Source organism: Aphis gossypii, unplaced genomic scaffold (genome assembly GCF_020184175.1).
Source record: "Aphis gossypii isolate Hap1 unplaced genomic scaffold, ASM2018417v2 Contig00279_ERROPOS119640, whole genome shotgun sequence".
Lineage (NCBI taxonomy): Eukaryota > Metazoa > Arthropoda > Insecta > Hemiptera > Aphididae > Aphis > Aphis gossypii.
In genome coordinates this window covers 12,322-84,410 of record NW_026083052.1, presented here as the reverse complement: position 1 = coordinate 84,410, position 72,089 = coordinate 12,322, and the positions used below count along the sequence as shown (strand labels likewise).

The 72,089-nt window shown below is 28.9% G+C and overlaps 9 protein-coding genes and 1 pseudogene across 9 annotated transcripts in view; 6 read left to right on the top strand and 4 right to left on the bottom strand.

Annotated features, from left to right (window-relative positions):
- The window catches only part of LOC126553610 (uncharacterized), a 6,844-nt gene extending 1,406 nt beyond the window's left edge, over positions 1-5,438 (top strand). The window contains exons 3-4 of the mRNA XM_050208756.1: positions 4,250-4,596; positions 5,415-5,438. Of these exons, the coding sequence (XP_050064713.1) occupies positions 4,250-4,596; positions 5,415-5,438 (371 nt within the window). The remainder of the gene's footprint in view (positions 1-4,249; positions 4,597-5,414) is intronic.
- Positions 5,439-17,469: 12,031 nt separating this feature from the next.
- LOC126553609 (uncharacterized) lies at positions 17,470-19,477 on the bottom strand. The gene is made up of 5 exons (XM_050208755.1): positions 19,273-19,477; positions 18,724-19,152; positions 18,140-18,576; positions 17,811-18,065; positions 17,470-17,730 (listed from the first exon to the last, which is right to left on the bottom strand). The coding sequence occupies exons 1-5, from the start codon at positions 19,475-19,477 to the stop codon at positions 17,470-17,472; spliced, it is 1,587 nt and encodes a 528-aa protein (XP_050064712.1).
- Positions 19,478-20,832: 1,355 nt separating this feature from the next.
- On the bottom strand, positions 20,833-21,339 carry LOC126553608 (uncharacterized). The gene has a single exon (XM_050208754.1). It carries the CDS (start codon positions 21,337-21,339, stop codon positions 20,833-20,835), a length of 507 nt encoding a protein of 168 aa, XP_050064711.1.
- Positions 21,340-36,859: 15,520 nt separating this feature from the next.
- On the bottom strand, positions 36,860-37,612 carry LOC126553615 (uncharacterized). The gene has a single exon (XM_050208760.1). It carries the CDS (start codon positions 37,610-37,612, stop codon positions 36,860-36,862), a length of 753 nt encoding a protein of 250 aa, XP_050064717.1.
- Positions 37,613-37,771: 159 nt separating this feature from the next.
- Positions 37,772-39,015, top strand: LOC126553614 (uncharacterized). Its single transcript, XM_050208759.1, has 4 exons — positions 37,772-37,856; positions 38,063-38,188; positions 38,253-38,449; positions 38,772-39,015. Exons 1-4 carry the CDS (start codon positions 37,800-37,802, stop codon positions 38,929-38,931), a joined length of 540 nt encoding a protein of 179 aa, XP_050064716.1. The 5' UTR covers positions 37,772-37,799; the 3' UTR covers positions 38,932-39,015.
- Positions 39,016-40,604: 1,589 nt separating this feature from the next.
- LOC126553607 (zinc finger MYM-type protein 1-like) lies at positions 40,605-43,248 on the bottom strand. Its single transcript, XM_050208753.1, has one exon. The coding sequence runs from the start codon at positions 43,188-43,190 to the stop codon at positions 40,605-40,607; it is 2,586 nt and encodes an 861-aa protein (XP_050064710.1). The 5' UTR covers positions 43,191-43,248.
- A 5,387-nt stretch (positions 43,249-48,635) lies between these two features.
- LOC126553606 (uncharacterized) lies at positions 48,636-51,658 on the top strand (the record flags this gene model as incomplete). Its single annotated transcript, XM_050208752.1, is given in 10 exon segments — positions 48,636-48,802; positions 48,805-48,862; positions 48,951-49,040; positions 49,178-49,267; positions 49,462-49,880; positions 49,946-50,103; positions 50,161-50,383; positions 50,477-50,740; positions 50,845-51,222; positions 51,522-51,658. Coding segments are annotated over 10 exon segments (1,863 nt in total), but the record flags the coding sequence as incomplete, so codon positions are not given.
- On the top strand, positions 51,619-52,205 carry LOC126553605 (uncharacterized). Its single transcript, XM_050208750.1, has 3 exons — positions 51,619-51,671; positions 51,728-52,040; positions 52,144-52,205. Exons 1-3 carry the CDS (start codon positions 51,669-51,671, stop codon positions 52,203-52,205), a joined length of 378 nt encoding a protein of 125 aa, XP_050064707.1. The 5' UTR covers positions 51,619-51,668.
- A 4,617-nt stretch (positions 52,206-56,822) lies between these two features.
- Positions 56,823-57,248, top strand: LOC126553604 (uncharacterized). The gene has a single exon (XM_050208749.1). The coding sequence runs from the start codon at positions 56,823-56,825 to the stop codon at positions 57,246-57,248; it is 426 nt and encodes a 141-aa protein (XP_050064706.1).
- A 4,514-nt stretch (positions 57,249-61,762) lies between these two features.
- LOC126553603 (uncharacterized) lies at positions 61,763-67,246 on the top strand (annotated as a pseudogene).
- Positions 67,247-72,089: the final 4,843 nt, after the last annotated feature.

Below are 72,089 nucleotides of genomic sequence, written 5' to 3'. Positions count from 1 at the left end.
AATAATATATTTTTCATTTTTCTATTATTTCTATTATTTATATTGATTTTTATATGATTTTTTTTTAAATTATTGTTAATTATTATTAATAGTTATATATTTTTCTATTTTTATTATTTCTATTTGATTATATATGATTTTTTTTTAACATTATTATTAATTATTATTAATAATTATATATTTTTCATTTTTCTATTATTTCTATTTGATTATATATGATTTTTTTTTAACATTATTATTAATAATTATATATTTTTCATTTTTCTATTATTTCTATTATAATAAATAATAAATGTGGAGTTTACATTTTTTTTTCAGGTAAAAAAAACATACCGGTGGAGTTTACATGAAAAAAGGTCTAAAAAGGTCGCAATCGGTGGAGTTTACATGCGCCCGATTATGCGTACACGCCTGTAATTGACTGTCTTAAATATTATATAACAGGATATCTTTGTCATCAATTAAGCAAAAAAACAAATTGCCAAATATGTAAAAATGCATTTATAAGTACGACATCTGCAAAATATTATTCTGAAGCTGATCTAATTAATATTAAAACAAAAGGAAAACTAACATATCCAAACATGGTATTTTATAAATTGATAAGTGAAGTAGAAGATTGTTTCATGAAAAACATTAACAGTCCAGATGTATATGAAAAAACAGTAGATGACTTAATCGACCATTATCAAAGATTTCAGTTTCCTTGTCCAGATCATAAATGTAACATTCTTGCATTTTCAATAAAATACTATTTGAATATGCGAATGAAGCAGTGGTCAAGGAATGAAAACCGAGAAACTATCAAAACAAATGCTAAAAAGAAAAAACTGTCTAAATTTTGTACCTCATAAATTTTGATTAACCAAATTGTATTTTATAACTATATCTGGCTCTATAATAATTATTTTTAATTTGCACTATATTATATACAGTCCGACAACTAAAGTATTTAACTTAAAAAGAATTTAAGTACCTACAAGCTATTAACAAATTGTTTATTATTTAATTTTTTTTTTTTTATTTATTATAATATGTACTTATATATTATAATATGTTATTATTTATTACTATTTATATATTATTATAATAATTAAATAATTTATGTGCTTAGTGTACCATCTAGCTTTATACAATAAATATATAAACTAGTGTTGGTTTTAATATTAAGCTACTAGAGCGCAGCAGAACGCTAGATCTGGATTTTTAGTGCGATATCGACAACAGTTTTTTGTATAGATATCTCTTGAGTTGCATAGGCATGGTTTAATCATAGACGGTACAACTGGCCCTAAGAACATTACAGGCTACAGCAGTAGTACCAACACGAATGCCACTGATGATTAGGTTCAATCAACTGATAAGCCAATTCAATAGCTGATTAAGAAATATATATATATAATATAAAATATAATAATATTATGATCGTATTAAGAAATATCAAAAAAGTGAGAAAAGATACCATAATTACGAAAGAGTAATATTAGTGATTAATAAAAAAAAAAGTGACTAAAAGTGAGAAAAGTGAGTCTAATAATTTTTTTTTTAATAAATATTTATTTCCGTATTCCTCACGTATAATTTTCTCTAAATAAAATATTTCCCCTTAATTATAATTCTTTTTTTTTATTATTTAATAATATATTCTCTTTTTTTTTTATTATTTTTAAAATAATTTATTTTATACTATTCTTACGATATTTATATTAAATAATTTTTTTCCGCATAAAAAAAAAACAATTTTCTTGTAAAAATATTTAATTTTAATAAAATAATTTAATTTCTGTATTAAAAAAAAAATTAAAGTAATTAAAATAATTTTCTTCTCTTTTATATTAAAAATATAACTTATTATTTTTTTTTTTTTTGAAAAAAAAATTATTTTTCTGCTATTATATTTTGTAAAATAAAATAATAAAATTAAATTAAATTTTATTTTAAGACTTCTAAATTATTATTTTTTTTCTGAAAAATTATCTATGTCAAAATATTTTATTTATTTTAAAAAAATAAATATTTTTATTATTATTTTTTTAGATTTTTTTTAACTTATATTTTTTCTGAAAAATTCTTATGTTACTTTGTTTTATTTTTTTTTTAAAGAATAAAATATTTTTTATTTCTTAAGATTTTTAATTTATTAATTTTTTCTGAAAAATTATTATATTTAAAATATTTATATATTTTATAACTAAAATAAAAGTTGTATTATATTATTATTAATAAAAAATTTTTTTATGCGTAAAAATATTCTAAGTGTAATATTAAAATAATTTAATCGTTGTTGCGTTTTTTTTTTTTTTAATTTTTGCTTATTTAATTTTTACTTAAATTATATTTAATTCTTTTAAATTATGTATTTATTTTTTTTATTATTTATTTAATTTTATTTAATGTTTTACGGGAATATATATATACACCTCACAATTAAAATAACTAATACGATGGACTTTTAATTCCAAAGGAGACGCGACCAAAGTTAGACGCTTAAAATTATTCTACATTATAAAAAAAATTTGCTTACACAAAGATGGTTTGAGTTGATGCGTTCATTCTTTCTACTTGCTGTGCCGTGGTGTTACGAGTTGATTCTTTTCTTTTGGAGTCGCTGAAGTTGACAGTGATTAAGTGTTCCCTCCAACAGTGATTCGTGCTGAATTTGCCTCCGTGAATTCTTTGAAGTCGATGTATTATTATAAAAAATAAAATTGTTCGACTAAAGAATTCTTATTTGAAAGAATCCTACCGACTGCGGCAAATTTGTAACGTGCCACTTACAATCAGTTGAATGATGTCGTATCGGAAAGGTTGTTGTAAAATAAATGAAGACTCTTGAAATTATTCTAAGTGTTTTTTATTAAAAATTATTCTAAGTCCAATTAATTAATTAAACTTGTGAAAAATATTCTAAGTCCAATTAATTAATTAATTAAACTTGTGAAAAATATTCTAAGTCCAAATGACAAAACTATTAATCTGAGTGACGTGAGGTGCTTGCTCTAACTCCGGTGGATCACGTCTGAAATGTGCCTAATCTGGGCCCCCTTATATATCGTCCAGGGACTCCCGCGGTACCTTCAGGTCCCTGTTGGTCATCTGCACCTGCATTCGCTTCTACCCACGCATTGCGTTATCCGCGCAACGTCGTTCGTCAAACAATATTCCTATCATTCTATCGGATGGTAATTGTGTGCCTATAATATTTTATACCGGGTGACAAGCATACGTGCGATTATCCGTTTTTGACCATGAACGATACCGCTGTATAATATTATCGATGCGGCCAGCGTTTCTAAGAAAAGTTACTCCGCTGTTTTTAAGTTTTTTGATTAGTTTTCGCCTTTCACTTCTACGCCTAAATTACTGATCATATTTGTTTTAACGAACTCGTCCGTGAGTTGTAAGAAATATTCCCCATTTTGGAATTAGTCATTTATTATCTACGTTTCGATGCCTATGTATATTATATTTAATATATGAGACATCAGAGCACGTTGCACCTACAAGCAATAATCAATATCAATATTACCACGATTATTATAAAAAAAGAACAAACATTATATAGATCTAGATTCTAGATATTAAATACATGTATCTAGTTACCTATTAAAATTGATTAAAATGAATAATAAATTATATAATTATAAATGAAAATTTAATAGAATTATTTGTATTTTCGGACTTTTTGTTTGTCCGACATTAAAAATGTGTTTGGACTTTTTTTTCATAGACTTTTTGACCGATTACCAATTAAAAAGTACTCGTATATTATGATTTTCATGTTAAACAATAATAAATACCTATAATAGTTTAATATAAATAAAGCTCTTTAATTTTAGATTCTGAACGTTTTTTTTTGTTTCCATAAAATATTTAGCATTTGGTTATTGAATAATACTGTAATAATTATTTATATTAAACATTTAAATCAGTCAATTTTGTTGGGTTATTGAATGGATAATATTATTGTCATATGAATGTGGTTTAAATTTGTGTATCAATAGGTTAGTGTAAACTTGGTTAAGTCACAAATCTGAAATAGATGGATTGATAGTTGTCTAAAAACTTATATTATATCATAATATGTATTTATATCCATGTGTTTTCTATAAAAATAATTAAATTAAAAATATTTTTATACCGTTTAATGAAGTGATAAAATATATTTGAGAGTAATGAACTTATATTAATTAAGTGAATTTATAACAATTACTCATAATACTAAAGTATGATACTAGTTATACATTAGATGACTACAAATGCAATAATTGTAATAACATCGGAGATTCTGAAAATAAACATCAGATAATAGTGGCAAATGAGTATATAGTAATTCAACTAAAACTATTTATTCCAACATTTGTAAATGGTCAATTTGTTCCCAAAAAGATAACAGATCTACAACTTAGTGGCGTACCCACCTCTATTTTGGAAATTGCTGGAGCACAATACAAAACTCAATCTGCAATATTACATATGGGAGAAAACACGAGCTCTGGCCATTACATAGCATACCTGAGACAAGGAACTTCAAATTGGGTTTGCGCTAATGACACAACAGTTGCAGAAAAAAGATGGCCAAACAACAGCAAGGATGTATATGTTATCATTCTAAAAAGATTGTAAAATATTCTCCAATTGGAAAAATAAAACATAACACAGCTAAAAATATATTATAAACTTAACCTGTATACAATCTGACTGTTATAGGATTAAAAAAGGAACGTGTAAACCGCCAACTATTCACTTAGGTACATAATAATATGTATAAGTTGCCAGTCCCAAGCCTGGATAAAAAGTGTGAGGGCACTATCCTTATAATAATTGTTATTTTTTAATATAAGCAGAAACCTAGATTTTATTTTTATTTAAATAATATTGAACTATATATTATTATCCTCACTTCTGACCTTAATACCTTATACTATGTATGTTTGTATTCAATCCTCAAATACAAACTACAATTTTAATTGTGCGGTCTTAAGATTATCAACATTCATTATGTATTCGCCTAGGATCATAACATATTTAATAACTTATATAATATCAGTTATACAGCAAAGCCTATCTTCCAGTGTTAAGTATTTAAATGACTTTAGCCTGTATAATAGATGTTATTTTCCATACATAATTTAAATTGTTTAGGACATTTTATTTTGTAATTTTGTGCCAAGTATATAATTATAATATACAGTGACTAAAAATAAATAATCAGAGTTTATTTAAATTTATTTATTCATAATACTTCATATTTTACATTGTACATTTAACTATGATACAACTCGAATACTAACAATTTATTGAATATATTATAATACATATAATACATTAAAGGTAAAAAGTAAATACTTAAAAAGCCACTTATTATATATGTTTATACTAATTTATTACATTAAATTTGTTATTTTTTACAGATTCAAAATATTGAATCAATTTAACGGTTGAAAGTACATGAATCTTTCAATGACCTTCATTCGGTTTAACAGTGCAATAATTTCAATTAGTTGATGTCGTTGATGTATTATGAACTATGAATCTATGAATCAATTTGTCATTACTCAATGTACTTTGTGATACAAAAGTCTTACACAATTCTGTATCTATTCATATAAATGTATAAATCCACTGTTAATTTTATGAAATTTAATAAAATATAAAAAAAAGTCTTATATTTAATGATTTAATTTGATATTAATATTGTAAATAGTCCATAGGAATCTGGTCAAATTTATTTGGAATACCTCTATACTAGTCTTCCAGTTGAGAGGCAAATAACAATTTGGACTACAATTCACTGAGTATAACATCAGCTGAGCTTGGTTACACTATAATATGCACATTTGATGATTTAATTCAGCCATTAGTAATATCTAAACAATAAACAAAATACATAATTATAAGTAAATATTAAGTAATTTAATGTGATAGGTACTTATAAAACTTACATAATGAAATCTTTAGGAAATGGCGCGTCTTGATGTTAATATGTAATTGTTACACAAGGAATCAATACAACGTTGAATCATATTAATTTAAAACAATTACAGTTAATACATGGTGTATGCGCCCAACACTGGGGCTCTCGAAGGACCACTCGAGACTGCTCGAGAACGAGAGGAGCCAAGGCCGGCCAAGTCTGACGCTAAACGCCGGCTACGGGGCGGGTAGGCAACCAAATATGTTCGCGCCTTATATAATACAGGTAGGCAATATTGCGTTCGGTGACAACACGGAGGAACGGGACGAGACACATATATATAATAGAGCACAAGGGAAGCAGGATGATACAATTTAGTTAATGGGGCCGAGGGGCCCTGTGGTCGATCCGGTCTGGTGCAATGACCACAGGGGGGAACTATCAATGGGACAACTTAAAAACTACTTATAATTAAGGCAGGTGTTGGCAGGCTGGGGACTGGTTGGCTGGTGACGGGTACAACTGGACGACCGGGGCGGCCTCTCACACAACCCACAGTGGGTGCTGGCGGTCTTACGCGGTGACGCTCTCGGTGGTGGTACTGCCGTGGTGGTGAAGTCGCGCCGCACAGTACTCGGAGGACGCTGGCTATGATGAATGAATGGATGAGGTGGTGATATGGTGAAGAAATTTACTAAGTGGGTCGTGGTATGAGGGTGTTTATTTTGATTCTTCACAGTGAAGACAGTCCGTGAGTGAAAGATCACGGACGAATAATAATAATAATAAATGGAAAAAATACGTGATTGCGCTCAATGCGACTAAAAAACATCAAAAAAAAACGAAAACCGTACAAAAACGGTACGTAAGAAAAAACAATAATAGTAATACAAAAAAAAGGGCGTTGGCCGCAGAGTAACAACAATAATGATAATAATTAACAAGAGACAAAAAAAATAATACGAAAATATGATAATAAACATATGCGGAAAAGGCCGACCAATAATTTAAATAATATAATAGGAAAACAAAGAGAATAAATATATAGATAGTATAATAATATTAAGATAATTGACAATTAACACGTAGAGGACGGAGTGGAGTACAGGGGAGACGGGAGAGATAAAGACGGTTATCGTTGTCCAGAGTAGCGGTCCGATTTGTTCGGCGCGAACACATGGTTAATTCATAATAGAAATTTAAAAAGCCGCAATAAACCAACAACGTCAACATACAGAATGTAAACAAAACATATAATATCACACAGATATAGATAATAAAATAGATAAAGTTTATTATCTATATATAAATACAAATTAGATTAGATACATATGGTATTTCTTTTTGTGTATACCACGATTGTACATAATATATATCAGAAATCTACAATCAAGCTGTGGTATACTAGGTATATCTATAATAAATGGTAATATATGGTATTATGACAACTACATACAATGTTTTTGGAAAAATTGATTAACCAATAACCATGCAGTATGCAAATGCGTCCTAATTGAAAAATGAAATACTTGTTTCAAAATAGAATATATTACAATATTTAAATAGAATATATCCTAGACTGACAAACCATCTCCGTTCAGAATCTTTTTTCTTATACAATGATACCTATCATTGCATTCAAATTTAACCTACCCTAGTCCGAGGTCCACCCCACCCCCTAATCTACAGCAGAGCGGTACCCACTTGCCGACTTTTTTATTATAAAATGTATCATACATTAAAAAAAATCTTTATTTTAAAATATCTGATGATGTTATACACGAATTTTGACTCGAATGAAAACCTAGACATTTAACAAACATTTTATTCCCAACTTTTTTATAATACGTTCAACGAGGAAAGTGTCTGGAAAATCAGTTAATTTAATTTCCTGCTCGTAAAAACCACCTAAGATTATATTGTCTGATTCATCTTTTAGTTGATAAGTTACTGGATTTGTCTGTAAAACATTTGAAACTGTAAATATTTTCGTTGTCCAATTTGATGTATATCCTTTACTAAATATATGTTTATACTTATATATTCTTAATTTGTCATTAACTTTTAATTTTGGTTTGTATAGTGTATAGATATAAGTTCACGGTATATAACGGATTCTAAAATATTAAAAATTGAATATCACTCATACACACCGTATACTACATCATTTAATAATAATGACGAAGTACGTATATCAATCCAGCAAACAGATGTTTATCCGTATCTACACGAAAGCTTTATTTCTTTGGAAGGAATGTTTTCGGAACCTGATAAAGTTAAACTATCTAATAAAGGTTACTCTTATCTCTTCGAACAAATACGACTGGAAATCAATGATATAGAAATTGATAACACGCGTGTTCTTGGAATCACTAGCTCGTTGAAGGGATACTTATCCGGTACACCAGACAACTATAATCGCTATGAAAATTCTGGCTGGAATTTTAAAAACGTAACACAATCAGCAAATGATAAAGGTGAATTTAGTGCTAGCATTCCATTGAAATATTGGCTAGGTTTTAAAGACTATAGAAAAATATTAGTTAATTCTAGATTGGAATTAATATTAACTCGAAGTCATAGCGATTTAAATGCATTAAGCTTGAAAAGTGGTATAAATACTATTACAGCCAAGTTACTTTAAACAAAATAGTATGGAAGGTTCCAGATATCACTATTGACGATGGAGAAAAGTTGAAATTATTGAAACTTGTAGAAAAAGAAAAAAGTTTGTTTATTGTTTATTCCTTTCAGATCGTTTGAAACTTTTGAATATCCTGAACTAGGAACCGCTAAAAATGTTGTATGGAATTTGAAAACTGCATCGAAATTAAAAAAACCGCGATTTATAATAGTCGGATTGCAAAAAGGACGTAAAAATACGTTAGAAAAAGATTGTAGTATATTTGACCATTGTAATCTAACACAGAGGTTCTCAAAGTCAATTGAATCACGGAACCCTACCTAAAGACCTACAGTCTTCGAGGACCCCCGGTTAGGTTGGGATGGGTTCCAGGCGTGCATTTTTTTTTTTTGCTCATCATTATCTTATTTTTTTCGGAAAACAAGCAAAAAAAGGTCTTCAAAAAAAAATTTACGCATGGAACTCATCCTAACGCATAATGCTAATTATTTTTAGTTTTGCTCGTATTGTTATGTGTAAACACATAATTTTCTATTTTTTATTTTTAATTTAATTTTGAATTTGATGAAACACCAGAGGTAAAAAATATTTGTTTTGATTTGTTTTTGTATCAGGACTTGAAATTAAAAAAAATCGTTTATGTACTCAAACAATTTTATTATTTATTTTATTATTATTTATTAACATAAAGCATCTTGATAAACATATAAACACTATCAATGGGAAGAATGCATTTGTTGCTTAAACTTTATAATGTCCGACTTTTTGGGAACAATTGTTGAAATTTTCAACCTCAATGCTGGTTCAACGTTCTTAAGTCGATTTCTCTTGACACTTTTTACGTTACAAAGTGTAGAAAATGTCTATTCACACAAATAAGTCGTACAAAAAAGCACAAGGTGTTTGAGGGCTTCGTTTGCTAAATCTGTGAATTCCGACTGGACAAGAAACCAAAAATGATATAATCATTTTCTTCTTTGAAGATTATTTCCCAAGCTCTATTGCAAGATAAATCTACTAGTTGATCTTGTTCATTTTCAGAGAGGTTAGTAAGGCTAGCAACATCTTGTTGTTTGAAAGGGTGTCTCATCCAGTCACTGTTTTTATCTGGAGCAGGAAAGTACTTCCTCAAAGCACTCGCTAAGTCTGTCATATGTTCGACAATCATGTCTTGAACCTCAACAGGTAGATTGTCTTCTGATTTGGTTAGAAATTGTTGTAACACAGGAAATGATGTGTAAGACTTTCTTTCAACTCGATTTACCCACAGCTTTAGTTTTTCAATCATTGCTTCGATTTTGTCTTCTACTACGAATATGTTAATATCAGGTCCTTGCAGCTTCAAGTTCAAAACATTTAAATGTGTAAATAAATCTGCCAAGTACACATTTTGCAGAGCCACGAAAAGTCATTAAGTTTTTCTCTTAAGATGAACTTTTTGTGTGTACCATCACAAAGCAATACTCTTACTTCATCAACTAGTTCGAAAAACGCGTAAGAACGTTTCCTCCGAGAAACCCAGCGACCTCGGTGTGTAAAAATAGCTGTTCGTGTGTTCACTTCCTATTTCCTGACTTAGCTTAGTAAAAATTGCGAGAGTTCAAGGGTCGAGACTTAATGTAGTTGACAATTTTAACGAGTTCGTCAAATACAGTTCTAAGCTCAGTTGACATTTTCTTCACTGCCAAAGCCTCTCCATGGCGCAACTTGCAACACCCGAGCCATCAATCCAGTTTTATGAACCGCCATCGCTCCAGCTCCATCAGTAGTTAACCCTACACATTTATTCCAATTTAGTTTATTTTTTAAAATACAACCATTAAGAGCTTCAAATACATCATTTGCATTGTTATGTATTACTTCTTTGCAAAATAACAGATCTTCAATGACATAGTTTCGTGTTCGTAACGGACAAAAGCTAGCAAGTGAGATTTATCAGTAAAATCTGTACTCTCGTCTAGTTGTAATGCGAACATCTGTAGATTTCAAACGTGAAATTAATTGGGAGTGCACATTTTCAGACATATCGTCAACCCTTCTCTTAACTGCGTCGTTTGATAATGAAATCAAACTTATTTCTTTGGCCGCAGTTTCATCTAACATTATGCTGCACATACTTTTTGAAGCAGGCATGATAAGCTCCTCTCCTATGTTATAAGGCTTTATTATTATAGTTGATTGTAAAACGTATCAAATGAGTGTGAAAGCAATTTATGGAGAACACAAGTACATCTCCTTTGGAAGTAGCTAATCCATCGAATAAGACGTCTTTAGAAACTCCAGATTTGAGTTTAGAAGTATTAAATAAAACCCAACAGTTGATTAATTTGGGAAGCCCTAGTAGAAGCCCTAGCCCTAGTAAAAGCCCTAGCCCTATTGAAAGCCCGAAAGAACGCCCTAGTTTATTTAGAAACCCAAGTGAACGCCAGAGCGCGAAAATAAAACACAGCTTAGAGAGAAGTTTAAGTTTAGACAATAAAAAGGTTACACGTAGCAAGGTTACGGACGATTTTGAACATACTGAGTTAACGTTCGGGAGAGAACCGCGTGTAAAGAAAATGGTTACCATAAAATTAGAGGAAGCATTTAAGCTATACCTATGTGTACGGGAGAAGACGATATCTATCCGTTCAAAAACATGTGATATGGCATAGGGCAGTAAATTTGGTTGAAGAAAAATGCGCACCGACTTTAGTTAAATATATAACAACTAGGTTATCCGGTAGAGCATTAGAAATGATAAAATATAAAAATGTTGCTTAATGGGTATACATTAAGAGTTATTTATCGGATGCTTTGAAGATACGACAAATGCTTCAAGTTTGCAGATACAATTAAATTCCATTAAGATGCGTCATGGTGAAGACGTCAATGTATATGCCATAGAGTAGAAAAATTGTATTATAAATTAGTAATGAGTGTACACTTAATAAAGAAGAATCAGAAGCAAAAGTAATTCACGAAACTTTAAGAGACAAACACTGAATATTTTTATAAAAGGAATAAGTCCTATAAGAACAATTGTAAAAGCACGAAATCCTAAGAACATTAGAGGTAGCTAGCAATTGGCAAAAGCAGAAGAAATAGAATATAATTCAGAAAGACATAATTATAGGTACAGGAACGATTTTTCTAATAATAGAGATAATTATAATTTTTCACGACTAAATAATAATAATTTTCAACGTACAAATAATACAAGAAATTATAACACGAATAATCATATCAGTAACTTTCAATCAGATAATATATACCAAGGAGGTTGATCAAATATAGAACACCTGTAATAAAGTGAAAACAATAGTACAGGACTTTACGATAAGTTAATAATAAATATAAATAATAAATAATAGAGTAGAATATAATTATGAATTGGTTAATAAAAATTTTGGAATTATGGTTTTATTCGAGGGTAATGTAAAAGAAACTATAGGTACACGAATAAATTACGAAATAAAACGTAAGTTTGGAATTACTTCATTTTTACCAGTTAGTAAAGTGATAGGCGATACGCCGTATGTAGTACTGAATGACCGGTATATAATATTTCTAGTAACGAAAAATAAAGATCGTCAGAGGTCAACGTACGATAATATGTATATAGCGTTAGTGAACTTGAAACAGTTTTGTGAGGAAAATAATTTAGATAAAATAGCAATGAATAAACTAGGTATGAATGATGATCTACAGTGGAAAAAGTAAGGTCAATGTTAAGATACATATTTCGTAATACTAAGATCGAAATTATGGTATGTGCGAACGTAGAATATACGGAAGAAGAGAAAGTAACTATATTAAAGCAGTTTCACGATTCTAAACTAGGAGGTCATTTAGGTGTTAATAAAACTATTAAACGCATACAGAAGCAATTTAGATGGAAGGGTATGAAAGATGATGTTAAAAAGTACGTAAAAAATTGTACATCGTGTCAAGTAAATAAAATTTCAAATCGGCATGTAAAGCAACCAATGGCTATTATATCAACAAGTTCGAAACCATTTGAAAAAATATTTTTAGATATTGTAGGTCCATTACCAACGACCTTGTCTAGTAATAATTATATTTTAACAATGCAAGATGACTTATCTAAATACACGCTAGGAGTACCAATACCTAATCATCAGGCAAACACGGTCGCGGAAGCTTTTGTTATACATTTCGTGTGTGTACATATAACGATATTGACAGATCAGGGAACGGATTTCCTTAGCAAAACATTTACGGAAGTTTGCAAACTGTTAAAAATAAATAAAGTTAATACTAGTCCTTTTAGACCACAGACAAATGGAGGTCTCGAAAGATCACATAGAACTTTGGCCGAGTACTTAAGACATAATGTGGATAAGAATTTAAATAATTGGGATCATTTGTTACCATATGCATTATTTGTATATAATTCAACGGTACATACATCAACTAATTTTCAACCATACGCGTTAGTGTATGGGCGTATGTTAGAAATACCAATTAAATTAAAATCTGAGCCAGAGCCACAATATAATTATGATGATTATTTATATGATTTGAAACAGAGTATGCAAGTGTCGCATAAATTAGCGAGAGATAAGTTAATAGAACACAAAGTAAAAAGTAAGGACCGATATGACAAAAATGAGAATCCTGTAAATATACACGTGAAAGATTTAGTACTTTTAAAAGATAACGCACATAAAAACAAACTTAATTCACTATGGTTAGGACCATATGAAGTAATTGAAGTAATAGGAGATGAAAATATAGTTATACAACGTGGCCGACGAGGCATTACCGTACATAAAAATAATGTAAAACGGTATTATAATGATAAAGCAAATGATTAATTAAAATATATAGTATAAATGAATAGATTAAGGGAGTTTGTAAAAAAAAAAAAAAATAATAATTAATGATATGTAATTAACTAACAAACCATATAACTAATGTTATTAAGTAGTACTATAATGAAGGTATAATTTTTACTTATAGATTGGTGATGATGGCTGGACTTAACAGTGCTAATGAAATAAATTCATCGGAATATTATACATATGTACCCTATGAACAATCCAAGGTTTTTTATTATGAAAATTTAGGCCCCACTAAGGTGATAGGAGCAGAGTATAAACTGGTTACGTATTTTTCACTTAAGGAATATAATACAAAGTATGACTTATTAGGTTTGAAAATGAAAAATATAACAAATATATGTATTGAAAAACGTCATATAGATTTGTGTGGGAAATATTAAATAGTTATAACTGATTTATATGATGAAATAACTAATCAAAAGGAACGATTGTATATGTCGTTAGGAGGTAGTGTTAATCAAACCGATGTATATCAAGAAAATAAACGAAACAAAAGGGGCTTAATAAACTTTGTTGGTAACGCAATGTATACATTATTTGGTGTATGTGATGATAAATGTGCAAAGAAAGCTAGAGAAGCAATCAAACAAACAGAGGAAACAGGAGCTAATATTTTACACATAGTGAAATCACAAACAACGGTAGTAAAAACAGCAGTTAAAAAGATTGCTAGTTCACTAAATCAAACAGAGGCACTATATAAAGAAATATCAACTAAAGAACAAAAATTACATGAGAGAATGATGCAATTACAGAATATAACTGATGACGTATTAGATTTACTATTGGCTGGCGAAGTCCATAATCTATACACTATAATAACTAATCAGTATGCGTATGAGACCTCAACGTTGGAACAGATAATAACAGCTGCAAGAGAGGGGTTAATACATCCAAGTCTTATGACACCACAAGAACTTGCATCAACATTGAAAACAGCAGAACGAACAATTAAAAAACAATATGCTATACCTATGGGAACAGAAGCGTCAGAATTAAGTGAATTTTTAAAAATAACAAAAATAAGCGTATACTATGAAAATTAACAATTGGTATTTATTACAAGAATACCATTGGTTGTCGACGTAGAACTTTCATTATATAATATAATACCTATACCAATAAATTTGTTGAAGATGGAGTTGACTCATGGTATATTTCCACAAATACATATACTTACGTTGCAATAACTAAGGATAGAAAACAATTTACTACCTACACGGAAAAAGATAAAAGATTGCATTGAAACAGCAATATACAGAATATGCAAGGCTACACAGCCAATGTTAGATAACAATGATAATACACCATGTGAAATGCAAATACTTAAAACACCGGATGCATTACAAACGGGATGCAGTATCAACAAATTTCCATTACTTAGAAACATTTACCACAGAATTCTTAATAAAAACACATGGATACATGCTGGAGATGATACTTTGACAATAAGTTGCACAGATTTACCCGAATCTTTTGTTCAAGAAGTTAAGGTTTCAGGTGCAATAACTATATTAGACATAAATTGTCAAGTATTCACACGTGACGCAGTGTTGACTCCTATAGAGGATATTTCGAGTACAAATTATAAAGATTTTGTTACTAATACTAAAATACAAAATATATTTAATAAAATACCTGAACATATACATAAATATAAATTGAGCGATGTATGGAATAATACATCAAAAATACAATTAACAGATCTGCACAGTGTGTCAAAATCACTTGATGAGATTCAGCAAATGATAGACGAAGAAGTTATTAGAGAACAAAGTCAAAAACACCAGTTCATACATTCAAATCTTTTGTATGTTACAATAATTTTGGCTATACTATCTATTATATTAATAATAGCCATATACATACTATTAAAATGTAGATACGTTAGCAATCGCCAAGTAATTGATATACCAAGAAGATTGGCTAACTATAGATCACAAATACGAAATGTAGAAGGGGAAATTTTGCTTCAGAAATATATGATGAAGTACCATTTAGCGCACCATCATCACCACGTTAATATTAATATTAACATTAATAATTCATTATTATTCGTAAAAAAAAAAAAAAAAAATAAATAATAAATAATAACAAACAATATAAAAATAAGTATAGTATAATAATCAATAAATATAATATATTTAATCATATTATCATAAAAAAAAAAAAAAAAAACGATATGAAAACTTAATAAAGCATTTTAAAATATTAATATTAATTTATCCTATGTGTATATTCAGTTATTCAGTCATTTAATTTGGTATGTGGGTAGAACGTAACGTTCGTGTGTAATATTAATTAATTATTCACAAATTTATTTTATTATTTTAATTGTATTATTCAAGGTGAAGGAGATTTAAATATTAAAAAATATATATATTAATAATATATACTGTACTAACATACTTTATATTGTATTCTTGATTGATTTAAAATTTGATATAACTAATATTATTATTAAGTTACCAATGTAAAACCGAAATTGTAAGTGTAACTGAGTGCATTTAAAAAAAATTGTAAAGATTTCTGTCTTGCAGACATAAACCTTTTTTTTGTGGGGAGGTGTTATGGGCTACGAGATATCTATAAGATATCTACGAGATTACAAGGCTAAGTTAGTATGACCATGCCTCGTGTCAAGGGTAATGCGGATGCTACTATGACCATGACACGTGTCGGGATAGTAAGCGCACCAATAATTACAGTGCACTAATGATGCATTTGAGATGTTATTGCACATTCTCAAATTCGTGTCCGAATTTGCAACAACAACAACAATGACACCTGGTTTTACCCAGAAGGCGACCACACGACGTAAACAAGAGACGCACCACAATATATAAGGGAGCCCGAAGACCAGCAACGGCAGATGTACCAAAGCTATCAACAACTGAGCACTTTCACGTTACTCATCCACTTATTTAATTTGTTACATGTATTTTGTTTGTATGCAATAAAACATATTACGTTATTAAGTTTAACTTTCATTCAAATTAACCATTTGGATTCAAATCTGATACTGGCACGCAACATGTTATTTGGATAATATTCATTATTTTTGCAAAGTAGTGTAACCCACAAAATGTCATATGATGTAACCAGCAATGACTTTTATGTTAGCCGGTCACTTAAAATAAACCACTAATACCTCTACTTTGGTGAGTAATTAAATTATGAATAAAATGTGCATTCTTTTAACTTAATTTACACATAAAATTACAAGATATAGAGCATTACAATAAAAAAAATTAACACAAAAAGATTAATTTGGAACAAATTTATTATTATTTTAGTGTCCCATGTAAAATTTGGTTTTTGAGGGTTACATCAGTTAGCCTTTACACCGACGATATATAGTTAGTGTTTGAAAATTTCATGAAATTTTAAAAAATGAAATATTTCGTTATATATTTCATGAAATATTTCAAAATGTGTGAAATATTTCAATTATCATTATTTTTGTAGTTTTGTCTTGTAAAATATTAAATAATTAATCTAAATAAACTAAATACCTCATTAGTCATTGACACACAATTTTTTCTCAGTTTCAATGTATAATAATATGTTGTACTTTTTTGTTGTACCTATTATTTGATGTGAAAATGTAAAATAAATAAGGAATAGGTAGTAAACATATTACATAATACATATTAAAAAAAAACAGTAAAAGGAAACCAGTACTTAGGTATATATTATAAAGATCATAGTTTTCTTGCTAATGATTCACATGAAATAATGTAAAAATTTATATATAATAAAAATATAAAACAAAATAATATTTAAAAAAACACTAAAGCCCTGATTTGTATTAAACCACTTTATAAAGATCATAGTTTTCTTACTAATAATCAACATGTAATTATATAATTAAATATAACACAAAACATAATAATAATATTAAACATAATAATTAATAAATATTAAAAAGAAACATTACAGCCCTGATTTGTATTAAACCACTTTATAAAGATCATAGTTTTCTTACTAATAATCAACATGTAATTATATAATTAAATATAACAAAAAACATAATAAAAATATAAAACAAAATACATATTTTAACTTTTTCTTCTTACTAAATTCATAAGCTCATTAATTTCTACCTCTTCAGTCTCACTTATCTCACTGTCATCTATTGTACTTTCTGTACTTTTATTTTTCTCTTCATTTACTCTTTCTGTCTCCAAAATAAAATCATCTCCACTATCATAGTTTTGAATATCATCTTCCCCATTTTCAGCATATGAGTTTAAGAACTCTTTGAAATAATCTCGTTGAATAGATGGTTTTTTTTTTTGTTTTTCTGTTTCTTCTTTCAACTGTTTAAAGTATTTATTTTTTTTATATACAGAAATTAATATACCTATCAAAAAAATAATACAAATTGATTACAACATACCTTTAAATTATGTTTAACATAAACTATTTTGCCTGCTCTACTGTTAGTCAGTCTATTTCTCTTGGACGAGTGTATATCCTTGTATGTGCTAAATGTTCTCTCACAAGCAGCAGATGTAGCTGGTAATGATAGAATTTTTGAAGCTAACTTTGAAAGTTCAGTAGGAGAGCAAAAGGCATTCCACCACACCATTGGTTTGATTGATTCCACACAAGCATCCCATATATAGCTATTTGAAAAAATTCCTTCTTTAACCTTAAACAAAAATAAATAAAAATGTTACTCACTAATAAGTAATAAGTTATTAAATAATAATAAATTATAATTACCTTAAATTGAGCAAAATCGTTCATAACTTTACATTCATCAATGCCAACACACACCTTGGATAATTTGTGTATAAATGTAGCAGCATCAATATTTTCTTCTGGAGTTAATTGTTTTCCAAAATACTTTGGATCCAGCACATTAGCTGCTAGATGAATAGGTTGAACGCTGAATACTTTTCTCAATTGTATTTTATTTTTAATAGTTTCTTTTTCAAATTCAAGGCAAGGAACATTTTCTATGCAATTTTCATATTGTTTCATTATTTCAATAAATATCTCAGGAATTACACTCATTTGTGGATCATCACTCTCTATTTTTGTTATCGAGTATGCAATAGGTTTCAAGAAGTTATGCAAATTTTTTAACTTGTCCCAAAATATATCATTTGTTATGAGCTGTTTAACTCTTTGTGAAATATCTTTTTCACACCTTTCATCTATATTTAAAAGTCTTATTATTTGTTTGTTTGATAATAGGCTATTAAGAAAAACAACAACATAACCCCATCTTGTTTGTACAGGCAACATAAGTGACTTTTTTTATATCCAATTCGGTTTGTTTTTCTTTAAATACTGCATGTAACACATGTCCTCTCTGATATTATTAACAATTGCAACTCCATCTTTTACTACTGATTTTAATGACTCCAACGATATAATGTCATTTATTAATAAACTCAGAGAATGTGCAATACAACCGTATGTTGTAATATGTGCATACTTCTGATTTATTTCTTGCCATGCCTTCTTCATGTTAGCTGCATTATCAGTTACTATACCGTAAAATTTCCCTGGTCCAACTTCTTCGATTAAATCTATCATAACATTTGCCATGTAATTACCTGTATGTCTTTGTGTTAAAGTAGGTAATGATTTGTAAAATACCGATTTAGGAGTTGTTATGACAAAATTTATAATACTTTCGTTTCTAATATTGGACCATCCATCACACATGAGTCCTAAACAATCAGCTCCAATAATAAGATTCTCGACAAAAACTTTAATAGATTCAACTTCATCATTTAATAGTTTATTAGACAATTGGTAAGGTGTAGGCAATACATAGGCTGGTCTTATTTTTACAAACAGTTTTTTCCAGTATAGATTTTAGAGAAGGGATAAAGGTGACCCACTAGAATAAATTGCTTTTGACAACATGCTGTCTAGTTCTTTTTTTTCATTATCGGTCAATTTATCAACAAAATTTGTCATTGATGATAGAGCTTTGTTTTCATTACCCAATGAAAAAGATGCAGTTGATGAGCACGATGACAATTTACTTGAAGTTGAAGTTATTGAACTAACAATAGATGGTGTACTTAATCTTACCGTTTCCATATTTGACTGAGGCGTACACACTTTAGTGATCCAAGAATCTATTGAGTTTGGCTTATTTGAGGTAATAGGAATTGGATCATCATCATCAATTTCAACTTCGTCGTTCACATCATCTTCATAATTGAGTGATTGAGAAAGCCCTAGCACAAAATACTATTTTACTAACAATTTAAAATGTATAGCTAAAAGAAAATTAAAATGTATTAAAATGTACCTGCATTGATATTATTTTTGTTGTATTCTTGGAAGACAGCCTTGATTTTAACTGGACACATTTTACAATTGAATAATATATGACTTTTTTGAAGAGTGGCATTTTTTACTGTATTCTAGTTGCAATAATTGCACACTTTCTTTATAACAGTTTTATTATTTGTTGTTTCTTCTAAATTCCGAAACACTTTATGAATTTGGGCACGGTGTTTACCCATTTTTATACTTTAACAACGTATCAACGTACAACTTAAATAGTTAAATCACTTAAATGTGGGCTTAGTGAATGTGCATAGTGATGAGAAAATGATAATACTGTAATCTAGTTATCTCCTAAATTGGCGGGAAGATAAAATTGATAATGCAGTAGGGCCAAATAGTGAAATAATTAATAAAAATCCAATATTTCACAAAACATTGAAATATTTCACAACTTAGTGAAATATTTCTCATACTTCAAACACTATATATAGTCTGTGCCAAATAAGAGCGCATCGCGTTGGGGAATACAAATTAATCGCGGAGCGACGTCCGGACCCCCCTGGACGGGTCTATTAGCTCTGTGATTGGTCGCCGTAGTCGGCTATGATCGGCGTCGTCGACAATATTGCCATCGTCGGCGACGCTGCCGTACATGCAGCGAATTGTAGTAACAATGCGCTACCGCATATTACATAGTAAAATAATAGACCTTTTTTTTGGTTTTTTTAATTATTTTTTTTTTTTTTAAATATTGAACACACAAACATTTTTACTACCGATACTACTGCAATTTTTTTTTAATTGTGTACGTTTAATTATTTATTTTTCATATGCACCTTGATAATATATAATATTTTAATTTTTCATATCAATAGAATAGGGTAGATTATAAAGAACAACATTTAATAGGACACATTTTGTTTTTACACATTGTCAAAGCTATTTATAAAAAATAAAAAATAAATTTAAAAATAAAAAAAATAAAAAAACACAAAATATATTTAATATTACTCATCATCGCTAGTGAATTCAGACTCCGAAGACGTATCGCCAACCGTCATTGTCAGACTTTCTGTTTCTGCAGACAACAAATTGTCTACTATAAAATCGATTTGGTAGAATTTTTCTTCCTCGGTCATAGTGTGTCTTATACAATTTTTCTACGTGTTCTCATCCACTCTCTCTTTATCTTCCAATAAAAGTGTTTTGACGTCACTCAGCTTATAGCTGGTGTTGTTCTTTTTCACGTGATCTTTCACGTTAGCCCACTCCAATTCTATCGGATTTAACTCGCAATGATATGGAGGGAGTCTTAAAATTGTCCTGTTGTGTGTTTCAGCCAGATCGTCAATTAAATACTTTTCGTATTGTGGTCTTAGTATTTTTACTCTATCGAGTAATTCAGGAATCACCATAGGTCGATTAATTACTTCGCCCTTGTCCTGTAACCATTGTATGATGTCTGTTTTTTTTGTAGTTGTATTTGGGATTTTTTCTTTTTTCACAGAGTGATACGGGGTGTTGTCCATTATAATAACACAATTCTCTTTGAGTCGTGGTATTACGTTTTTCATCCAGTTGTAAAATGTATCACCATTCATTTCTTCGTGGTAGTCGGTCGTTTTTTTTTGACTCAAAACATAATAGGCCACCTGGCACAAACCCATCTTCAGACCCAATGTGGAGAACAATTAGCCTCTTACCTTAGCCAGATGGGCTCTGAGACCCTGTCGAGAGACCTTGAAGAAATGCATCACGAGGCAATTTAATTGTTGTGTTGTAATTACGTTTTGCTGGTACAGTCGCCTGCGTTGACCCAGGTTTCGTCAAGATAGTATAAATGCCGCCCTTCTTCACGATATTTATGAATATTTTGTAAATACCGTCTACGCCACAAAACAATTTCATCCTTTTCTATAAGGGCACTATTGCGACTGCGTTTTGCGTTTCAAAATTTCAGATTTACACTGTTCTAGAATTGTGGAACTTTTTATCATTTTCACCTTATATTTATTAGGTAAACCACTATCAACTTTTGATTTTAAAATGACATCCTATACTTAAAATTTCATAAATTAAAAACTTTATTTTTTTTTTATGAATTATCACGTTTAAATTTTCATTTTTCGTCAATCCGTTGATGAGATATAGCCCCTAAAGGATGGGTAGTTATGGGAAGTGTTTATTGAGTGTAAATATGTCATAACTCGTCAGTAGATTTACAGTTATTAGAATTTTTATACCCCAGGGCAAAATATATTATACTATTCCAATCAATTCACAAAGTACATAAAGCCCCTAAATGAATTTTATAACGCCCACTTTCCACGGACTCGCGTAGTTCGCCCCACAAAAGTGATTACTGATTGCGGCATTGGTCATAATAAAACTTATCAGTTATAAATACCAGAAGTTATACCTATTATGTAGTAAATTCGATATCATTCAACCCAAGGTATAGCGGTGATAATCTTGTTACCTGATCCTACCTACCTACAATAACATACGGTTATATTATTACTTATTAGGTACCTATACAACTAATTGGACTGTTACTGTCAATTATCGCTTACGATCCCAATTAAACTCACTAATTATCTTATAATCCGTTGTCCGTGGTTGCTGATTTATCACTACTGCAATACTGCCTATTATCAAAAAAATACAGTGTATGTATTTACAAAATAATATTAGTAATAACTGTTAATTTATGTTACAGATAAAAACTTGTTATTGTTACTCTAGTAGACAGTCTGTATCTTATTATTATTATAAATAATAACCTAATCTATACATTTATAGAATATGGATTGAGTAGACTGAGTAAACTTAGTTCTAATGTTTTAAATGACATGTAGAGAAAATAAAAATAAATAGTTTACTTTTATGTACAACGATTTACCTCAATACAAACTAGGTAAATCCTATTCATTTGGAGTTAAGAATGCATATTATACATGGCTGTTAATTCAGTTTAATTGTCAACATGGAAGTTAATACGGATTTGTAACATGTTCATACTTACTAAAAATATAAAATACATTCATATAGGTTGAAGTCACAAATATTTATTTGCTTTATAATATGCAGAGTTATAAAAAAACCTGTCAAATCATTTTTTTTAATTATAAATAAAACTGGTATATTTTTACAAAATCAGTCTACTTTTTAATGAGCATGTGTTGGAATTTCTTATTTTTTTATTACAACTTTTTATTTTTTTTTTTTACTTTATATATAACAAAACATTATAGAATTACATATAAAAATAACAAGCATATACACTTTGAATAAAGTAAGTTTGTTAAAATTATTTTAAACACAATAACATCTTAAGAAAACAACTCATTTTAATGTCACAAGGGCCAAGCTTTTTTCAAAATTTATATTTTGCATACATGTCATATTTTTAATTGAATATCTATATTAACATTTTTAAAATAGTTACAATATTGCAGAAACAAAATAATTTAAATTTTGATCAGATTTTCAATCATACATTTATAATTTCCTTTATAAAATACCTGATATACTTTTTAGTTAAATAACATTCTTGCATAATATAATACATTTTTGATGTACAAATAAGTTTATATTCTATAATAATTTTTTCATAAAAACCAGACCCGTTATGAATTTATAATTTCTATTAATACTATTATGAAAGCGATAACCGAATAATAGCAGGGCCCGGACATCTGCACCATTTACCTTGGAAATAACTTTCATTTTTTTAAAAAATAAAAGCATCATAGAAAGATGTTCTATTTGCATTGATGTATTTTTAAAAGGTTTTCTGTAGGATTTGCTATTTGGTACTTTACACGAATTAAAAATATCAAAAAGTTTATCCATTTTATCTATACAATTAATTGTACATTTGGTTTCCAATAGTAATTTACCCAATTCTAAGTGAGTGTTCAATCCAGTAGCTACCGATTGGTTAAAAACCTGTGCTGCCAAATACACTCGCATTCTTTCAAAAGGTCCAGGATTTATGTGAGCATGAGTAAGCTTAGGTGCCAATTTTAAATTCAGTTTGCTGTCCACATTGTTAAATTGTATAATTTATTTGTTGTCAGTAAGTTCATCATCAATACTAAAATTATGTTTGAAAAACATGTAACGAGTGGACTTTAATAAATGTGGCGGATCCAACAACTACACAATCTCTTTGCCACCAACTGTAAAATAAGGGCGCTGTGGGCTAACATACACACTTTTACTTTTACAAAATTTGAGCCTTGGTCAGTGACAAATGCTTTAACATTTAAAGATATATTTAACAATTTTTTATAGTAGATAGATTGTGAAATCTGAAGGAGAATCTAAATATGTAGATTTTTCACTAGAAAACGATGATACTCCAGGAGAAATAGGGTAGTCAATACTATCAGGTACTACTAAACAAAATTTAAGAATATTATATTAAATAATTCTTAAAAATGGATCTCTATGGAAATCATATTAACTTACCAGGTGAACCAGGTAATGGAAGAGCCAGTATTTTATTGTTACCATATGTTACTGTAGAACATGATTTTTAACTACCATTATATTAAATATTATTAAATGTATAAAGTTAGCAATAATAACAAATTTTAAAATAAATAAAGAAATATATTTACCAGGTTCATCACTAATGTTTAGTGGTATATTTGAGCCACAAGATACAGTATTACTCGAACTGGTACAGGTTCTAACTTTCTCACTAGACCAGTCTGTAGTACTCACATCACAATTATCTGAATATAAAAAAAAAGGTTATTAGAAAATATGATTGCTGCTGAATGTCATATTAATTCTTAAATACTTGGAAATAGTGTATGTATAGCATCTGGTCTTAACCTGTTCTCAAAAAAGTTTAAAAACATAATTTTTTCAAAATGTTTTCCACACAATTTAACATTCTTTTGGGATAGAGTGTCAGCTGGCAGTTGACAGCATTCTTACCAAATTTCACACCTAAAAAATGTAACAAAAAATAGCTTGTTTATACTACAAAACACAATTGACTTGGTACTAGTTATATATTATACAAAGTTCTGTTTTAGTTGGTTTTGTTTTCTCAGTATAATAGATCTGTCTTATTGTTTACAAGACCAAAAACATAAGGTGTGTTTAATTGTGTAATATTATACTATAAATTTAACAAGTACCATTGACTTGTTTAATACTTAACATTATTATAAAACAAAATACTTACCGAGCAGGATCTTTAGGAAAAGAAAAAAAACTAATTGAATCTTTTGGAGTTTTCATTTCCCAGCACGATTTTATAATACATTTGAAGGAATATCCACTCTTACGAGACATTTTAATAAAATGTAGATATTATGTAGGGGGGCTATATTTTAGTTGAAAATTTTAAAGCCGACAGTATTTTAGCCGATAAATATTTCAGCCGACAAATATTACAACCGAAAGTATTTTAGCCGACAAATATTACCGCCGACAGTATTTTAGCCGGCTAGTATGGCAGCCGACAAATATTACAACCGACAGTATTTTAGCCGAAAACTAGAATTTGACAGTTGGTAACATTGATTATAATCAATGGTTGGTATAACCACTCCGATCATTCGAAAATTTACATTTTTTGTTGATTCGTAAATCGTATTTCCTATTAAAATAAAATATTTCATTGAATTTTTATTTTTTGTAGGTTATGTAATTAATATGTATCGAATATTGATGTTAAACAAATAACAATTAAAAGTATAGTTTATGTATGGAATAAAACAAAATCGATGAATATACAATTTTGTAATATTATTATAATAACCTAAGTCCCAATTATTAGTAAAAAAATAATAAGAAGTATAAAATAATCTATGCGTAAAATCAATCAAACGAAATTCCTTATACATAATATTACATTATATCAACAGTAGGTATTATAATTAAAACAATAATCTTTATCTTTATATATTATTAAAACGTGAGGCGATTTCTTGTGACAGTTATATCTGAAGTTCTACCGGACCACTTTTCACGATTTTTTTTTTTCAAACGAAAGTACTCGGTGTGTAGATGAGCCATCAGAAGAGAAAAGTCCAAAAAAATAATTATTTAAATACATATTATAAGCATAAAGTTTGCCTGTTACGTAGACTATTATTATTTATTTTCCAAGTTTTTTTTAACATTTTTCGCTCATATATTGGTCGCAGGAGAAGATGCTTATGTAAATGTAATGACGTCAAAGTCCAGCAAGAAAATAAACTATATTAAGATCGCTGTTGGTTATGTTTGAATATAATAGTTGTAGACCTGTTGTTATAGTTTGTCAAAACTCAAAACCATAACAACAAAAATAAGAATTAGCGAAATAAGCCAATGTCCAATCAAGTCAAATCTCAAAATCACAGCAATAGACTAATATAACTATACACAAGATGGCACATTATTTTATTTTATCCACTGTATAGTAAAAAATAAAAATGGTATAACTTTGAAACTTAATGGGTTAGATATTATAAACGTATGTATAAATCTCGCGGGGTCCGCAATCCACCACGGGTGGATTGCCTACATGATAATATACTGCTAGCATAATCATAAGAGTCTCACGGTCAACGTCAAGCAGAATGACTATAATATTATTACTTGACTAACTCACTGACTGATAAACAAAGAGTCTGTACAATGGTAGATCAATGATTGCAATTTACTCGGTACATTTGTAAAATCGTACCATAAATTTAGTGTGCAATAAGAAAGCATTTTACAAAATTCGCACTTTAAAGTGGTGCTTGAACAAGTTTTTTGAGAATCTAAATGGTCAATGAAAATGTCTTAGTAAATCATACTAGAATTGGCATTTTTAACGGGTAACGAAGTGCACGGGGTCAGCTATTCTTTTTAAAATAAGATGGCAATATTATTGAAATAAAACATAAAAATAAATAATAAATAAATTATACACTAACGTAGTAGGTAACGTATTGACAAAAACCTCAATATGCAATTTTGTGCAACATTTTATTTCGGGCCTAAATCTGTTAGTGATAAAATGGTGGAATGCTGGGGAACTTGATCTGTCTTATGCTTGTTAAAATGCAACTCCCTTTCACTAATTCTTAAAAAGGTAAGCTAGTAGGTACGGAAAATCATTCAGTATCCGCAATTCGTATGTTACCATTTTAGATTTCGTCCGCAACTCACGTCATAGTTTTTGTCACTTTGTCCGCAATTTGGAAACACCAAAGTATATTATTTATTATAATTATAGAATACCTTTTTTAGTTTGATAAACAAATTTCAGACAAAATAAATAAGGTATAGTTTAAGCTTTTGATTATAATATTAGTATCGTTGATATTAAAGAAAGCAACTTATTTTTCGAGCAAAACAAAATAACATGCTGATTTCTCAAATTAAATTCAATAACCTTTTCCTTAATAGTTTTTACTTTAATGTATGAATATGACAAACGTTAAAATTAATAAATGAGTAGTTAGGTTAGACAGTAGTTAGGTACCCTTTTTTATTTTGTGCAACTTTAAACCTTAGTGATAGATAACCTACCTATACGTCAGGTCTGTCACCAGACTACCAGAGTCTGTGCAGGGACATCTATATTATATTAATGATATGTTTATATTCGTTCATCAAGAAACGGATGAAATAATAAACAATAGGAGGGAAATAACATTATTTACCTATCATTGAATTCAAATTTAATAAATCCATTATAATGACATAATATGGTACATTTGACCCCTAGTCTACATACAAGAACGTGTATCCCGGATTTTAAGTAGTATGACAATAATATAATGTAACTAGTACCTACCACGATTTAAGGTAAAATAAATAATATATTACAATATAAGATATTTTAAATCATGGTAACTACCTACCTATTAATACCTTATTTAAAGAGGTAAGTTAAAACACGAGAGTAGTATGACACGGTACGCAACGGCTGCCAGTACAAAGTACAGGTACCGCAGCGACCGGTCTACGACTTTATCAACCGCCACCACGGGTGACGACGACGCGACATCGTCGACTCTCCCTCCACGCCGCAAAGGCTAGGCGGGACGGGAAGACAAGTCGGGCCGGACGAGTGCCGGCCGCCGGCGATCATCCTCTCTTGCACGAACCGTACTACGGACAACTCCGCGTTCCGCAAGACCACCACACCACATCACGTTTTCTCTCTTTTATTTTTTTTTTCTTTTGGTTTCACTACCACCGTTACTGTGACCGCCGATTTTGCGTTGTGTCGCTGTCACCATTATTTTGGTTTTTCTTTGTGATAATCACGCCCCGTGCGTTCGTCAAAAATAAAACCTACCACTATGGTAGATACCGATCAACCAACGCTTGAGTTTTGTTTTTTGTTTTTTTTTTCTTTCTTTCGTTTCTTTTTTTCCTACGTCACCGTCGCGACCGACCTGGGACAACCACTGCCGTTAACCAGGCCGCGTCAAGTAGGTAAAAAATTATATAGTTAATTCCAAAAAATGATATGTGTAAGTTCCGAAAAATTGTAATTGTAATATCTACAGGGCCAAAATAACTTAGGTTAGTTTTCACACATTAGTACCTATTCATTTAACTACATTCTACCTATCTATGTGTGTCTACCTATCTTAGTGGCAGATTTACGGGGGATCCATGGTATCTGCCCCATCCGACGCTTATAATATAATGCTAAACAATTTATAATAATTCATAATATTGTAAAATATACATAGTCGCCCGGAAGGGGGGCAAGCTGCGGCCTTAACCTCTCACTGGCTTTACAAAGAAATGTTTTGAATTGAATGTTTTAAGATAAATTACTATTTATTATATGTATATAACAAACCCTAACATTGCCCCTTCCTAGAAAAATTTCTGCGGTCGCCTATGAAAATATATAATTTGTACATACTTATTATTTTTTAGGACCCCTCACCAAAAAAAAAAAAAATTGTTGAAAATCTACTGCTGTCTACAGGGTGTAACAAACAGTACTGACATAATATGGAACAACATTTTTGGTATTGAATATTTTTTTATTTTTTGTAGACGCTTGCGCTACATGTTTTATATAAAAAATTTTTTTTACTTTTTTAATTATGAAAATAAAAAATAAAAAATTTGATAAAAAATGTATTTGAAAAATTTCATAACAGCCAATTCATAAACCTGATTTTTAGAAAAATGTTGATGGTTCAAATATTTATAAAAGTGTTAATAAGTTACTTACTACAGGTCTAGTATTTTCTACAATTTATTTAGTTTTTGGAAATATGAATAATTTTTTCCTTTATCATACTAAAATAATCAACAATCATCAATCATCACTGTTACTAGTATCATAGAACAATATTATAGAAGTGAAACTCGATCAGCTGATTGGAATTTTGTTTCCCTATGATCTGAGCTGGTCTGAACCTCTGAAAAATATGGAAACGTTTCCCGTACCAACATGATGTTAGACCCAAAGTCTAAACCAGTATTAAGTAAACGTTTCTGCTACGTAGGCGGGATACGCTGTGCGGGGTCGGCTTGTTTTCCGTAGGCCGTAACCACGTGATATGGTGATATATTGATATTTTTCCAAGTGTTTTCATACGTTTTCAGTTATCATTTGTACAAATATTATTGATGAAAAATATCACAAACTACCTGTTTTCAAAATGGTTTATAAAGTTATAAAACTTTTATTATTTTTTCCTCTGATTTTCGTCAGTATTAGCAATCAGTATAGTTGAATCATTTGAGTTCTAATAAATAAATAAATTATTATATTATTAATAACTGTTATTATTTTAATAAGCTTGTTATTGTTATTCAAAAATTCTCGTTATTGTGTTATCAATGTACCACACCAATTCACAATTCATCAGTTTAACGTCCATCAAATTTGAGAATTTGTTTCATGTGTCCAAACACAATGTACTTGAAACTGTGCATTATGGATTATTCATGACAAATTTAATTTGTCATTGGATTATTTATGTATTGCTCACCTAAACAAAATCAGTATCTCACAATGCAAGAGTGACACAAATATCATGTCCACATCCATATGTGGCTTAACGACAGAATATTTGCAAAAAAATTTCCACGTGGTTATACATTTCTAAAGAATTAATCACCATCACGGCATCACTTACAAAAACAAAATTAGTTAAACGAAGTTACCACACTATGCAAGATGTAAGTGTATATAATAGTTATTTTTTCGGTGGTTTTAAATACGATAAGATGTCTGCAATTTAAATTATTTTAACAATAACATCAAAAAACTATTTATGGGTACTATAATACATTTTAATCTTTAATGAAAAAACTACAAAATTAATGAGCTATGTACTTAAAAATAAATAATTTGATATATTTTTTTTTTATTTAGGAAATAAATGTTGTTTTCCCCTAAACTCTTTAAATGCGAGTAAATCAATCAATAATAACAGTCAAATTTGAGTATATTGTGACTATATTTCCCAATTGGATCAGCAAATGTAAATTTATATTTTTTGATACTTGTACTATGTACATGTAAATAAGTATGGAATAATAAATACTTATGTTGTAAATTTTTAAACAGACTACACAATAGATAAGTAAGTACCTACCGGTATTTTTAACAATAAAATAATTAAAGTACCCCTCTTTACAGTAGCTTTTATGAAACATGAAATATTAAGTTGAACTTCCACTTTTGTAAATTATGCAGATGAAACTTTGGTTGTATATTTTAAGTAATTAGGTTAAGTTATTGAATTGTAATAAAATAACTAAGACTCATAGAGATTTTTTTACATTTAAAATGGATAATTTAATATTTTTCTAATTTGAAACTTCTATGCTATATTTAAAGAAATGTATAACATGACATACCAGTTTTTTCTCATTCTCAAATTCAGATACATAGTGACTTCTCTCATTTTTAAGCCTTTGGGACTTGGTTTTATGAATGACAATTCTGTAAATAATTATTTTGTGTCCATGTAGCATTATAGGATTTACATTGTGGTTTAGTATAAAATCATATTTTATACAAAAATCACTTAACAAAAAGTTATCTTAATTGGATATAAATGATAAATATAAATATAAATCATAGATGATGTAAAGTGTCCTGTTAACAAATTTAACAACTATTTATACAACATTCATAGCCCTCAAAATGAATTGTAATCTACAGTAGTAAATATAAAAAGTGTAACAGAATGACCTGACAAATAAAATTAAAAATTGATAAGAGTTAGATATACGACAAAAGTTATTAAAATGTCATGGATAATAAATTATTTAAGAAATATATTTTATTTATTTATTCCTTAAAAATATTGATATTTAAAAAAAATATTGTAAAAAATAAACTATTTCACTTAAATAAACATTTTTACCTTCAAAATTAGACAAAGTATTAAAAAATGTTAAACCGTAATTGTAGCTTGAGCATTTATAAATGATATACAATATACATACATATTATGTATTGATGTATATATATAAAAATAGGTGGTAAAATATTGATTAGAACCAAAGTTATTTCATGTGTTAGGTTATTATGTTACACTTTGTTACTACTTATGTTCATTTAATTTTAATTAATTTATGTTGAGTTGTGGACATGTCAAGTGTTAATATTTTTTGTTAGATGTGGACATACCCAAATTCTGCAAATATTTGCATTACGGAAATTTGTCTATATTCTAATGAAATTATTGATAACTAATGTGTTCATTACTTTTGATAAATTATTATTAAATTAATGTCCATTATTTTAGACTACATTTTGTTTTAGGTTTATAAAACAATTCATTATAACTGTAAATGAGATATTTAGAGGTAGGTATCTGAAGTCTAAAACTAAAAAAACAAAAATTTAAATAGTATTTGATAAGATTTTTAATTATTCACTATTTTTGGGCCAACATGAAGGAGGTGAATAATGAATGGCTTGTCCTTTCTTCCTGTCATATGTTGGACACCTGGGTATATTCTAAAATATGACAAAAATAAAATAATTATTTTAGTTGAAAGAAATTGTCTGTTAAAATCAAATTTCACATTTTTATTTTACCTTATTTCCACCTTGCCAGTATTCAAACCTAGCTTTAGCTTTGCGAATTATATATTTGTCCTCTAATGTTTGGTTTTGAACAGATATATTTCCCAGAATGTCCTTAAATTTGCTATGCAATGGACACCACCATTCAACACAATTCTAAGTTAAGAAAAAACATAAAAAATACAAGTATTAACATAATTATAAAATTATGAAAATATTACTACCTTACTTGACGCATCTCTAATGAATTGTCAGTGCTTTTGTTCTCGGTCGACTGAGTGGATTCATCCAACTTTAAATTACTCATTTGGTTGCATACTAATTTTTCCAAGAATCCAACCCTGGACTCCATCATAGTGTCTATTAGAGGCTGTAATTAATTTTTTTTGACGTAATGAGATAAGTCAAAAGTTGATGAATTTGGGAGTGATTCCTATTAATTATAATTAGATTTAAGTTTATTTAGCATTTTATATATTTATTTAGACTGTTATAAATTTCTTTTATGAGTAAATTTTTAGGTAAAAATAACTGCTACCGATTTGTTTTTATCATTGACACCAGTTTTTTTCTCCTCATATGTCAACAATTTTTGATTAAGCAATTTCTAAAAAATAAAAGCAAACACTTCTTAGTGTACTTATAATTTAGGTATTTTTAAATTCTCACGATAACAAAACTTACAATTTCATCTTCCAAAATACTATTTTTTGTTGTAAATATAGTCTGTAAAAAAAATGTATGTTTATTGAGCTTTATTATTTTTAAAATTGTATCTACTAGAATGAAGTACTTATTATAAACGTACAATTTTTTCAGTTAATAATTTTTCTCGATGTTTTAATGTTATCTATGAAAATATTTATGTTTCATTAGTTGTAAGAAAATTACTTAATGTTTTTAATAAACTGTACTTAAAATAATTGAATTATGTGTATTTATATTAATGAATAAATTAAGTTTTATGTATATTTCTACACTTACAACAACATTAGCAAGTTCTTCCTTCTCATTTTCTAGTTGAGCTATACCCTCTAAGTAGTCATTGTTCTCATTTTTGAGTCTTTGGGACTCGGTTTTTAATGAATGACAATTCTGTAAATAATTATTTTATGTTCATGTACAATTGTGGGATTTACACTGTGGTTGAATATAAAATTATATTTTACACAAAAATCACTAAATGAAAAGTTTTCTAAAATATTTCAACTGTAAATACTTGACGTAACGTGTCCATTTCATCTAAACAATTTAAGAACGATTTTTTAAAAATTTCCAATTCAGACAGTTGATTTTCAGCATTGTTTTTTTGATAATCAGAATATAATTTTTCCAATTCTTCGTACATTTTAAATATGTATATTAAATTGAACCACTTATAAACTTAAAATATCAAAATTAAATTGTCACACTGAACAATGAACACTGATCAAGTAAACTAAAACCTTTTAGTCTATTGTAACTCACAAATTGTAACCTAGATATGAACAAACTTTCCAACTATTAAGATAAGATTTATGGATCAGTATACATTTCCCAATGATTTTTAAAAATAGTCAGCCTATAATAATTATGCAAATTATTTTGTATTTTGTGCACACTTATAATTATCATTAACTATTAAATATGCCGTCTACTTATACTCATGTAGAGTATTCTGACATGGTAGAAATGTTTTATACTAGTGGTAAAAGTACAGTTCAAACATGTCGCTTATACCTACAAAAATTTCCCGAAAGAAGACAACCGTCACAATCCACGATTACAAATGTTGTACAAACATTAAAAGCTACAGGTAAAATTAAAAATGTATAGTCAAAGAATTATGTATTATAACTAATTTATTCAATTTATTCAAAATAATTGATATAACACAATAAAAACCACAAAAATGATTAATTAATAATTAAACTTCAAAATGTACATAAATTAATATTATAAACATACTTATACAATGACACAGTGCAATTATATTCAATGACTTGTCATATTGAAGTATTAAAAACTCCGTTTTTTGGTATCACATAAATTTATTGGCAATATTAATATATATATATAATGAAAAACTATAAAAATATTTGTATGGGATGATATATAATTTGTTCCGAACCGCGGGGCTAGCTTGAGCAAGCGAGCCGCAACGGGTGATGTCAGGGCCTTTAGAGGCGCGACAAATAGAACATAACAATTAGGGAAACTAATATTTAAATTTATACAATATAACTGGAAAACGGGTTATGCACACTTTTCCACGGTCTTAAGCAAGTCGTGTACAAATATGCGTTTCTACAGTGAAACCTGAGTAGGCTCACTGTAGTGGGATTGAACTATTGATCCTAAAAAGAACCGTTTTTGTCAGTCGCGATGGTAGATCGACCGTGCGTACAAAACCGCGTGTAAGAGCCGCTGGTATTGCACGACAAGTTAGAGGTTATATTATATTCGTCGACGGCCGCCTCAACGCTCAAACGTCTTCGCTGATGTATCCAGAACGTAACTGGTAGATTTATCGCCGTGTTCGTCGGTTGCCGCCTCGTTTCACGAGTGTCTTCGCTGCCGAGTCCGGAGTGTAATTCGTGGAAATCAATATTATGTACGTCGTTTTTCGTTATGTGTTGACAATTATGCTGATGATGGTGATAATGATTGAATACTGACTTGTTTTGAAAAGTGCCCGGTTTATATACTGTGATCCGTACCAGTAGTATATATTTGTATGTTCTGAGCACCTTTTTTACAGGGAGATTTCTTCATTTCAAGGGGGCATTTCTACATGCTCCACCGTGTAACAAAATTCTCAAAAAACCCTAATGTATGTTCTGAGCACCTTTTTTTACAATGAGATTTCTACACACGTTCACTGTGTAACAAAAAAATCTCAATTTTTTTTGTTTAAATGTTACGCTAACTCAGATTTACCGTGTAACACAATATGGTGTTAACATATATATTGTCCACCTACTGAAATAATTATTTCAAGAAAAGAACGCAAAATTATTAAATAAACTTTTTTATTATTATAAATTGTATTTACACAAGTTTTCTTACTTCTCTAGTAAAAGGTACATATTCTACAATACGATCATGAATCAATAAACAATAAGCAGTTACACCTGTAAGCGATTCTGAAGCTTCAATTTCTAATTGTACATCCACTGCTGAGGCTGTGGCTGAATCGTTCTGTTTCGAAGTATCAATGACTATAATTGGGGCGTTTGAAAGAAAAGTAGAAGGACTCAATATCGGATTTCGTATACTTTTTTCATAGTACGATTCTTGAAATGATGTATACATATCATATAATAAGGTAAAATTATTTTTTGTAAAATCTAAATTCAAATTATCGTACGGATAAGCTATTGAGTTCAGAAATACTCTAACGTTTGTTAGATTACAATGATCAAAAATACTACAGTCTTTTTCTAACGTACTTTTACGCCCTTTTTGCAATCCGATTATTATAAATCGCGGTTTTTCTAATTTCGATGCAGTTTTCAAATTCCATACAACTTTTTTAGCGGTTCCTAGTTCAGGATATTCAAAAGTTTCAAAAGATCTGAAAGGAATAAACAAACTTTTTTCTTTTTCTACAAGTTTCAATAATTTCAACCTTTCTCCATCGTCAACAGTAATATGCGGAACCTTCCATACTATTTTGTTTAAAGTAACTTTGGCTGTTGTAGTAGTATTTATACCACTTTTCAATTTTAATGCATTTAAATCACTATGACTTCGAGTTAATATTAATTCCAATCTAGAATTAACTAATATTTTTCTATAGTCTTCAAAAAAACCTAGCCAATATTTCAATGGAATGCAAGCACTAAATTCACCTTTATCATTTGCTGATTGTGTTGCGTTTTTAAAATTCCAGCCAGAATTTTCATAACAATTATAGTTGTCTGGTGTACCGGATAAGTATCCTTTCAACGAGCTAGTGATTCCAAGAACACGCGTGCTATCAATTTCTATACCATTCATTTCCAACCGTATTTGTTCAAAGAGATAAGAGTAACCGTTATTAGATAGTTTAACTTTGTCAGGTTCCGAAAACATTCCTTCCAGAAAAATAAAGCTTTCGTGTAGATACGGATAAACATCTGTTTGCTGAATTGATATACGTATTTCGTCGTTATTATTAAATGATGTAGTATACTCGTACGGTGTGTATGAATGATATTCAATTTTTGTTATTTTAGAATCCGTTTCATACCGCGAACTTATATCTAAAATATCACTTTCAGGCATTTTGCTTTAATTGATAACCTAGAGCTTGTAAAATTTTTTTATTTGTCAACGTCAATTTTTTTACTTTATTTGATGTTACCGGTACCACTTTAGTCTTATGACTAGTTGAACTGATCCGAAGTAGCGGATTTATATTGAATTTTAATCCCATATCAAGATCCGTAAAGTTTAATATGTAACACGATTGTCAATGCCTCACCAAAATTATCAATCGGATTATGATCTTGATCAACTAGCTGAACGGTTATCGAATCAATATTTGTTTTATTCAATTTGTAATATATTAAATTTGGCGGTGTCTGAATTACTTTAGATCCTGTCCTCTCACTCGGGAAAAATTCGTAAATCGAATGACTTTGTAGATGGTTGTTGAATGATCCTTGAGCTATATTACACATTACTTTTATAGAATTAATTGTGTTTAAATTTACTGCTTTTTCCGATCGATGAATTGCATACTCTGGTTTGTATTGTCTTTTGTCAAAACCAAATACAGGTGCCATACTAAATGGAATCTCAAAGTGTAGTATCCCATTACATTTTATATATGATCTGAAATCATTAGGATCAACCGAAATATCGAATGTTAATTTGGTTAAGTTTTCACTATTATAGTCATCTATTTGCTTCTTAACTCGTTGATTAATATCTTCAATTTCATAACATCCCTCTTCCAATTTAATATAACACATCATAGGAGTATTATTGTTTTCATCGTCAACTATTTGTATAGAAAATTTATTATTATTTTCATTAATATTTGGGAATGAATTAAATGACTGTAAACATAAAAAAGCTATTTCTGAATCCTCGTAAAGGTTTATAGACGGAAAATAATTTACGGATAATATGGTAGCATTCCCAGTTAAACTTAAAGTAACTGACTCGTACATTACAAAATCTAAGATATAAATTTAATAATGAGATCCGTGACGTTTAATATGCAAAACAACTGTCAACGTCTCGTTAAAATTGTCAATTGGATTATTGTTTTGGTCAACTAACTGAACAGTTATTAAATTAATATCTGTTTTGTTTAATCTGTAATATATAAGGTTTGACGGAGATTGAACAACCTTTGTTCCTGTTCTCCCACTCGGGAAAAACTCATATATCGAATGACTTTGAAATTGGTTGTTGAATGACCCATGTGCTATATTGCACAATAATTTTATAGAGTTAATCGTGTTTAAATTGACCGCTTTATCCGATCGACGAGCTTCATGAAACGGTCCACATCTTATCTTTTTAAACCCAAAAACAGGTGCTATACTATATGGAGTATTGAACTGAAGTATTCCATTACATTTTATATACGTTTTAAAATCAACAGGATCAATACGTACACTGAATGTTAGCTGTGTTCCGTAGTTGTTATTAACTTGGGATAACTCTTTTGCAATTTTATTGTTAATATCTTCTATTTCATAGCATCCTTCTTCCAAACAAAATTCAAAAGTGTGCAATTTATATTTATTTCTCTTTGAAGGAATTACTTCTATTTTCAGTCGGTTATTAATTGCATTTATAATATTTGGAAATGAATTGAACGTTTGCAAAGATAACAAAGCTATTTCTGAATCCTCGTAAACATTTAGAGATGGAAAATAATGTGCAGTCAATACAGTCGACTTTCCAGTTAAACTTAGTGTAAGAGATTCATGCATTGTAAAAATTCAAGACATAAATGTCCACAGTTGAATGTATTAAAGTCTTAATTTTACCCTTTCCGTTTCAGTATGCTTCAACTGAAATGTATAAAATATATCACTCAATACAAAATAGCAAGTCACTTTTAGAGAAAGTACGTAAGTTCATTTAATAGCTACAAGTTATAACTGAATAAAAAAAAAAATGTCATTTGTTAGCTCAGTAAATAGTAGTAACGAAGAATCGATGAACGATAGTGATGTAAGTACAAAATAATATGTTTTTTAATAATTTATAATTATTAGTTATATTTTGAAGATGACTAAGTACAATATTTTTTTTTATTTTGTATAATACTAAACTATGTTGGTTCGAGGTATTATACTCTTACTTAAAGATATAAATAAATAGGTGTAGCGTATATATTTTTACTAGATTTTTAGTTACCAAATTTTATTTTATTTCAGAACGATTATAACAATATGAGTATGAATGATGAGGTTAAATCATTTAAATCGGTGAAAAAACAAGACATACGTAATAAAAATATAAAACAAGTCAAATCAAATAAGAATAAAACAATGGCTAAAAAAGTAAGTAAAACAAAACATTTACAGTAAAGTAAATTTTACATTTTTTTTTTTTTTTTTTTTTTAGAATATTTCATATTTGGATAATATTGAAAAATTACTACAAAATGAAAAGATTGAAACTGATATCATAAATACTATTACGGTAAAACAAGATGATGATCTGATAAATGTTAAATCTCCAACTGATGAAAGAAGTTCCGAGTACTGGACCATCAGCCACTATAAGATCAAAAATATTAAGAATGTTGATAGCAAGAACAGGTGATATAATATATTATATTATTTGTATACGGAGAGACCAGGACTATTTTCGGATAAACGCTTTTATAACGAATGTAAACTAGTGAATGATATTAAATCATTATCCATACAAAGACGATACACATTGCTGACAACTTATATGCTCTTTATTATTTAATCCCCAATATTCAAAAATGTATTAACATTATTCACTATGTCCAGCTATCCGCTTTACCTAGAGCCTAATATAATATACTTGTAATACATTTTTTTTAATAATCATATTACAGTAAGATTAAAAAATAAAAAAATAAATTTATTTATTTATTTATTTTTTTTATAGATGGAAACATGCTGAATGTAGCCTTAAAGTAACGATAACCGATCAAACAAAAGATCAAGAACTTAAGAATAATTTAACAGAGGTTGTACAAAAAATATTCACGCGCTTTATGACTGATCCAAAGAGGAAGATAACAAGATCTAAATTATCAAAGACATAATAATGTATTTATTAATGACAGTAGAAAAAAAAAAATTGAATATATAATAGGTGGTACTATGTAAAATAAAAAAATTTTCAGTTTAAATATACTTGTTTTATTTTTTTTATACCATCACTCACATTGTATATCAATTAAATATTATATTATATTATATTTTATTTATGTATATAAAACAAAAACTATATATAAATTACTGGTTAACAGCTGATTGAAAAAAAAAAAAAAAAAAAAAAATTAGACTACTAAGTCTTGTAATATCATATCTGATAGTGAGTTATAATGATACTGTAATAATTCATACATAAAAGAAATATCGTTAGACTCCATATTACTATAACTTAAGTCATAATTCTGAATATATTGGTTTGTAAATTCATTCCGACGACAAGAAAAAGGTAACCCATTTACATCTGTCATAATTAGTGAATATGCCGTGTCAAAAGTCTTTTGATAACTTAACAATTTTTTTTGTTTTTCAATAATATATAAATCAATACAGTGTTGCAATTGTTTCAAACGGTGTAAATCGGTATGTGATAAAGTAATATAATTTTCATTAGAATGTAATATAATTGAAGACTGTTTCACATTAACAGAATAACTTAAATTGTCAGTTATTCTTACACGTTTCATCGAGTTTGCAGATTATCGATAATTGTATTGTAATTATTTTCACACATTAATGTAAGCCATTGTTCAAGATCAAGGTTTAAAATCTTTTTAGTTATTTTACATTCTAATAATATAACGATTGAAATCTTTTTGTTAACAAGCAATCCAACTGTTACACTTTTTTTACCATACGGTCGAATTTCGAATACTGACTTTGAAACAACTGGTGAAATCATATTGTAGCTAGCGGTCTTTAAATTCTTATAGATTTTTTTTTTTTTTTTTTTTATTATAATGAATTACGTTTGTTGAAGTAGTGCTATGATTGTTAGAGTGTTTATCATATACTGATAATATTGCTAAGTATAACAACATTTTATACTAAAATCATAGAGTATATAGAGACGCCCCCCTATAAATTATACTTTATGACTAAAATTATTAAAAAAAAAAAAAATGTAAAAGTAAATACGTGACCTAATTGATAAGTGTGGAGGGGGGGGGGTGAGAAGAATTATTAATTATTAATGATTATATACTTACATTAATTTGCATCAAACCTGAAATTAAACCTTATATTATTTAAACAGAATTTCACGCCTTATCCATTAGGTCACGTATTTACAAGATAAAGGATTGAATAATAACACATTTAAGTTGTTTAATAGAATTCGATAATTTATTCGATACCTATTATATAACATTTTTTTTTTTTTATAAATCTTAATATACTAACAAGTGGTATCCAGGGCCGGCGCTAAGTATTTTGCCGCCCTGTGCAGTTAATAAAATGCCGCCCCTTTCAATACTTTTTGCCATATAATTAGTACATAGTATTATTTATTTTATACAAAATTAACAAAATTAATTATAAACTGGGCTATATTGTAGGAGAATAGGAGTTCAAACGGTGAAATAAATAATCAATTTATTTATTTACATTTTACATTGTTACACTTAATATTTTTTTCACAAAAGTTTGTTATTTACATTTATAAAAATAAATGGTAGTTCTTATTTACAATTAATATATAATTCATGCAATAATAAATCATAATTCATAAATGTTTTCTGGCTTTTAACTTTGCAAAATCGTCGACTAAATTTTTCTCTGTTAATTCTTGACCAATTTCGTGTTCAATTGAGATCATAGCTAGACCACAAAGTCGTTCGTTTTTCATTGTTGAGCGTAAGTATGTTTTGGTAAGTTTCAATTTCGAAAAACTTCTTTCACCAGTTGCCACTGATACTGGTAATGTTAGCAAAATTCGTAAGGCAATGGATAGGTTTGGTGCAAAATCACCTGCATTTATCACAAATGTTAAGAGTTCATAAGGTGTTAAGTTATCATCAACCATAGCTGATACTGATTTTAATTCATGGGCCATTTCAATTCCATTGATATCTGTTGAATCATCATCGGTAAGAAGAATTTGTAAGTCTTTGCAATGTTTTAATAGTTCTTCATGTGTAAGATTTTTTAGTTTTTTCATATTGTAAAGAAACGAAAAATTGTTATTATGTTCTTTTAGTTGTTCAAATCTATCATTCACACTATTTATTGCTACATCAAGTGTAAAATAATAAAAATGTATTTTGAATTGCTGTTTTGGGTCAATAACTGGTTCATCGTTGTGTTCATAATCAAAGTGTTTACGAGTACGTCGTGGTTTAATTCTACCCCGTGAGTTTTCAAAAAGAGACTCTACTCCCATTTCCGTTGCAAGTACTGTTGAATCTATAATCATTTTTTCAAAAGATTCTTCAGATCTCAGTTCATTTAAATGTTTCAATAAAGTTTCTAAAATGCCCAAAGCTAAAGATATGTCAAAATTAGGTTTTTGCATTAATTTACTGATTGGATTTATATGATTAAGTATGTCGTACCAAATGACAACAGAACAAATAAATTTAAATGTTTTAATAAGATTACATAAACATTCATCTTCATGTTTAACCATTGGATCTAAATTTATATTTTCTGATATTTCAAACAAAGCATCATAAATTTCACCTATGTAATTTCGAAACGGTTTAAGTGCGTCTATTCGACTTTCCCACCTGGTTTGACTTAATGGTTTGAGTGTTAGTTCTTTAACATGTTTTAAAAGAATTTGCCAACGAATAGTTGAGGCAGAAAAAAAGTTGAATACTTTTTGAATTATATCGAAAAACGCTACAGCTTCTTTTGAAGATTTTGCGGCATCATTTACAACAAGATTTAATGAATGCGCACTACAAGGAACAAAAAATGCACGTGGATTAATATTTCGAATATGCCGTTGAACTCCGGAGTGCACACCTTTCATATTGGCTCCATTGTCATATCCTTGTCCTCGCATATTACTCAAAGGTATATTCAGCTCACGTAATATGTTTAAAAGTACATCACATAGATTTTCTCCAGTACTACTTTCAACTGAAATAAAACCAAGAAAATGTTCACGTATGGTAACTTTTGAATCTTCAATCGACACAAAACGAATAATTATAGTCATGAGCTCCGAGTGACTTATATCAGGAGTACAATCTAGTATAATACTATAATACCTCGCTTCGCTAACCATAGTAACTATGCGAGACTTAATAGACTGAGCTAATAAATCAATCATCTCATTTTGAATATCTTTTCCTAAATAATGGCATATATTTTTTTTACTATTAATTATTCTTCTTACATGTTCAGCCATCACAGAATCATACTTAGCCATAAGTTCAATTAATTTTAGAAAATTTCCATTATTATGTTTGAATAACTGATCAGATGATCCACGAAAAGCTAAATTTTGATGACCAAGAAATTGTACTACCGACATGATACGTTGTAAAACTTCATTCCAATGCTTACACTCAGATTCTAAAATACGTTGGTTTACGTCATCAATCGTTTTTGTTTTTTTTAACCTCAATGACAATTCTAACCATGTACTATATGCAGTCAAATGATTTTTTGATGTTTCATGTCCTTTTAGCATTTGTGTACAATGCCTCCAGTCATTATATCCTTCTAAAGCCAACTTAGAGTTTGAATTATCAAATAGTTTACAGCAAAAACAAAATATTACGTCATTAGAAATAGAGTATACAAGCCATGTCCTTGTGACATTTTCTCCATTACTCATACTTCGTTTGTAATGAAATTGTGTGAATTTTCGTCCTTGATCATCTGAAGGAAATACAAAATTTGCATTTAACGGAGCAGGAGGGCCTTTTTCAACCAACAATGTTTTAAAGTCGTTATTAATAATTAAAGGCCATTCAGCAGGGTCTGTACTGATATTAATTAAAGAATTAAAAGAATTTTTATTGACATTTTCTGTTAAACTTTTGGCTACTGTAGTTTCAGAAGGTACAGTGACACCTTCAACTGATAAAGAGTCAAAAACCTCACTGGGTTGCATTACAACATTGTCTGTTATATTTTTGGCTACTGTAGTTTCAGAAGGTACAGTGGCATCTATAACTGAGAAAGAGTCAAAAACTTCACTAGGTTGTATAACTACAGCATTTGAAATATCTAATGAAGAGGAAGAATCCATTAAAAATTTTTTGATAGAATTAGACTGTTTTTTAATTACAGCTTCTTTTTCACGTTTTCTCTTCCTATATTCTGCACCCGAAAGTCGCTGTCTACCATCCGACATATTGGAGCTTTCTTAACTTTTTACTATATAAATAAAAAATGTATACGGTTGAATTACATAAAATAGAAACACAATGTATGAAAATAAAATAAATAATAATACAGTTTTTCAAAACCCAAAATAAACAATACAATTATTATTATTAACTATAATAGAGTTAACATAATTAATAAAATAATAATGTAGCTATTAGGTTTTCAATTTTGAAAATTAAAAATTCACTTCCTAAATATCTTAGATAAAAATGATAATATATCATTTAGTTCACACGTAGTTACGTACATTCAAAATTTAAAATCAGATATCGGGATGTATTATTTTTTCTTAATTTGTCATTGTATTTACATAAATTACCTACTTAATATTAATAATTGTACAATTATTATAAAAAAAAATACTCACCAAATTATAAATATCAAAATATGACGTGTTCAATGTTGATCGACTAAATAATATGCACAATGCACAGCACTCTATAATCGTTGATGCTACGACTCGTTGACAAATGACAATATACTAGATACGTATAGTTCGATAGATGTCAATCGTCACATGTAAACTAGATTGTATCGCTGATAATTATTGATTATTGTACATACGTTTTTGGGAATCTTTATCGTGATTTGATTCGGTTCATGTTTGCTAATTGGAAACCATTAAGATAATCGCGAAACACGCCGAGCGACAATGCTAGCGGCTAGCCCGCATATTATATTGTCTATTTTTTTTTACTAATAATTCTTACTTAGATACTACATACAATGACACAGTTCCAGTCAAAATAATATAATGAGCATTATTTTTATTTTAGATTTACAGTGAGTAATGGTGAAAAACACATATTTTTATTTATTAACAATGCCGCCCCTAAAATTCCAAAAAAAATTGCCGCCCTGTGCGGTCGCACAGGTCGCACGTGCCTTCCGCCGGCCCTGGTGGTATCATATGATTCAATTTCACAATTACATTTAGCTTTTCCGCATTTGGTTTTTACATATTCAACAAAGTGATTTCCTTTTGATAATAATACATATACACATTCCGGATTATGTCTCGAGTGTTCAATCCATGGTATATCGTCTTTTTTCCAATCGTATAAGACAAGTCCGCAGGAAAAACATTCTACAACGTATTTTACTCCTCTGTATATGAAACCACAATCAGCCAATAAATATTTATTTTGAGGTATTTTTGATGGTAATATATCATACGTTTTTAATCTGGATGTAAATGTAATGTATTCCGGATATGTTGGGAATGATTTGTTTCGTACTAAAGAAACTAATGAAGAAATGTCATTGCTAGTTTTTTGTAAGTTCATTTTTTTAAATGGTATTGAAAATCAAAATGTATTACTATAAAAAATATATTCTTAAGAGGCCATTCTGGAAAAACTGAAACGTATACAACGGCCGAGAGAACGCGCTGTTAGGTGTTTTCGGGATCCGCAAGCACGCGACGTTTTAACCACGCCCACTACTAGTAGTCGGCGCCCGGCGGCCGGCCGATGATTTTGTTTGTTCGGGAGCCACGTTTATTATTATCTGAACCTTTGCCTATGACGGATCGCGCGTAAATATACACGTAAATGGTAAATGCAGCTGTAATAACCGCGGCTACCTAGTACCCATGCGATTTATGTTTAATACATTATTAGATACTTACTAATTATTTTAAATGATAGTAAAAATGTTACATTCCAATAAGCGATAACAGTGTACATATTAATTATTTTGTAATAATATATAATCGATTGAAATACAACTTAATACAAATTAACTATTATATCATTAGACATTTTTTAACAATTTATATATCATTAAATAAGTATTAGTATTCATAGATAATAGATTAATAACATGAAATACCTAAAATACAAGAATATATATTTCTATTTAATGAAATGTGATATTATGTACAAATTATCTAGGTATGTAAAAAGGTTACAATTAGGTATACCTATTATTATTATAATTTATAAAGTAATAACATAAAAAGTATAACACTATAGGTACGTACTATTGTACGTATTTATTTTAATGCCATAATAAAAAACCATTTGTAACGATTTAATAATAATAAATAGGTAAGTAACATAATATAGTTTATTGCCGTCAACTAATATAACAGTACAATTAATAAAATATAATTACAATATTAACCAATATAATTTATACCTAGTTACAAATATAATTCATGTATATTATACAAATTTAAAAAAATAATTTCATTTGATATTAATACATATTTTTATTACTTAAATTTTAAATAAATATTTTTATATTTAATTTTGATGGTTTCAAACCATTTCATGCTGTAAATTTGGATAAATATTATGGGTTTTATTCTTATAACGTTGAACGTTTTTTATTTCTAACGAGTCTTCATCAAACTCTTTATTTTTAATGTACATGTTTTTATTAGACTGAGATATATTATTTATGAGTAATACTAGAAAAAAAAACCCCCTAAAAGCTTTGTACTCCATCCAAAAGTTTTATACAAAAAATGAATATTAATACCTGCATCGATGGTTGTAACTATTAATTTTGCAACAAAGAATATCCCCATTAGCCCCGACACAAAAGTTCCAACTGTCGTAAACCAGCCCCATAATTTGAATAGCTTATCTTCCACCATTTTTCCAAGTTGTGTTCATCTATCAAATATTTAAATTGTATTCCTTGGTTTACTGTATCATAACCCATGGTCTGTCTAACTAAATTATTTTTGACTGCGTCCACTTCTTGGGGGTATATTATATGTTGTTGGAAAGCTTTCATTGTATCTTTTGTATACAAGCCGGAATTCATTAAAAAGTCTAAATTTTTGTATGCCCATGTCCATGCTGTATTTGGTTTCAATTTTGGTGGCGTTTTTATTTCCTGGACATTAGGGAAAAATCCATACCAATTACCATCTAAATTGAACGCAGGTGGATACATTGAATTACAATTAATTTGTGTTCCATATTTTTGCAAGTTATGTGTTTTTGGAGCCATATAGAATGTATGGTTGTTATACAAGACTGGTAATTCATTATAACATGAGTCTGTTTTAGTTACCTCGACTTTAACTTTTTTGCATTTGATTAAATAAATTATTTCAGCGTGCTTGATGGCCGTGAATCCAGGCCCTCCGCCCATAATATACGCGAACTCCGGAAGATTGTTTGAGGCTAATGTAAGCCTTTGCTGTAATAATTGTCGTTCAAGTGTACATTGCTTTTGTAATAAGTCATTATATAATGTGGTTATTGTTGATTTAAAAAAATTTTCAATGTATACAAATTTTGTATTTACATAAGCAATTAAATCAGTGTTTTGCGGAGAAATGGATTTTGTTTGAAAATTATTAAAAACATGGCATCTGTAAGAATAAGTAATTGCATGTGTTCGGTTTGAATTACCGGGATTTCACAAGCGAATGTTTTTTTAATTTGTTTGAGAGCAAACACTATTTTGTCTGTCTCTACAATATATGTATATATACTCGAGTTGTCGTTAGTGATCGAGGTAACTAATGATGCTGGACCATCAAAAAAACAACGAAATCTTGTTCTTCGCAATTATAATGATTATTGCTCCATACGGTTTCGCCTTTAAACGTATCAACACCATAATTATCAGATAGTTTCATTTTTGTACCCGACGGAAGAATAAGGGTGTTATCTTTACTATTGGCTATTGCTGTACCTTCTGATAAATTATTTTATATTTAGCCTGTACTATGGCGTTCTCCCATTCTCCTTTATTAGATTTAAAATTCGTCCCTTTACAATTTCCAAATCTGTCCAGTGATCCTGCTACAGTATGCGAAACTAATGTTGTTTCATTCATTTGCAAATCCGTTACTATACCCCCTAGAGGAAAAGTATAGGATCGTTTTTGATGAATTTCCCAACATCGAGCATTTCCTAACTCAACAACATCGGAAAAATACCCTCCCTCTACTGATTGTGCATCTTCAAATACCGAGCATCTAGTTATTAAATAATCGACTGATATGAAACACGACTTAAAATGAACAGGATAGGTATCAATTATGTAGTATTGTATTTTTCTTGTATGTTGTTTTGTATGTTTTTGATGGTACTGGAAAATCGCAGTTGTCCACTTCTAAGCTATCAAATGACGTGACATTTTGAACAGGCCCATCACAATCGTACGCAATGAACTCGGATTCAGTGAAAGGTATAGTTGTAATTATGATAAGTATTATATTTTTGATACACATCATGTTGATCGGGTTTAACCTATTATAAAAGACAAAATTAAACAAATTAACCAAAAAAAATTAATGTTATTAATTAAATATTATAATAACAACTATACTATACTTTTTACCTTATACTTATACATTTAACATAAAACTAAAATTATTATAATTAATATTTAATTATAATTAAAATATTTTAAAATAATATATATTAATGTACATATTTGTAAATTTATTTTAAATATTACACGTCAACCAACGAAATGGGGGCGAATAAATAATTTATAAAATCTTATTTAAAAAAATCTATTTTATTTGTAAAGTATATTTAATTTGTTCATTATTAAAATATAGTAACAACCAAAATATAGGTTATATTATATAAGTACACTAAACGACATAATTATTAAAAAACATGCATTTGATTTATAATTTTAATTTGTAATTTGTTATATTTGTTATTTCTTGGTTTTGCTATTTTTTTTTACTATTCAGTAAGAATATATAAATGTATGAGTTTTAGTGCATATTCTGTATACGTAATGTTGGGTATAATACAATAAGTATTCAGGCTTACTTGAAAATAGCCGTAACGCTGGTCTGGAACGTGAACTGATTTGATGCTTGTTGCTTTGATTCCTATACTGTGAATCTTCGGAGCTCCAGGAATGTAGAAAAAGTAGATTATGTACTTGTAATAAATTAACACACTTTTTTTATTCGACAAAAATGAATGACAACGCGTAGAAACGATTTGAGATTATAAGCAAAGTATGGCAAAACGAATATAATAGGCCAGTATGTGTGCAAGAGACTGATGTACACGCCTAAGTGGACACTGGAACACTCGATATGAGATGATCTGTTTGGAGGGCTATATTTTATACAATTTGCAGATAGCTGCTTTAATCATTGGTGTGTTGCTATTGTTATCATATGTTAATGTTTGTGTAGCTATTTAAATAATATTCTATTTAATTTTCAAAATAATTATGATATATCCTAATGTCATTAAATGTCATTACACTATTTAACCTTATCGAAACTTTTAAAAATGTTTGAATACAGTTATTAAATCAATAGCAATATATTTAATTTTAAGATATCAATAGGAAGTCTAAGGTCCTAAACTTATTAATTTAGACCAATTATAGATATGTCATGTATGATTATGCTTGTCTTTTTATGACAACCATTTTTACAATTATTAATCTTAGTATAATATGCGCGTAATATAAAAATATAATATTATAATACGCGTTTAATATTATACGCGAGTGAACACGAATCGCTGTTATACTTTTGTCGTTTTGTCATTTCGTGCTCATCATATTTTTTTTAACGTAAAATGGATCCATCGAAAAATAAAAATCGATATCAATCAAAGAAGTTATCGAAAAAAAAAATCTGAGTTCTCAAATGAGGGACCTTTTTGGTATTCGCAGACAAAACAAGTATTTAAATAAAACATAAATAATTTTTTTTAATAATTAAATAAGAATATATTTTAATCTAACTTATATTATTTTATTTTAATTCAAGGGACAATACTGAAGTAATCGAACCTGTTGTGGAACCCATGTTTTTAGGTGCTGATAATCAACCACCATGTTCGTCAAGGGAAATAATAAGGTAAACTTTAAATCTTTTATGTATATTATACATTTTTTATCTTTAAATAAATATAAAAAAAAAAATGCTTTCAATAATTTTGACCATGCCAACAAATAATAAATAGTTTATAAATAATTAATTTTTTTTAATTCAAGGCACAATTTTGAGGTAATCGAACCTGTAGGAGAACCCTTTTTCCTAGGTGTTGATAATCAACCACCATGTTCGTCAAGGGAAACCATCAGGTAAACTTAAAATCTTTAATGTATTATACATTTTTTAAATGATTAAATGCATAGGCGAAATGTAGGGAGCCAATTTAGAGTATAACTTCAAATGCATCATATAAAAAAATATGCCTATGTATTTTTTTTTATAATTTTAATTAGTTTTTAATTAGGTATATTATATAATATATATAGCTTATTTAATTTTTAAGTAGTAAAATAACCAAATCGGAAGACACTGAAGTTAATGATTTGATTACTGAAGAAACCTTATACAGCCATGATTTTTCTGAACAATCTAAATCTAGTAATCAATATGTTGAGTATGAAAACTCCGGTAGACGAATAGTAGATATGAATTACGTTTTTTATCAAATTAAAAATAGTAATCACAAAGGACCATTTGGTTGTTCATTTTTAAATATGACGTTTATTTCTGAAAAAAAACATGGATTAAGATCAACTTTTAAGTTTAAATGCGATATTTGTAATATTATTATGATTATTGAATCGGAAAAATCGAAACCGGAAACTTATTTACCAATTAACGAAGCCGCCGTTAGCGGATCAATATCAGCTGGAATTGGATTTACGCAACTGTCTGAATTGTGCGCGACAATGGATATTCCATGTATGGCGTCATGTACTTTTGTATTAGTTCAAGGATTTATTAACAATAGAATTCACGAGTTGTAGCAGAAGCACAAATGAAAATCGCCGGTGACGAAGAACGTCGTTTAGCAATAGAAGCTGGAACAGTAGATGTTGACGGAATTCCTATGTGTACGGTTGTCGCAGATGGACAATGGTCTAAGCGTAGTTACAAAACTAAATATGACGCATTATCTGGAGTGGTAAGAAATGTAAATATACCGATTGTGTACATTTTAATATTACATTATTAATTTCAGGCAACAATAATTGGTTATAGATCAAAAAAAATTTTGTTTGTGGGTATTAGAAATCGGTTTTGTATAATTTGCCAGAGAGCAAAAAATAAAAAATTACAACCACCTGAACACACATGTTTTTTAAATTGGAAAAGGGGTGCTACAAGTATGGAAGCTGATGGTATTGCTGACGGTTTTAAACAGAGTATACAAATGCATGGTCTAAAATACAATAAGCTAATAGGTAAGCTACTATCTACGTTTTTAAATCGTGCATATTTTTCAACTATATAATTTTAGTTAATTCCTAATAAATATATGAAAAAAAATTGTCTAGGAGACGGAGATTCTAGTGTTACAAAAAGACTAGCTGAAATAATGCCTTATGGCCCTAGACTACCTGTCATAAAAATAGAATGTCGCAACCATTTATTGCGAAATTATGGAACAAAATTAGTAGCTCTGACGTTAAATACTAAGTATCCGATTTCGTTGAGAAAACATATAAAATCAAACATATTACGATTTAGATTTTCAATAACTAAGGCAATTGAATATCGTAATAGCTTACATGGTCAAACAGACAATCAAAAATCAGTAGGCAAGTTAATTATTATAATTATTATTTATTTATTTATTTATTTTTGATAAAATTATAAATTAACATTATTATTGTGTTAAACATTACATACATTATTATTTAAGGATTACGACAAGATATAAATAACAGTTTTCGACACATTTTGGGTGCCCATGATCGATGTGAATCATACTTTTGTAAGGGTCCACAAGCAAATGAAAAAAATATGATCGAAGATGCCGAAAGATCAGGGCTTGTGAGCGAAGTATCCCAAATAATATCTCGTTTAGTAGCGAATGTTGATAGTTTACTGATGAATGTTGACAACAACGTGTGTGAACAATTCAATAGTGTAATTAATAAATATTTAGCGGGTAAACGAATAAATTACTCTCAAAGAAATTCATATAATGCTCGAGTTGAAGCTGCGGTTATATCATGCAACTCAGGTGGAAAGTTTCTTCGGTTAATGCATAAAAATATAGTCAATGACATAAGTCCAGGTGAATAGTATATTAGTATGGCATTTTTATATATTATTATTCTAAACAAATAGTTATACCTAATATTCAAATAATATAATGATAATGATATTATTATTAATTACACTTATTATTTTTACTAAAACTGATGATGTATTAATTATTATATTATATATGTACTAGACACTAGTACATGTTACTACTACTATAAATATAATGTGTACCGAGTATAATATTATAATAGCCAATAGGTATACATTGTTATAATTCGTATATTATTTACACGAATCATTTACACAAAATGTATATTTTTTCTTTAGGAGAAATAGGAAAAAAAATGCTTGCTTCTAGTGAAAAGAAAAGATGTCGGCCAAAATCAAAAAAACTTCTTTTTACCGGAAATTCGGAAAAAAGAAATTATAATGGCCCGGATAAAGATTATGGTTTAGCTGAACCGTTGCCAGAAGATGGTATTTCAAAAGAAGCATTAGAAAAAACAAAAAAAGATTTCATAAATGCATTACAGTTGAACAGTGAAGAACGAACGGCCATCGAAGAAAAAACAAGAGACCAGGCCAATTCTCAAATTTGGCATGTTGAACGTCGAAATCGGCTTACAGCTTCGAATTTTGGTCGCGTGTGTAAACTTCGACCAACAACATCATGCAAAAACACGGTTTATGACATTTTATATAGGAAGTTTTCTTCAAACGCGACTAATTATGGTAAAGATACTGAACCAGAAGCTATCGTCGCATTGGAAAACCAATTAAAAATTAAAGTGAATCCATGTGGACTTATTATTGATGAAAATTTTCCTTATTTAGCTGCTTCTCCTGGTAAAATATATTAAAATACTTAATTACAAAAATATAAATGAAATTAATAAAATTTAATGAAATATTTATTTATTTTTTATTATTTTTTTTTTAATATCTATAGACGGTATTGTCGATGGCGATTTTATTGTTGAAATTAAATGTCCATTTGGAGTAAAAGAGTAAGACATAAGATTTTTAGAAGCTATATAAACAGTAAAAAGGTGTGTAGTAAAACAATTATTTTATTATTAAAATGTGTAAAATGTTCTTATTGCAATACTTATTTAATTTCAGTTATCCTTCTGTCGTCTTAGTAACAACGGGAAAATGGAATTGAAATTAGATCACAATTATTACTACCAAGTTCAGGGACAGATGAAAATCTCCAAACGAAATTTTTGCTATTTTGTTGTTTATTCTGAAAATTGGATAGAAATTCAAACAATTAGTTTCGATGATTCTTTTTGGAGCGAAAAAATGATTGAAAAGTTAAAAGTGTAATTTAACTTGAATTTTTAGATTTATGTAGTAATTGGATTTCGATGTAAATATATAAATACAACAAATTTTATTTTCAGTTTTTATACAGAATGCTTACTTCCAGAAATTGTCAATCCCCAGTACGGGAAAAGATTGTTGGTTGATGATATTATAGACCCTGAACATATTTTGGAAAATATAAAAAAAAAAAAAATCAAAAATGTTAAAGTAACAATTATACTTATTATATTTAATTAATAACTAGATAGATTGCCATTTGTCAATATAATTATTCAATAAATAATTTAAAAAAATTGAATGCATATTAATGCTATCTGTATTCTGTAATTATTTTTATCATATCTTGAATTGGCTTCAATAGGATATAAGTTTATATATTATAATCAATCAATATTAAATAAACTATCTGTGATAGATGTATTTATACTAATAAATTAACATATACCTATACCAAATTTGGCTTTATAGTTTCTTTTAACAATTTATATAATTAAGGATTAAGTCACTTATTATTTAAATTATTATAAGTTCTCGAATTATGTAATTAAGTTATGCATTAATTACGTAGTTGGTTAATTTATTCAACTGGTTTTTATTTATTCGTATGTACCTAAGGTATTTTTCGTCACCTATATTGATTTAAATTTCATATTTTATTTTTATGTTCAACAATGATTAACATGATAAAATTAATTTTATAATACAATTTTCTTTGAGCTTAAAAAAAGAATTATTCAAATTATAAAAGTGTTATGTGAGTTTATGTAAAATATGATGTGCAGAATAATAATAATATACGAAATATAAAATTGGATATCGGTTCTATGAAAAAAATAAAACAAGATTTAGATATTGTATTATTCTGTCATCAATATTTAATTGTTTTCGTATTGTGTATAATAATTATTTATAGACAGTGAGCGGCTCAGCCGCGATGTGAAAACCAGTTTTGACCTATGGTGCGGTATGGCTGCAATAGTGCGCGGGGTGGTGGTATGAACGTTGTTCTCGAACGCTGCCGCTATACTAAGCAGAGCAGCACATGACGACTGTAAATTTCTAAATTTCTTACAAAAACATGCTTTCGACTTCCCATTTTCCTCAGCTCTCGTTAGTCGTAGAAACATAATTTTTTCACCAAAATAATCCTGAGAAGTTCTTCTAGATAACTACGTTCCAGTTTTTTGATATCTATTTTTGTCTATTTTATATAATTTTTCAAAAATTTGAAAAAAAATGAAAATTTCAAATGCAAATATTATCGGTTTGAAAAAAAAATTTAAAAATCTGGAACGCAGTCACCTAGAAGAACTTCTCAGGATTATTTTGGTGAAAAAATTATGTTTCTACGACTAACGAGAGCTGAGGAAAATGGGAAGTACGAAAGCATGTTTTTACGGTCGAATTTCGGGTACCAGAACGGCCTCTTAAGAGATAGAAAAAATAAACATAAAACACAACTTGGTTTAACGATGGTTAATTAGTTACTAAAATGTAAAGAAAAAAATAATTTTGTTACTAAAGAATTACAGCTCAGTGTAGCCAACATGTATAAGTAATAAATAAATTGTAAATTGTACTTTTAGTAGCAGATTGTTATACCGTATTGTGTTAACACCGCATTGTGTTACACATTAATCTGAGTTAGCGATATTATTCCATCTAAAAAAAAAAAAAAAATTTGACTACCGTGGAAAAAGTGCTCAGAACATACATTAAGGTTTTTTGAGAATTTTGTTACACGGTGGAGCATGTAGAAATGCCCCCTTGAAATGAAGAAATCTCCCTGTAAAAAAGGTGCTCAGAACATACAAATATATACTACTCGTACCGACTAGTAAACCACCAGTATGCCGCCGTGCTTACTGTCGGTACGGATTTCTTCATTATGGAGTCAATTTTGAACTTACAGATCTGTATGGGGTGTTGTTAGTTTCTTCACTGTGTCCCCTATCCATCGCCGTACTTGGTAAGACTCTGTGTTGAATCTAAAGGTTTTAAATTCACAGCTAATCTCTCAGATGGTATTGTTTTTATATATGCTGTGTTGTGATTGGTGGTCCTGAAAAGGACCTTTTTATATGGTGACGGCTACACCGTTACAACAATAATGAATTATATTACACATAGTACAATGTAGTAACATTACAGTTAATTAATTTTACATTTTATACATATTATGCATTATATGGATTTTAAAAATAATTGAAATTCCTATTATTTTAATTAATTTGAAACAATACATAATTTAACAGTTGATTATAAATAAATTACAAATTTATTTTAATTGAGTAAAAATTAATAAATCTACTTATAAATACATCTCATTACAATACATTCAATTTGTATTAAAAATCCAAAAATGATTGAGATTTAGTACTTAAAATGTTTAAATAATACTTGATCTATAATATTTTTGAAATTATGTAGGTAGTTTTCCAAATGGTTACAGAAAAAAAAAATACCGAAAGAGAAGATGTAAATACAATAGGAGTTGTAACGGACAAAATCCAATGTCATATATTTCTATTCCGTTAACACATTATAATATGATGCGATTGTGCTCTTCGTCCCGCGGGCCCCTCTGCTGCTGCCCGAAGACGACACCAATTTATAATGACGTGCACACACATACTATCACTATTCCTAGTACCCGTGATCCGGAGTGACCGGCCATCAATATATTAATTAGTGTTACCAATTAAAATATTTTATATATATAATATATATATCCTATTATATCGGCCAAGTATTATGACATTAGGTAACGTCGTCGAAGTAAGTTATCCTTTTTTTTTTCTCTTGAATCGGCAATACACCCAACACCCGGAAACGCCGTAAGGCAATGCTTCAGGTGTTGGGTCGCCATCGTTTATTCAACAACAAAATACAAGTCAAAATACATGGTATGTACACGATATATTCTACAACGGGATGACCGTACAATTTTCGGGGGGCGAGACAATCCCTCGCCGCGCGGCCCCTCGCGAGTGTTCGTTGCTTCTGTTTGGAGGCAGCCTCGCAGTCCTGAGCCCGGGGGGCCGCCCCCGCCGACAGCCCGACCTCCGCCGGGACCGCCATCCACGCCCGATCGAGCGCCTTCGTCATCTCCGTCGCCTGGATGGAGCTATCCCCTGTCGGAGCTGCCTGTCGCGCTCCTTCGCCTCCTTGACTGCCATCACAGCCCCCGCGAACGTAGCCACCGCTTCCCAATTGACCGGACTCTCCAGCATCTTGGGAACCAGTCCGCCCGGATCGAAGGCCCAATCGCGTCGACGAGCCGCTCCCGTTCACCCCTGAAAGCTTCGCAGCTGAGCAGGGTATGGCGAGCGTCGTCGACTGCCTCAGCGTAGCCGTCGGGTGGACCACAATGAGAACACCCGGCAGACGGCGCACGGTTGATCCTCCGGAGAAACCGGTTGAAGCAACCGTGTCCCGTCATCAGCTGCGTGAGGTGAAAGGACATCTCTCCGTGCGTCCTGGACACCCAGCGGCAGAGCAGGTTTATTATATACAAAATAAATACCTTGGCCGGTATTAAATATTAAATTAAATGTACAAATATGTTATTATTATGTTCCAATGGTATTATGGATGATACCCCGTTTACTACTGGTGTAAATGTTTTAATTATAATGTCATTCAGTTTGTGAATACAACTATATATTTGCTATTATTGGTATACGTGCCGGTAACCGATGCTCTGATCCGTGCCCTAGTATGATGTGTTCTACTATATTTGAATAATTATTATTATTATTATTATTATTTTGGGTGACCTTTACTTGAGGCGAAGTTTTTATGCCGTGTGGCTTTTCTTGGCCATAACTTACACTTCATATTTTTCTTTAATTATTAATATAAATATTACCGAAATAACCATCCCCAAAAACAATGTGTTAATAATTATTTTTTTCCCATTTGTTTTCATTCCTTTTATCCATGTAATATTATAAAATCCCGCATGCTCCGGTTTCCAAATCTCGGCTGCGGGTTGGCGACCTTACCATTTTCGTCAAGGTACGCTCCACAAACCGAACCTGGGTACAAAATTGTGTGAGACGTTACAGAGTCTTGGCTGCTGTTAGCATTAATCCACATGCGTCTACAAGATCCATAGCTCAATGTACAAACATTAGTCATAACACAGTACACCGAATATTGAAATCAAATTCATATCATCCTTTTAAACTGCATTATGTCCATGGGTTGAAGCCTTCTGATCCAGAAAGAAGACTCACATTTATTTCCAAAATGATTTGCCTCTTTGATCAGGATAATGATATAATATCTAAAATAATGTGGACTGATGAAAGCCGTTTTGATAATAATGGAATTGTGAATCGTCATAATTCCCATTTCTGGAGTAAAACCAATCCAGTTTGGACGCGGGAAACAAATGCCCAAGTTCGATGGTCCGTAAATGTATGGTGTGGTATATTGAACAACACATTGATTGGGCCATATTTTTATGATCTGAGTGGGCAATGTTATTTAGAGTTTCTAGAAAATACATTGCCGGTATTGATGGAATGTATCCCTCTTCAAATTCGGAAAACAATGTGGATACAGCAAGATGGTGCTCCTGCTCATAACGCAAAAGTAGTAATAGATTACTTGAACCAGCATTTTCCACAAAGTTGGTTAGGTACCCGTGGTCCACTGGAATGGCCTCCACGATCTCCTGATTTGACTCCTTTAGATTTTTTTTATGGGGTTACTTAAAAGACAACGTTTATTCAGAACAGTCTACTTTTCTGTATAATTTAAAAGAGCGTATCACTAAAGCATGTAAAACAGTCACATCAGAAATGTTAAAGTCGGTCACATCGTCAATATTAGAGCGATATAAAAAATGCACAGAAAACAATGATGGGCATTTTGAAAATTATTTAAAATAGATATTAACATAGAATAATAATATAAGGTACCTACTGAATTAACTGATTACTGAACTGAATATTGTAAATATTGTTGATCCATATTGTTTGTTATTATTTTATTATTGTTATATTAATTCTATTAAAATTAAACCACTCTAGACGTAGTAACATAAAAGTTTTTTTTTTACTTATACCTAACCAGTAATTTATTATCTCAGTAATGCTCTTATCTATCTCTATGCATTAGCTGCCGGCGGCCGGTGTAAATGGTGATAACTGATAAAAACTTTTGGGAAAATAAATAGTGATTACTACGTCTAGTCAGGACGTACCAGTGAAGAGTGATGACTGATGATTGTTGATTATTTTAGTATGATAAAGGAAAAAATTATTCATAGTTCCAAAAACTAAATAAATTGTAGAAAATTAACGGCAACACTGTTATAAATATTTGAACCATCAAAATTTTTCTAAAAATCAGGTTTATAAATCGGCTATTTTGAAATTTTTCAAATACATTTTTTATCAAATTTTTTATTTTTTATTTTCATAATTAAAAAAGTAAAAAAAAATATTTATATAAAACATGTAGCGCAAGCGTCTACAAAAAATACAAAAAAAAAAAAAAAATATTCAATATCAAAAAAGTTATTCCATATGTCAGTACTGTTTGTTACACCCTATATTATAATATTATCTATAATTCATTGCAAATTAATAAAATAATTTTAATAATTCAATAATAAATTAATAATTTCTATGTAGTATGTATTTTATTTATTATAAAAAAAATATATACTTATAAACACCTATTCTATAGACTCAGTTTAGACTATACCTTCCAATCATCACAGATCAACGTGGTTAATGTAAGATCTAACATGAGTTTTTACCGTGTAAAAACTTATATTCATCCATTGTACTTACCTATACATTAATATCTACGTTAACACATTATAAATACACGATATCATAAAAATAAGATCTTTTAAATAGTAAACCCCCAAGTTGTAAAAACTAATTATTTAGTTAATTATTAACAACCTCCATCGTGTGCTACATCACTGTCAATTTCTATGTTTTGCTGATGACATCAAGTTATATATGCGCGTAACCACACCAGATGATTGCACAAATCTTCAGTCCGACCTAGATTGGTTCTCATATTGGTTCAACACTTTAGGTTTATCACTTAATCTTGATAAATGCAAAATAATGACCTTCAGTAGATCCCGTTCTCCGTTAATGTCCCCATACTTCATCAACAATGCAGCTGTTTCTCGTACTATGGACTATGTCATGGATCTTGGCTTCAAGCTAAGCTGCAATCTGGACCCAACTGCACACATAGAATACGTATGTTGTAAAGCTCTAAAAACTCTTGGTCTTGTCATCCGATTAATAAAGGACTTTCGGCTTGTATCTTCATTAAAAACACTTTTCTGCGCTCTTGTGCGTCCCATTTTAAATATGGGACCGTACTTTGGGACCCACATACGGCGGATAATGCAAGGCAAATTGAGCGTGTTCAGCGCCGGTTCCTGCGTTACGCTAGTCATATTCTTAAGATACCTTGTGCACCTCACGACTATACACCGATTGCTGTTCATCTTAGTCTGGCCCCCTTGGCCGAACGTCGACATGTTGCAGGTTTAAAATTCCTTGCGGGCCTTTTAAACAACAATATAGGTTCTCCAGTCCTTCTCTCTCAAATCTCCATTAAAGTTCCATCCCGTCCATCCCGTTAAAAGGCCTTCTTCTATGTCCCACACGCCACCACCAACTATATGGCTAATAAGCCTTTAAGACGCCTAATGTCGTCTGCCAATGCAAAGCCTTCCTTCGACGATTTGCTAAATTTTTAAATATTTTTCATTTTTTTATTTTTATTTTTATTTTTCAACATATTAAGCTATTGTTGTCATCAGATATATATATGATTTATTTATGTTAATTGTTTGGATCTAAGTTGCTTTATCTGATTGTAAAATGTCTAATGTAAAAATATATTAATGTAATGTAAAAGGGCCAATGCTCGTATAACCAATAAAATAAATAAATAATGGTAATTATTTTTAAACTGTAGCTTTAAACATGCTATAATAAATTCACGCATATGAATTTATAATTTTAAAAAGAGCTGAAAACAATTCTTTCAGAATGTTGTAGGTAGATACCTAAGTAGGTATCTAAAAAACTAAATGTTTTAAAGAGATTAAAGATTAAAAATATAGTTATTATCTGTGACATGATTTAATATATAATACAGGTAAATATACTAAATTGGTACTGATTTTGTAATGATTTAAATGTATATATCCATACTACCTATTGTTTTGTTAATAGCCAATGGATCCTAAAGCTAGGAGTGTTGAATTAGTATTTTAGCAATAGAAAATCTATATTCTATATATATTACAGAAATAGCATTCGTAAAGCATATTAGCATAATATTTATAATGGCTAATTTTAAGACATTTTAATATTAATATATTGATAATACATTACACATTAATACTAATGAGGTTTGCCTATAGATACTCTTATACACATAACTAAAACTAAATAATTTAAAATAAACTAATTAATAATTTGTTGTTGTATGGAAAAGCCTAGATAAAAATATTCATTATTAAGCCCAGGAATATAATATAAGACTGAGTGAGCACCTTCCGATCTTCAAACTTCAACCCTTTTCCTCCCTTCTAAAATGTTTTTAATTACTATACCTACCTTTTTTACGATTATATATAATTTTACATCACCTAAAAATATGTTAATTTAATAATATATTTATCAAAATAAGTAGGTACCTAGGTAGGTATGTAATGTAATTATTATTTATATCTGAGTATATTTTATTTTTATTTATGTGAAAATGAGATATTTGATACTAAAAATCGACAGGAAGCACTCCGCATTTGATAGTCATGCGGTTTTTTTTTAATAGATAGAGTAGTTACTATATCGAGTCCAAAGATGTTATTTACTACAGCTTTTTGACTTTAGTAGACAAACCGGTGAGGCCTGATGCGTATCTCATCGTACCGACTATATCTTTATGTAGCCAATACCATAATGTAGAAAGGTATGTTTTAGTACAAAGATGTGCTATTGCCTACTGCTCTAGCAAGTATAGTGGTGGCGAATCATATTAAAAATGTATATCACATCATTCATATCAGTAAATCATCCAAGGATCATTAAAGATCTACCTCATGGACTATGGTCTCAACAGAGTATAATAGAAAGATTTGATAAATCATAAATGAAATAACTTTTGTGTTAATCAATATATTTTTTTTCTATAATTTATTGATGCTGTAGCCTGCACGTATCATAGGACTTTTTTTTAAATTTTTAATTCTGAAAATAGAACGAAAATATGATATACTATATACGTGTACAATGAGTACTTGTGGGCTGTGACTGTACCGCTCTTATAGTATAGTGAACCGATTTTTTTTATCATAGGCCCATGTGGATTATAAAATAAATATCAATTATAGAAATAATCAATATGAAAACAATTAAACTGAAAAATATATTATATTTACTTTATTTTTCAATTGCTGTTGGAGTTAATAAAAAACTATACATATATAAGTTTATATAAAAACATTGATGTGTGTGACTGTCGACTGACAAATAATTAATATTAATATTATAAGCATAAAATATTATTCCCAACATATATTTATGCAATGTACCAATATATTACGAAATAGTAGGTATCGTCATAAAGTGGTATACCATTTGAGCTGTACAGCTGCATGCCTAAAATCGGTACCAATTTAAGAATTGTTGAGATATGCGTATAATACGTGTTCAAGTCTTTGGGGCGTCGAAGTCACTAACATTATAGAAACGCAAAATTACAAGATCGATTTTTTTTTTTTGTTACTAGATTAAAAATTATATTTTATATTTCACACAAAAGAGTTGGGACAAATCCCTAATGCTACATTTCTAATTAACTTGTGTCAAACTTGTTATGGGGGAGGAGGGGACACGTAAAATCTTAGTTATTTTAGCTGAAAAATATATCAATATATTATAATGATTGCCAATGCGTAACAAAAATAGGCATTATTTTTCATGGAGTCAATTATGATTCACACTAAAAATAAAAACCATATCTATTTTTAGCTCATTGTTTTATTTTTATTTTGTGAATGTATTTTAACCTAATAATTCTCGATTTATTGTCATTTGTCTCTATATCTTTGTATGTGTCATTTGGTCTGTGGTCATTAAAATAGTCCCATTTTATTTAAACAGTTTTTTTTTAATATTTGTATACTGTAAAAATGATTTAACAATTCTTTGCTTGTTTCTGTTATTTTTTAAAAAAAAATGGAACACGAAGGATTCTACTATAAAATAAATAAAACTCGTGGTGGTAAACGGTAAGTCACACTCAATATTTTATTATTAAAAAATTATAAAAATATATATAAAATGGTTGAAATTCACATAATTATTACATTTACTATGTCTGTGCAACACCTAATGTTTACTGTAAAGGCACATTAATTAAAATGATGGAAAATGGCACTATTATAACTAAGAACCCTCATACACATTTAGCTTATAGCCCAATGTTTAATGAGCAACAAGTAACTAAACGTTTTAGGACCACTTTAATTGAGAGATCGAAGGCTGAGACTACAGCTCTTAAAGTAATTTATGACGAAGAATCGGTTAGGTAAGAGGTACTTATATAATGCACTTATGCACTTTAAAACTGTTAAATATAAATAATAATATTATAAAATGTAAATTTGACAAAGATCCAGAAGCTGCTTTAAATTATAGTTGGCCTACAGCGGGGTCTTCCATACGACAGTCTGGAAGAAGTGTTTGTCCAGCATTACCATATACATTGCGAGAGTTGGGTGAACATTTAAATTTGAATGTTGACAAGTAAGATTAAAGTTGATTAAATTAAAAATTACTGATAGTAGTAATTTAAGTATCTAATTTATAGATATCAATGTAATAATTCTACATTTTACCAAGAATGGATGGTTGACAGAGATGGCAAGTACAGCGTAATGTTTTGTTGCAATGATCTTATTAGTGCTGTAGTTAACCAAGGCTCCATAGAATTGCATGCTGATGGGACATTTAAAGTAGTTCCATCAACGTCTCAATGTCGACAATTGTTTATTATTCACATGATCCTGCAAAATCACGTAAGATTAAACAGTTATTTTGCAGTAAATATTAAAAATGAATCGTAATATCAATTTCAATGTTTTTTTTAGTCCATACCTGTATGTTATGTGCTAATGGAAGCCAAAACTGAAGCATCCTACAGAAAAGTATTGGATAGGTTCAAAATGAAATACCCAGAGGTCAGATCAGTCTCAGTAATGATCGACTTTGAAACTGCACTAGGCCAAGTTTTTGCTCACTCAAATTTATGGAGAATGCGTGGTGAGTTGTTATTTCATTCTTATAAAATCTATAAATTACGAGTACTCATTTACTTTAATGTTTAAACAATGTAGAACTTATACAGAAACAATTAATTTAATTTAATTTATCATGAATAGTTTTTAATTCTTTTATAATTAAGTTATGGGAAAACTAAAAACTGTAAGAATAGAATTTTTTTTTTTATGTTACATTTTATGTAACAGGAAAATTTATTTTTGTATCCTAGAATTAAATTTTTTATTTTTCTTAATTCCATACTATTTATTTTATTAAATAAAATTAGTTATGAAATTGAGTGAATTAAATAATTAATAAATGTTGACTACTTTATTAAAAATAAAATAGAATAAAATATAATAATGTACAATAATATAATCAATTTAAATTTTAGATCACCTCAAAAGTATTGTAGTAAAACAGCATATTGTTGTCTCTCAATTAGCAGCAGGATTAACAACAAGTAGAAGCATTAAGTTTAAATATATTTTGAATTCTATGCGTATCAAAAATTCTACAGCTCTACTCAGTACTAGGGTCATTACAATAAAGGAGTTTTTGATACAATGTTCACACTGCACTGATGGATATTTAACTAGAAAGCTAAATTGGCATGATGCTATTGATGGTATGTACCCCCCCCCCCCCCCCCAAAAAAAAAAAAAACAACAAAAAACAATTTAAATATTTCATGAATGAAGCGAATTTTGATCAATTCTTTTCAATATCTAATAACTTAAAATACAATTTTAAAAAATAACTATAGGTAAATCAAATAAAATGTTTAATTAATGAAAAATAATATTCTTTATAGTGAATAGTAATCACTAATCATACTATTATGTTTTGATTAATTTGTTATGTATAAAAATCCTATTCAGTACACAGATCAGTTTTTGCCAAAAATAAATGAATAATTTTTGTTCAAGCAAATACAACTGAGAAAATTGATCAAATAAATTACCTTTTTTCCTACATATATTTATAGGTACCTAGTAAATGATAAATAAAATTGTTATGTCATTATTATAAATATTAATTAACAATTATTAATAATTAACAAAAATTACAATATATTTATATACCTTCATTATGGAATACAACAATATCGATTTAATTCTCTGAGATTTTTATAATAGATTCTGACGATGAGATCCAGAATGATGATATATAGGGCCCAGAATTGTATGCATTTGTATATTTTTATATATTAAACTAAAAAGTAGCTAGGTAAAATACAAATTTGAATCTTAATCTTTTGTGTTGGTAAGCAAAATTAAATTTGGCATATTTTTGCATATTTGGATCATTTCAAATTATTATGCATATTTTAGCATTTTTCTGAAATATAATGCATATATAGAAAAAATAGTATGAAGTTATTAATATTATTATTTAATAGTTAAATCCCGTAAATTGTGCAGTTATATTTGTATGCTACAATAAGATAAGATAAAGTTTTCTAAAAGTACCAATACGATAATTCTGGATAACAAAAAATTAGTAATGGACTAATAATGACTAAATACTGGCTTAGTTTCTATACAACCGTGCTTCGCGATATTGTGTGTTCAACTGTTTGTGTGTTTCTTATTATTTTATTAAAATGTCAAAAGTACAATCGTCTGTTCGTAAATATGTAGCGGAATTTGGAGAAAATATTTTTGCATCTGACGGGGGAATTCTTTTTTGTAAAGTATGTGAGATTAAAGTCAATAGTGTAAAGCGCTTTACTGTCACACAACATCTGAAAACAGATAAACACATCCGAGCTGCTAATAGAAAAATTGAAAATAAATCAAAATCTCAGCAATTATTGCCCAATATACCTGAAAAATCCATGTTCGCAAAAGATTTATGCTACACATTTCTCCTAGCAATATCCATTTAGAAAAATTGGAAAATAAACATGTTCGTTTGTTTCTTGAAAAATATACTAGTAAAGATATACCTTCGGTTTCATTATTAAGAAAAACATATGTCAATGAATGTTATGGAAACACAATGAACAACATACGAAATCAAGTAAAGGGAAAGAAGATTTGGGTGTCCATAGACGAAACTACCGATGCTACCGGACGATATATTGCAAATGTTGTGATTGGTACTTTAGAAATCGATAAACCCGGGAAAATATTTTTACTTTCGTGTGACGTTTTAGAAAAAGCTAACCATTCTACAATTAGTAAATTGTTCGATAAAGCTTTATTTTCTTTATGGCCTAGTGGTATACAATACGATGATGTACTACTTTTCGTTACAGACGCTGTACCATATATGGTAAAAGCAGCAAATGCTATAAAAGCATTTTACTCGAAAATGATCCATATAACTTGTATTGCACATGGACTACACAGAACATCAGAAAAAATCCGTTTTCTTTTTCCAAAAGTTGATGAGCTCATTGCAAACATGAAAAAGGTATTTTTGAAAGCCCCTGCACGTGTTGAACTGTTAAAAAAAGAAGCTCCTGATGTTCCTTTACCTCCTTTGCCAATTATCACACGTTGGGGAACATGGTTGGAGACAGCAATATATCACTGTGAATATTTTAAACCAATATTAAATATAGTTCAGTAGTTAAGTGCCGAGGACGCAATATCCATCGGAAAAGTAAAAAAAATAATGTTGGAAGGAACATTTTGGAAGCCGATTTAGTATTTATTTATTCAAATTATGGAATATTAAAAACAATTATAAAAAGCTTAGAAAAGCAATGTCTTCCGTTAGCTGATTCCATTAAAATTGTTGAAAATATTGAAAATAAGTTCAAAGAGGTATCTTGTACAAAAGGCGTTGAAATATACAATAAATTTAAAAATGTTATTGAAAAAAATAACGGATTTCGGCAGCTATCAAATATATCAAAAATTATAACTGGAGAAAATACTTCAACGAAAAATATACCAGAAGACATTTCAAGCAGTGACTTGGTATACTTTAAGTATACCCCGATATCTTCAACCGATGTAGAACGGAGTTTTTCTCGATTCAAGAACATATTTGCTGAAAATCGACGTGCTCTTTTATTTGAAAATCTATCCAAGTCTGTAGTAGACAGTAGTTAACTGTAACTCTCCAGGTAACTAAAAATATTATAAAAATCTACTTGATTTGTTTTAATTGATTTTCGTTCATGACTTTTTGTTTAGATGAGTGAATGTTCAAAATACAATTCAATTTCAAGACAACATATAAAGTTCCACACAGTTCAATAAAATATATAAAATACAGTGTATATATTTTTAACTATATTTTTTGTTCAATATTAATTATTTAATGAATTATACATTTTAAAACTAAATAAATTTAATAAATAATAAATATTAATAAACATGCATTTTTGTTTGCATATTTTTGCATATTTTTGCATATTTTGAGTGCATATTTGAATGATAACCATTGCATAAATGCATGCATATTTCGACTGTTTTTAGTGCATATAATTCCGGGCCCTAGTGATATACCAAATGCACCCATTCCAGCCGTTGGAGAAGCTGCAGGTGTAGTTAATCCAATCATTTTAGAAGATTTCATTCCAGCTGAAATTAATATTGAACAAGAAGTCAATAACATGGAAGGTAATATCTACATAATAGACTTCAAAAATAATCAAATAAATTACCTTCTTACATATATTTATACCTAGTAAATGACAAATAAAATTGTTATAAATAATAATTAATAATTATTAATAGTTAATAATAATAATTTTAATAATTTTTAATAGTTAACAAAAATTACAATATATACCTACATTATGGAAAACAACAATATTGATTTTTATAATAGATTCTGATAATGAGATCCAGGATGGTGATTTATTAAATGCACCCATTCGGCCATTCCAGTCATTGGAAATGCTGAAGGTGTAGTTGAAGAAGATTTCATTCCAGTTGCTGAAATGAATATTGAACAAGTTAATAACATAGAAGGTAATATCTACATAATAGACTTCAAAAATAATATTTTTAATTTGATTTATATAGATACTTACCAATAATAAAGTAGATACCTCTATCAAGAAAAAAAAAATTTAATTAGGTACCTACCTATAGTAAATTATAACTAAATCATTTATTTATTACTAGATTATGATGATATGGACTTCATTATTCCTGAAGATAGGGAATTGGATATATGGCAACAGTTTTGGAATGATACCGCCGAGGAAGAAGAAATACCTTTTGTAGAAGTTCCTCCAAATTTATATGGATATAACTCTATCTTCCTGCAGATGAAACAAATATTTGTATTGTGTGCAGAGTGGAACAGAGGACTCATACACTTGTGCCTTATGGGCATAAAGTGTTATGTGTAGATTGTGTAACACAGTTACAAGCACAACGATATCCATTATGTAATAATAATTTTAATATGGCATTACGTATTTGGTAAATAGGTACCTAGGTAATTATAATTTCCACGCTGTCGTGTCGTAACTTGAAATAAAAAATTTAAAAAAAAGGTTTAATATTATAATAAATAAATTGTTTAAAAAGTAGACAAAATTTCAACTTGTTTATGGATTCTTTTATTTTTGTTGAGATTAATAGACAACATTAGACATATTATGTGAAATAATAAAAATGAAATTTCATAAAATAAGTAATAACAATATACAATAATATAATATAATGTCTTCGAGCCTTACTATTAAAAAATATAATAGGTATTTTTTTATGTAGATGTCTAGTCGTCTACTTGTTAAATATTATGTTAATTTTAATAAGTATCTATAATATAATGTAATTCTTACCTATCTAATACCTTATTCCTTAAACAGTTGTAGCTTATTTTGATCAATTCAACTACTTGAAACAATAAAATAATAGTAATATTATATTTAAAAGATTGTCTAAATAAAAAAGTAATAGTACTAGCATATTGTATTATTCGCTAGTATCTAAAATTAATAAACTATTAAAAATTAAAACAGGTACGGTTTTTTTAACAAAAAAAAAAAAATAAATAAATATGAAACACGATTACAAAATATGTGCATAGATATAAAAAAAGTATCAGAAATTAAATGTTTTTTACAAAATATATCATTTTTGTGTCTAAATTTTTAGACTATATTTCATAAATATTTTTAACCTTTTATAATTTTTTTACGTCTTATTATATTTATGAAAAAAAAAAAAATGAAATTTTTAACCTATTTTACTTATATACCTACAATTTTTTTACGTTTTAATTATATTTATGAAAAAACAAAAATGTAATTTATAGTATAAATATATAAAGTTTATTGTAGTATAATTGATTATATTTATGAAAAAAAATAATTTCTTACTAAATAATAAATAATATTAAATTTTATAATAATAAACTTAAAAAAAAAAATGGGGGGAAAATGTCCGCATCGGAACATTTTTCGGGGGGAAACTATGAGGGTACTATGCCAAAAACAGCAGGGGGGAAATGTCGGGGGGGGAAATTGTCCGGTTACCGTGAATATTAGGTATAATACAGGTAATAACACAAAATGTTATAATAATCAATGGATAACGTAGAAATGTATATTACTAATATAGAATGTAGATAAGTATTATATATTATTAAATATAATGATGGGTACTGAGTAAAGCTGTTTACCTTAATTATAGGTAAATCTATAAATTACTTTATTTTTCATTGGTACCTAGATACATAATTGTACATAATTTTCTGCGGTATTCCACAATTCCACATCTGATATCTATAATTACTTACTGGCTTCTATAATATTATATAATACATAATACTAAATTAATTAATAGAAGTATTTAGTTGGGTATATGTATATGGTATATACTAACTATGGCTTACCGCCTATACTCAGATTCGTTCTTTGTATTCTAAAATGCAATGATATATAATTTTCTAGTTTATAGTTAGGGGGGGAGAGGATACGGAACAATGAACATATTTACGAAACACTAGTTTAAATAAATCGATATGTATTTAAAACTTAAAAGTATGGCGGTTATTTTCACCAAAAATATTAATATTTCCTTTACCAATAAAATTTAAAAAAAACTTGAGCGGTTTTCGGTGCCTACGAATTGCGTCCCATATAAAAAGGTATAAAAAGGTATAATACTAATTGCGTCCCGGGTTTTTCTCGAGTACAACTGAATTGCGTCCTCAGTACCGGTGATATCTAGAAATATCCGAAATTATTGATTATTATAAATTATTTCAGTACTTCCAATTTAATAAAAACGATTACGTTAAAGCTTTAATAAGTTGATAAGTGTCTTGTGTGTTACGTTTTGTAGATGACCAACATAATTATTGTCGCAGTATAGACGTATATTGTTAACAGTCCACTAACCTACACGTGCTACATTTTTAAGCCCGGTTATGACGAGTGAAATGAATAGTATTTATAGCGAAAAACAACGTGATTTATTTGTTATTGACCAGTATAAATTTCGTTTCCACAAGTACTTATAAAACAATATTGAACGGTGGTGTTGTTGTAAAAAAACGTGTAAATCTTACATCCATTTAAACTCCGATAATAACGATGTAGTCAAAAAAGTTATTGATCATAATCATCAAGAAGAAAACGAATTATTAAACCGTCAAATCGTGAGTAATAAATTAAAACGAAAAACTGTTGACGATATTTGTGAGAAACCAAGCAAAATAATTATAAATGAATTACTTAAACATGATATAGATACTTTAACTACATATGATTTGCAATTGATTAGGAAAAATATGCATTATGCACGTTATTCTATTTTGCCCAAATTACCAAAAAATTTGGAGGAATTACATACCTCATTAGACAATATGAGTGATTTCTTATTAACTAATCATAATGAAAACTTTTTGTTAGTAAATGATAAGGATTCAAATATTTTATTATTTTCGACTAAAACTAACTTAATGTTTTTAAGCAATGTTGAAACTATTTTTGTTGATGGTACTTTCAAAAGTTGCCCAAGCCTTTTTACACAAATATTTACAGTTCATGGCTTACAAAATGATAAATATATACCATTATTATTTTTTCTACTTCCTGATAAAGAATCAAAATCTTATGAAAAGGCGTTTTTGCACATTTTGTCTGAATGTAGTAAAATTAATATCATATTTTCTCCAAAAAAGTGTTTGCAGATTTTGAAAAAGCAATACATTTAGCTTTTTTTATCAGTTTGGCCTTCAATTACTTTAAAAGGATGTCGCTTTCATTTAGGCCAAAGCTGGTATAGGAAAATACAATGGATTGGCCTAAGTTCTGAGTATAAAATTGACAGCGATACAAGTAAATACTTAAAATATTTTTTTGGATTACCGTTTCTGCGTCCTGACTGATGTTTTATAATGCCCATCCAAACATTTTTCAATTTATAGATACTCTGAAGAGATTACAAACTGATATTTATATAAAACAACCCTTAATATCAAAGATGCTATCTATACGATTGCTGATTCGTGGGAGGAACTAAAACCTGACACTTTGCAAAAATCTTGGCGTAAGCTTTGGCCGGAAGTTATGACTAAAAGTGACCAGATCGAAGATGAACAAAACAACGACATGCAAGAAATAATAAAAGATCTACAAAGTGTACAACCGAATTTTCTTGCCAGTGAAGTTGAGGAATGGATTGTCCAATGTGACAAAAACTGAAACAAGTGAAAATCTTAATGACGATCAGATTATTACCGCCGTTTTGGAAAATAACGGTGAAGAAACTGTGAACGAGGACTCGGATGGTGATGCTGATGAACCCCCTACCCAGATTTCACACACCGATGACAAGAATGCTTTTGATATTGCCCTTCAGTACATAGAGCAGAGCTCAACCTCAACACCTATGGACATTTTGTGGATCAAGAAATGGAGAAATATTACAGCTAAGTCTAGAATTACATTCTCTAAACAAAAATCTATAACTGACTTTTTTTCTAAGTAATTTATATTAAAATAATACATTTATACAATAGTACATTTATATGTGTAATTATTTCTGAATACAAATAAATTTAATATTTAATTCTAAATAAAAATTGTCTGTATATTCTGATAATCCGACCTTTTTCGCGTTCCGACCATATCTCCAGTCCCAAAGGTGACGGATTAGAGGGGTTCTACTGTAGATTCGAATTCATAAAAACGTTATCTTTTAAATTTTTACCAGTACCGTAATACTTTTTATACTACAATTTATATTTTTTAATATTTTTATATAGTTACAATTATACAGTTTTTTTTACTACAGTTTATATTTATATATTTTTTAATATATTTATACATAGGTATACAATTACAAATGTAATAATTAATATAAAAAGCGAAAACAATATTTTTAACCTACCTGTAGTAGTAATTATGTAAATATTATTACAGACAGTTCTAAGTCTGTATAAAAATGGGAAGGGAAATATTGTTTAGTTTTTAAAACATACGAGACGTATTTGCTATGCAGTACTTATGCGCAAAAAAAAATTGGGACGCAACTAGTATGAACCCGAAAAATAACCGGGACGCAATTAGTATGACCCCAAAAAATACTTGGGACGCAATTCGTATGCAGCCGCTGTTTTTGTGCTATTATTTGTAGATATTTTAAATTTCTAATTATTTTAGTTTTTTTAATTTTTTTAATAACAAGAATACAAATAAAGTTACCGGTTTGAGAACTTAAGGTTTTTTTTTATTTAATTATTAAAAAATTATTGGTTACTACCAGGCGCGGACTGTGACCCAATTGACTGACTATTCTGAAAAAAAAAGTCAGTCCCTACCTAACGTAAACCATAATCAACACCTAGCGTACAATAACATTTTAACTTTTCATACTTTTTAGTTTTAAAATTCATCAATTAAATAAAACATGTTTATACTTTTGGATACTGTGATTTAAGTTTAATTTTTCTTTTTACTGATGTTCTCGAAAATAATTTATAAAAAGAGGTTTTATATTGTTTAATAATATGAATTGAGAAAGAAAAAAGAATTAAAAAAGAGGTTTTATATTGTTTAATAATATGAATTGAAACAATGAAACATTGTTTACATGAATAAAAAAAATACCTGCAAACCAATACTAATAAATTATATTTAACTATACAGTTCATATATAAAATATATCTGTAGCATCTATAGTAATTACTAATAAATTAGAAAACAAATGCAAAAAGTAACATTTTATTAACACATTGTCATAACATTAACATACAATTATTAATCTTATATTATAATAAATTATAACATGAATATTAAATTTAAAATGAATAA

Excerpts from the sequence above, each read along its gene's own strand:
- LOC126553609 (XM_050208755.1), bottom strand. The coding sequence starts at position 19,477 with ATGGAAACGGTAAGATTAAGTACACCATCTATTGTTAGTTCAATAACT. Across the intron at positions 18,066-18,139 it reads ACGATTTTGCTCAATTTAAG|GTTAAAGAAGGAATTTTTTC; the intron begins GTAATTATAATT and ends TTTTTGTTTAAG. Across the intron at positions 17,731-17,810 it reads ATGTTAAACATAATTTAAAG|TTGAAAGAAGAAACAGAAAA; the intron begins GTATGTTGTAAT and ends TACTTTAAACAG.
- LOC126553608 (XM_050208754.1), bottom strand. The coding sequence starts at position 21,339 with ATGGGTTTGTGCCAGGTGGCCTATTATGTTTTGAGTCAAAAAAAAACG.
- LOC126553615 (XM_050208760.1), bottom strand. The coding sequence starts at position 37,612 with ATGCATGAATCTCTTACACTAAGTTTAACTGGAAAGTCGACTGTATTG.
- LOC126553614 (XM_050208759.1), top strand. The coding sequence starts at position 37,800 with ATGTCATTTGTTAGCTCAGTAAATAGTAGTAACGAAGAATCGATGAAC. Across the intron at positions 38,189-38,252 it reads ATAAAACAATGGCTAAAAAA|AATATTTCATATTTGGATAA; the intron begins GTAAGTAAAACA and ends TTTTTTTTTTAG. Across the intron at positions 38,450-38,771 it reads AATGTTGATAGCAAGAACAG|ATGGAAACATGCTGAATGTA; the intron begins GTGATATAATAT and ends TTTTTTTTATAG.
- LOC126553607 (XM_050208753.1), bottom strand. The coding sequence starts at position 43,190 with ATGTCGGATGGTAGACAGCGACTTTCGGGTGCAGAATATAGGAAGAGA.
- LOC126553605 (XM_050208750.1), top strand. Across the intron at positions 52,041-52,143 it reads TTATTTAGCTGCTTCTCCTG|ACGGTATTGTCGATGGCGAT; the intron begins GTAAAATATATT and ends TAATATCTATAG.
- LOC126553604 (XM_050208749.1), top strand. The coding sequence starts at position 56,823 with ATGTGGACTGATGAAAGCCGTTTTGATAATAATGGAATTGTGAATCGT.